Raw genomic sequence first — 72,089 nt, 5'->3', positions numbered from 1 at the left:
CATACAGAAGAATGCCAAAAAGCTTATGGGAGGACGAAGATGCTGATAGTCCTTGCATAGTGAACCAAGAATTTGATTGGCAATGGTATAGCTAAACTTTGATTCATTCATATTGGTTTATTTTGGTAAGTCTACTTCCCTCTACATGAACAGGCTTGATATTCTTCTCGCATTTTCCATTTGTTATATCAAATTCTGATCTTATGGTTCTATTCTACATGCTAGTTTGAGGGGTTCAAAAAATTTCCAGAGAAGAACTTGGTGTATATAGCCATTAATTCTGGTGACCATTTCCTGATCAAGCCAAGTTCAAGCTGCAAGATATGAAGAAAGTTAAATTTCCAGACATTTTTTCACTAGTAGTTGAGCGAAAGCTATATTCTACCTATGCAAAGGGACTAATGAAGCCGACCAGGTAAGTATATGAGTTTCACTCTATTTTTTTCGATGGAAATGAAAGGCCGTAAATTCTGTATAAATAAATTGAATCATCTTGCAAGTAAAATGCTTTTCTTGCTTTTACATTTTCATCTAAATTTTGTAATAAATTTGAAATTCTCACTACTCGTTTATATGTGAAGATGAGTTTTTCTTTTGTTTCTTCTCCCCTTTTTTAATGAGTTAGTCCACTTACAAGATCTACAACTAACAGGAGCAAAAGTTTATTATACTCTTACTTTCTCTCCTTTGTTCACAATAAACTATCTCTAATTCCATTAATCGAAGACATATATCGGTAAATTTATCAGGTGTCGCATAACTAGTTAAGTAGAGGTAGACTTGTTCTTCTTTGATGCATCTCCTTTTTCGAGTTTTAGGTGACCACTGCTCTTTCTTTCCTCTAGTACCTTTTCCAAGGATTGCTAATCATATTCTCCATTCATGGAAAAATCTTAAGAAATCGAAGTCTGATACTGAGAACTGACAGTTACATTTACACATCACTAACACTATAAAATACATGATCCTTACAATACCACGTGTGTTTCACTAATTTTGTAGACCACTTTTGCACATTTCATTATTTCTTGGTATCATATTCACTTGAATCCAACAAGAACTGAAGTAATGCTTGTTATTGACTCAACTCTTATTGAGATACCAAGAAGGATCTAAATTCAACTCAACATAGGATATGGAAATCAAGTCTTGTGACTCCACTTTAGTAAATATAATCAAAGGTGAGATAAAAAATAGAATTTTTTTTGTGAATGATATTTTGATGTAGGCATGTAGCTGTAACGTTTTTGCACTTTGTTATGGAAGCAATTTCGTTCAAACTATAATGCGATCAGAAACAACATTGCCTCCTAAATTAAACACAATGCCCTCCATACCGTGCACCAAATACACTGTGTTATGTGCATGTACCAACCGGATGGCATGTTGTGCTTGTGGGAGGTTAGCTCCCCTTCAATCTTTACAACTCAGACAATGACTTTTAACATTCCCACACAATAAGAGGGATATAATGAGGAAAGCAAGGTGCTTCCACTTTATATGTGGACTTCTTTAACACATTTCATTGCTTTCTGATGTCATTATTTACCTAAATACAAGAAGAATCACATAATGTTTGTTTTCATTAGCTCTCACTGGGATTCCCATAAGGGTCAAAAAACAACCCAACAGAAGATATCAAAGGCAAATCTCGTGACTTCACTACCCTGATCGTCACCTTCTTGGCATGTATTCCCCTAACTCCTAACCAATGAAGCCTCTTATACCCTACAGTTGTGCCTCTTATGACCCTCTTCCCATCAACATAGATCTCATGTCGTTGGATCCTCTGACCAAGCCCAATTGCCTCTTGGATCATGATCACATTGAATCTTATCCCTTGATTTTCCACTCTTATCTCAATCCATGTGTCTTTCTGATCATCTTCACTGGGAGCCCAATAAGTCCATAAGTGGTCCTCATCGAGCACGTTTTCTGGTCCAAAATTACTTCCCTTTCCTCCCCTTTGGCTACTTGCTTCTAGTAAACACTTTTTCGCTAAATTGTGGGAGAATATCGTGTTGATTGCACCCCGAAACTGCGTCAACCGTTTGATGTCAATTTCGGAGATGAGACCGCTGGAGTTTGGTGGCACATTTAGTAGTAACACACAGTTTCTTCCTACAGATTTGTAATATATTTCTAGGAGTTTACTTAGCTTCTTTGGTTTTTCAGATTTATGCCAAAACCACCCTGGTCGAATTGAAACATCACATTCTGGTGCTAACCAGTCTGTTCCTTTAGGATCTCCTTTGTTCAGATATCTGCCGTTGATAAACCAAACCAGTTGTCAAATGACACAAACATCACATAAAATGTATGCATGATACACATAAGTATGAACTAGAAGAATAAACATACTTTGCCTATTTTGGATACATTTCAGAAAGTGGCTTCCTTTCTAAACTTTTTTATTTAATATTAATTTTCTTGTCCTTTCATCTTCTCTGACCAAAACTATTATGCTCTATCCAGATTTTCTAATTATTAGAAACAGCTATAGGCATCACCTCTAATATACTTCTCCACCAAACTACCCAAAACACCAGTATATTTCCTCTCATCAACATTCCTTTGTTCCTCAAAACTCACGTATGACACAGTTAGCTATTTTTTCCTTTGTTCCTCAAAACTCACGTATGATAGTTAGGGATTGGGAACACTTCGGAAAGAAACTTTTGTTATATACAACTTTCTTTTACCGAAGTAAACTTTTTTCTGGATAAACGTTAAATGTTTTAGAAAGTGGTTTCGTAAGAAAACAGTGAAATTCTCTAATCATATGTTACCAAAAATGTAGAGAAATTGTTTTAATACGAAACTATATATCCTATATAGCTATATCTAGATAAAGGGGGGAAGAGATTGGGATGATGTGAAGCTCCACTGTAACAGGTTGCTACTATATAAACTTTATCTTTAGCTTTTACTTTATTCATCATGCACAGTGAACACTTACTCAACAATGCTTGCATTGCCAATTGACAATGATGTTCTGTTTATGGTAGACCAGCAAGTTTTCCCAGCAAATCCTTTTTCGTTTCCTATCCATCTAATGTCTGGACCAGCATCAGAAAATATGTTGATTGAACTCTGAAGCTCCTTAACCATGGCAAACCAATCCCAAAAATAGTAGGACATGTTTGGTGCGTTGGAACCTTTGGCCCCGTCGAACCAAATCTCTCTGATATCTCCATATCTACAATAGCAAAGAAAGTCACAAATATCCCCGAGAAAACAGTCAGAAATAAAAACACAAAATTTGTTCAACATAGGAAAAACTTTTGAGTCTTACACCAGTCTATTTGATGAATACTTTCTACCTCAATTATGGCGGAAGAAATGAATTTTGTTTTTGAACAACTTGTTTGCCAGTCAACATATAAAAGGGTAAAAGTTTATCCTCTATGTTCCTCCGGATTTTTTGTTTCACCTTAAGCCCCATGTCGGATTTTCGACAAATGTGTGACAAACATGTTTTTGTTTTTTCTTAGTTTATTATGACTATCAACTTTGACACAAGTACTTGAATTCGGGTAAATAGGTTAACCATCCTAACAAGTGAATGATTATTACTATTACCTGGTTAATAGCTCTTGTAATTGAGCAAGGTAGTACTCATTATATAGCTTTTCATTGCCATATCTCTTGTCATGTCTATCCCAAGGAGAAAGATACAGCCCCGCATCAATCCCATGAGCCTTAGCTGCTGTAACAAACTCCTGAACAACATCCCCATGACCCTCTTTCCAAGGGCTCTTGGCAACAGAATGGTCAGTGTACTTAGAAGGCCATAAACAGAATCCATCATGGTGCTTAGCTGTTAAAATAGCCAATGATATGCCTGCCTCAGCTGCAACCCTGAACCATTGGTCAGGGTTCAGGTGAGTCGGGTTGAAAATGGCCGGGGATTCGTGGCCGGAACCCCACTCGGAGTCGGTGAAGGTGTTGACACCAAAGTGGAAGAACATGATGATCTCTCTTTGTTGCCATTTCAACTGGGAGTATGATGGGAGTGGGAGGAGTGGTAATGGTGGTGGTATTGCTGAATTTCGAAGGGAATTTATGGGAATAATATAACCAAATAGGTGCATGAGGAAGAGGAAAAATAAAGGAACCCAAATATTAGACATTGGTACTGTGCCTATGTCTTTTTCCTCCCACTTAATCACTAGGCCATGTTTGCACATGTTATATAGTATGTGGAGGACTAATGTGGTTGTATCTGCTGCTTTATGCTTTTTTTTGTTTTTTTCTTATTAGTTATTAGGAGAGAAAGTAGGTTAGTCTCTAAAAGAGGGTCATCATAAAGCATCCTTGCATATAATTAGAGGAAATGACATCTGAACATGAAGAGAAGCAGTACATAAGCGTTAGGGTCGAGTGCCCATAATTTGTCATAGAATATAATGCCTGCTTAGCTTCCCTATCAACAGCATATATACAAGGCAGTATATCATGCCTAGCCAAGCGTAGGATCCAGTGTCATCTTTAATATAGCGGTTTTTTCACCAAATACCTCGACAAATAAAAAATTCACCATATATCTTCAATGTTCCAAAAATTCACCATATACCATTGAGTTTCCGAAAACGTTCACTAAATGCCTTTTTCTCACTTGGATTAGTATATAAAATTTATCGGTTTTTTTAACCTATGTACTACCTAGTGTAAAGGTTAATGCTTATCTATTAAATAAATTAATTAACTAAAATATCCCTATAATTATGCTAAAATAGTTAGTTTCTTATTAATATATATTTTATTTTTTCTTATAATCAAACCAAAATTGTCACTAATATATATTTAACATAATTGTAGGAGAATATTTTATTTTAGTTGATTAATTTCTTAAATAGATAAGCCTTAATTTTTACAGTAGTTGCATAGGTTAGTAAAATCGGAAATTTATTTATGTATCTTAATAAAAACATTCGTGTTTGTATTTTTTTTCCTAATCCTAATTAATTGGTATAAAAAACTTCACAAAATTTAACATGGATTACAATCATGAGATGTGGAAATGTAAAATAAAGGATAAGACAAATGAAGAGACACGGGTGACGGGACCAAACAGAAAAAGAGAAAGCAATTGAAGAAAGGACCGTTTCTCTTTGTGTTGGGCTGTTTGTATATTCGTTTTCTATTACTATATATCTTTTTGTTTTCCCCTGGCCAAAAAAGCCTTGTTCACGGGTGAAGACTGAAGAGCAATGCCTTGCGCAACCATGTAAAAGTGTAAAACAATCATTTAAGGTACCACTATTATCAGCCAAAGTACAGCCATACAAATATACCACTATAACACATAAAATCGTATGAGGATCAAGGTTGACTTGGTGGTTGTAAGACTCTCCTTTCACTCTTGTGATAGGTGCTCGATTCTCACTCCTTGCAAGAAGGATCTTCAATTTCTCATCCTCTTTGCAAGAGAATTCTTCTTCCCAATTTTTTTTTTTTAAAAACACATAAAATCGTATCTATTGAATCAATTCTAAGTAATTTTTGATCTGGTGGTAAGATTTATATCTCGCAACATCAAAGTTATGAGATCAAACCCCACTACAGGCATTTTAAAGTGAAGATAAGATTCCCTTATCCTTCCCCATCCCCCACCCCCCACCCCCAAGGGCCTTGCCGGTGTAAATAGGTTAGAATAACCTGCCAGAGATTTAGTAAGGCATTTCTTCTACGAATCCAAAAAGAATCAATACCGCGACTATGATATCCAATGTTTTTCATCTCATTGGGATTTACCATACCGTGTGAGATAAGCATTTGTGATAACTTGATAATCACATGACGAAATACTAAGAGAGTCTACTACATCAAAGCTCATGTGCCTGAAGTCTATATGAACAAGGAGGGATACAAATGAATCTCTTGATATTAGGGGGTCAAAGGAAGCTAAAACATATCCATTGAGTTTAGGAGCCACCTTTGGACGAAAGCATCATGGGATTCGATTTGTCACATAGGTAAATCCTAATTCTTAAAGCCTTTAAGATCAAATAGAATATAACAGCCCATCCCAAGATGCAAGAAGCCAAAGGAGAACATCCCTTAATATTAGGATGTAAGTATTAAGTCACAAAGTGGTGTACACTTAACTTAGCCGCAACTCAACAACCTTAAACATTTACAAGAAGGATATTAAATGTTGAGACTAAACTGTGGCTTGCTTTTCCTTGGCTCAATGTATAAGATCCTCAAATCCTTGCATCAATGTGGATCTTGGGTGCTTAAGAGTCATTTAATGTTTCGGATAGTCCGTTCGAACAAGGAACCGCAAGTGCTAGGTACCTAAGGAACCGCAAGTGCTAGGTGCCTGGTGAGGTATGTTGGGTGTACGAGTCATTCAGACCTTATATCAAATAAAGAGGAGAGAGTTATGGTAGCCATTGACGAATTCAATTCATCAAATGGTCAGGTGGATATATTGGTTGTAAGAGCCAACTCCATCTAAGATAATATATCAATATATCCCCTAAATATGATTATAAGTGTCTACTTCCTCAGTTTCGTTTTAAACATAACAAATGAATATTTTATATTTGACAAATAATACCCCTTTGTTACATTTAAAACGAAACGGATGAAATATATAGTATAAAGATGAACAAAATAAATTATAATTATCACAGTACTCTTGAAGCCACACATGTTACAGAGATACAAGTCACAACACTTCAGAAGGCATTAAAATTTTTAGCTGGAGAAGTTGGAGAAGTGCAACTAAAATCCACTAGGGAAAAAAGTGCTTTACATTTTAAGAGATTAGAGCTAGTAAAATTGTGAATAGTGATATGAATTTAACTACTAAATGCTAAAGCTGGATAATTATCAATGCAACCAGCCCATGGGCCCTTGTTGGACTCACCAAGAATGGGCCTAATACATTCTAAAACAACACTAGTACACTTGGGTCCACTTCCCATACCAAGCATCCATACTCTTTCCCCTTCCCTCACTCTCTCTTTAGCTTCTAAATAAGCTAACTCATACCACAAAGAAGAAGAAGATTGATTTCCAAATCTATGTAATGTAGCTAATGCTGCCTCCATATCTCTCTCTCCTAACTTCAACCCTTTCCCTATCTCTCTTATCACCGGCTTACCGGATACCGGCAAACAATAATGTCGAATGATTGTTTTAAAATTTGGCATGTAAATCTCAGCTGACTTCTTCAAATATTTCTTCCTAACAATGGATGTAACAAACTTTAACTTCTCCAAAGCTGGTAACATGAAGGACCCCAGAGCGATTAATTGGGCTCGAATCATATCCGAGGCTACTTCTAGGATGTCCTTATTAAGGGTCACCCCAGTAAGCCCATTAGAGTCCTCTTCTCTAAAAGCGGATTTATAAGCACGATCAATAAAAGCCCGTTGGGCCCTTGAATTCCAAATCAATCGGTATTTAGACCCATTTTGGGCCTTCTTTCGATTGGATAGTAAAATAGCGGCCCCACCCATTCGGAAGAGGCAGTTTAGGACCAATTTTGACCGATCATTGCCCGAGTACCAGCCCATAGTTAAGATCTCGGTACTCAATATAACTACATTGGACTCTCTATGGAGCAAGAGCAAATCTTGGGCCAGGCCCATAGAGATCATACTAGCACTACAGCCCATACCAGAGAGATTAAAAGTTTTGATATTGGGCCTAAGTTTGAACTTGTTAACAACTAGTGTAGTCAAACTAGGAGAAGAACAAAGCCCACTACAATTAACAATAAGAATATCAATATCAAGAGGAGAGAGATTGGACTTAATTAAAAGATCTTCCATTATAGGAAAAAGAACCATCTTAGCCTCCTCAATGGACTTATAATGGGTGGGCCTTGGAGGGATAAAATGCAAAGATGGTGGGAGATAAGTCTCTGGGCCTTGGCCCGAAGAATTTAGGATTTTGGACATAAAATCAGCACTTTCTTTGTCAAAATTAATTAAATGGACATGCTCTATAAAGGAAGAAAGTGGAATTCTACAATAATTTGGAGGCTTATAACATGAAAAATCTACTAAAAATATTTTAGGAGGTTTTGAGAGAATATATTGGAGTATAAAATAAGAAAAGATGCATGAAATGGGAATAATATGAAAAGATAATTCATATTTTAGGAGAATAAAATATGATTCAAATATAGTGAGAAGTAAAATAGCTAGGAATTTGAGGTGATCTACTATTGGTAAGTTAGGATAGTTTTGTAAAGATAGATTTTGGGTTGATTCCATTGGAGAGAGAAAGTCTTAAAAGGAGGGGAAAATGAAGAAGATTTATGCAATTGTAATGTAGTGGTGAAGTTCATATATATTGTCACATATGAAGTATTTTTTATATAATAATAAGAAAGAGAAATAGCATAATAGAAACATTTTCTGAAACAACGGGTGATGTGTATGTTTGTCAACTTTAATTGATGTCCTTTTTTTTTGACAGGTAATTAATGTCTTGAGTCAAAGGACGAAGAGATAAAATTGCATTTAATTACTGTAAGGTAAAAAAAATGACATTCAACTTTGCAATAATGGGAAGTTAAGTCGTTACTGTCGGGGTCGTTTGGTTGAAAAAATAAAATAGAAAGATAATGGACATAACTAAAGGAGAGAAAATGGTAATAAAAATGGTTATTTTTATTGAGTGTTTGGTTCAAGCCGATAAATGAAAATAAAAATGAATAGTAATCATTACTATTAAGTCATAGATTTTACTACTTGAGGGGAGGGGAAGATAACAAATTGGGGAAATCTATCTCTATCACTGATGAAAATGAGTTGATGAGGAATTCAACCAAACAAGAGGAAAGGGAATCGAAATTTGCTTCTTTTTCTTAGAGTCCAAAAACAATAAACTAAATGACCCTTAAGTGTCTAACTTGATATGTTGTAAATTTGTACTATACTTAAGGATGTTTTCCCATCCCCCTAGCCAGTTATTTTATGAACTTTTATCTTGCATATTATAACCAACTTTAATTTTTTCATAGTTCTATTTTCACTCAAAAAAAATATTTTGCAGCAACGCATGTTAAAAAATAATATTTTGCATGGTTAATCTGTTTTATTAATGTGATCTTAGACTATGGTTGAATATTATATTAAGTGTCGGGCATATAGTTAATATGGGGTTCAAGATGGTGTATGAGTGTGGAGATGAGGTTGTGTGAAAGAGAAACTCGTCAAAAATGTTGTTCGAAGACTTTGCCCGCTTGAGTTGGGCACTACCGTCCAATCGGGCCCGATACGAAGGATGCAGCAGGGGTAGAAACAGGAGCACCCGATCATATCAGGTTGGGTCGTCCGATCGGGTGTGATCAGCAAATTACGACTGGGCGATCCCTCGTCCGATCGGGCCCGCATGTAAATTATGTTGGGTGAATTGGCTGCCCGATCGGGCGATGTTGCTCGACCTGATCGGACGGTGATTAATTTGACGCAGAAACGCGTTTTTTCGAGTTGGGTAATAATTAGGTTTAACCTAATGCGTTTATTAGAGGATTATTAATTATTATTCTCATATTCAAGAGAGAAAAAGTTAGAGAGAGATTTTGGAGAGGTTTTCTAATATTGATTCCTAGTGCATATTCGTAGTTTTTCTCCCAGTTCTTGGGTTTTCACGTAAAAGTTATCTTGTGTCCTTTACTCCTTTATTGCTTTTGTTATTTCGTTGTTCTATTATTGTTTGATATTACTTGCTAGATTGGTATTCAATAGGAGTACTTAATAGTAACAACAATAATAATAATAATAATAATAATAATAATAATAATAATAATAATAATAATAATAATAATACCAATAACCAAGTTACAAGATGAATGAGATATGTTATCAGTTATCACTTCTCTCTGTCAGTGTGTTGGTAAATCTATTTGTGTTAAAAAAAACAACTGTACAGGAAAGATGCACATTGCACACATGATAATGAATTGCCGAAATTCTGAACAAGTATAATCAATGGCATTTGGCAGAACTGCAGATCTGAATATTGACTAGTTACAGGTTTACAGTTGAGGAATTTCATCACTAATTTCTTGTCATCATATTGAGTTCACCTGATCCACTCACCAGGTTGACTCAGTTGTGTATCAAAGAGTTCAGTATCCAGTTACTTTTATGTACAACCAGCCACACCAAAACAAATGGTGCGGCCACATGCCATAACTAATAACAAAATAAAATCTTTCCTCATTTACTTTCTTCTACTGATTTCTTTCAACCAAATCTCTATAATTTTTATCCTCTAATTCATTCTCTCTCTAGCATTCTACCATCACCATCACCACTTGTCCACTCATCTCTATTTTTCTCTCTCCTAACCACCAAATACCAACACCAGTAAACACCACCACCAACGCCCAATTAGCCCTCAACAATGATCTTGCTCCTTCTTTCTCTCTCCTCACCGTTGATTTCTCCTCGATCTTCTTCTTTCTCTCTCCTTGCCATTGATTTGTTCCTTTTTTTCTCCTTAATCTCCTTCTTTCTCTTTTTTCTTCTTTCTTTCTCTTGTGATTTATTTTTTATAGTTTTTAAGGGGTGGAGGAAGAAGAGAAAGTAGTGAGGAGAGAGAAGTATTCTCTGGATGGTGATGAAGAGATGTGGTAATTGCTGAGGAAAAGGTAATCGTAAAATCCGGAAAAAGGTAACCATGATTTTTTTGTTAAGTAACCCTAAGATTTCTTAAAAGTAACTCTTAAAAATTAGGTGTAACACCAAAATGTAACTCTGATTTTTAGAAAAAGTAACTCTAAGTTTGGGAACAAGTAATTCTAATTTTTAGAAAAGTAACTCTGATTTTTAGAAAAAGTAACTCCAATTTCATAAAAGTAATTTTAACTTTTAGAAAAGTAATCCTAAGATTTCTTAAAAGTAACTCTGAATTTCTGAAGAAAAAAAAATTGTGTGTAAGATTTCTAAGAAGTAACCCCTAAAAAGTAATCCTAGTTTTCAGAAAAAGTAACCCTAAGATTGGGTAGTAGTAACCCAAAAAATAGCCGTTTTTTTTAAAAAAAGTTTCTTTAATTTTCTAAAATAAGTATGTAGCATAAACAATTCTTTCATATGTAACCCTAAACAATACACTGTAACCCAAAGTATTAAGAAAAAGTAACTCAAACATAAGAAGTAACTTTAATGTTAATTAAAAGTAATACTAAGACTTCATAATAATAACTCAAGTTACCTATGTATGAGATGTTAGCGTTATTTTATCTATTCTAGAAAATTAGGGTTACTTTTAAAACATTTGAAGGTTATGTTTTTAAAAAAAAAAATTATAGATGGTTATTTTGTGGGTTACTTTTATCTAATTTTAAGGAGACTTTTTCTGAAAACTATGACATTTTTTTTGGGTTACTTTTAAGAAATCTTCAGGTTACTTGTTTACAATTTTTTGGTAATGGTGATAGAGAGAAAGAGAGGAAAAGTGGAAAGGAAGGAGAATTTTTTTTGGTGACAGTGATGAAGAGAAGGAAAATGACTAGGAGTCACCGAGTCAGGCGATGGTGGTGTGAGGAGAGATAAAATGGTGAGGAGAGAGGAAGTGGTGAGGAGAGAGAAAGTTGATGTGTGCGTGAATGTTGTGGATGTTAAGTTTTGTGGAAAGCTTAACAATAAAATTTAAATAAACGGACATATCTGATTTTTTTTAACATCTTAAAATGTAAATTATAAGGTGGCCACACCATTAGTTATAGGTGTGGCCAGCCACATATAAATGTTTGTGATTTTTTTTAGTAATTTATTAGAACTGGGTAATCTATTCAATTAATAGATCTAGTTATGTACATCAGTACGTGATGATGTATATGTATGAAATATGGATGGTTGCTATCTGTTGTCAATGTCAACCTAGCCTTTACAATAGCCAGGCCAATAGGTTTGTTGTTTGGAGAAAGGTAGTTAAAGTGAAATTACTGCTAGCAGATTTCTGGACGAAATGAATTTTGATATTACACAGATTTTATTATCCGACTCTTCACTCTGCAAAGTTGTCGTCAAGTTGCCAAGTTTGAAAAACCCCTAAAGCTTGAACTGAAAATGAATCAACTGTTGTGAGAAATAGAGAGAGAAGTTATGCAAATATATCAGAGAGTATTGTATATTGCATTGATGTTCGGTGTATTCACAAATGGTAGTATTTATAGGCACAAAACTTACTGTGTATTTGCATAAATCAACAAAAACGGCAAGAAAAACCTACCATGCATTGAATGCATGGCAGTGGAATTCATTGTGCTCAACAGTGGAATTGGTCATTCCACTGTTTTCACAACACTCCCCTTGAATGTCCACTGATAACTCATAACAGATGTTGTCCTATTTAGAATGCTGTTAGGAAATCCTGTGGGGAAAAATCCATAACTAGGGAAAGGAGTATAACTATAATATATCCTTATATGCTTAAAATTAACTGCCTCATTAAAAACCTTGTCAGGAAAAACCCAGTGGGATAAAAACCTGATCGAAGGAAAAAGAGTGCAGTGCATATAATACTCCCCCTGAATCTAGCATATATCATGAAGATGACGCATTCCAATTTTTCGGACTAATTCTTCAAATTTCTTCGCCGGAAGGGATTTGGTGAATAAATCTGCAAGATTCTCACATGATTGGATTTGTCGAATGTTGATCGTCCCTTCCTTTTGGAGGTCATGAGTGAAGAAGAGCTTTGGTGATAAATGTTTAGTTCTGTCTCCTTTGATGTACCCTTCGCTTACTTGGGTGATGCATGCAGTATTGTCTTCGTAGATGATAGTTGGATATGTTGTTATTGTTTCCATCCCGCATTCTTCTTGGATATTCTTGATCATTGACCTTAGCCATACACATTCCCTTCCAGCTTCATAAAGAGCAATTAATTCTGCATGATTTGATGATGTGGCCGTCAAAGTCTGCTTCGTGATTTCCAAGATATTGCAGTACCTCCATAAGTGAATACATATCCGGATTGAGACTTAGCCTTTTGTGGGTCTGAGAGGTAGCCAGCATCTGCATATCCAATGAGTGACGCATTGGGTCTTGACTGATAGAATAATCCGAGATCTTGTGTTCCTCGAAGATAACGTAATAAGTGTCTGACTCCATTCCAATGTCTCTTGGTTGGTGCATTGCTGTATCTAGCTAACAAGTTTACTGAAAAAGCTATGTCAGGTCGAGTATTGTTAGCCAAGTACATTAAAGCCCAATTGCACTTAGATATGGTACTTCAGGACCAAGAATCTCCTCGTTCTCTCTCGTGGTCTGAATGGATCATCTTTCTCATTCAGGGAACGCACTACCATTGGAGAACTTATTGGGTGGGCTTTGTCCATGAAAAAACGTTTCAGGATTTTTTCTGTATAGTTTGATTGATGGACAAAAATCCCATTTCTTAGATGTTCCATTTGCAGGCCAAGGCAAAATTTTGTCTTCCCGAGATCTTTCATCTCAAATTCTTTCATCAAGTATTTTGCAGTCGCTTCAAGTTCTCTAGGAGTTCCGATAATGTTCAAATCATCGACATATACAGCAATGATCGCGAATCCTGATTTAGATCGCTTAATGAAAACACAGGGACTGATTTGATTATTTTTGAATCCTTCTTTCAATAGGTATTCACTAAGACGATTATACCACATTCTTCCAGATTGTTTTAACCCATAGAGTGATTTTCTCAATTTTATTGAAAACATCTCTTTGGGCATGCAATTTTCTGGTAGTTTTAGTCCTTCAGGAACTTTCATATAAATATCTGTGTCAAGTGAGCCATACAAATATGCGGTCACTACATCCATCAATCTCATTTGCAATCCTTTCGAAACTGATAAACTTACCAGAAATCTTAGTGTAGTTGCATCGACTACTGGAGAATATGTCTCATCATAATCAATCCCTGGCATTTGCGAGAAGCCTTGGGCTACTAATCTTGCCTTATATCTAGTAACCTCATTTTTCTCATTTCGTTTTCTCACGAATACCCATTTGTACCCAACTGGTTTTACACCTTTTGGTATTTGGGTTATTTGACCGAATACTTCACGTTTTTCAAGTGATCTCAATTCTGCTTGAATTGCCTCTTTCCATTTTGGCCAATCTTTTCTACGGCGACATTCATCAACTGTATTTGGCTCTACATCATTTTCATCGTATGTCATTTCAACCGCTATCGAGTAAGCAAAAATTTCATTCAAGACAACATCTTTTCGATTCCATTGTCTCTTTGTAGAAACATAATTAATTGAAGTTTCATTGTTGTCTAGCTTTCATGTTCCTTTTCTTCTGGAACACGTTTCTCTTCATTTTTGTTTTCATCATGCTCTGTTGGGAGATTTATATTAATTTCGTTCGTTGTCTCCCCTTGCCTTTTCATTTTTCTCGGTTTTAAATCTTTAGAACCGGGTGGTCTGCCACGTTTTCGACGTGCTATTGACTCATTTTCAATTGCCTTATTGTCATTAGGAATTTCAATCCGTTCCGGAGCATTCGCAGCAGGTACATGTGACTTTGTCACTTTCTTAGAATCTGTGAATGCATCTGGCAATTGGTTTGCAATACTTTGCAGATGAACAATTTTCTTGACTTCTTGTTCACATGAATTTGTTCTCGGGTCCAGAAACGACATTTGCGATGCGTTCCATGTAATTTCCGATTTATATTTTGTGGGTCCACTTTCTCTCCCCCTAAGGATGGGAATACCGACTCATTAAAATGACAGTCGGCAAATCGAGCCGTAAATAGATCACCAGTTGTTGGCTCTAAATATTTGATAATTGATGGAGATTCAAATCCAACATATATTCCCATCCTTCTTTGTGGACCCATTTTAGTACGTTGGGGCGGAGCAATAGGTACATGTACAGCGCACCCAAAAATTCTCAAATGTGAGATATTCGGTTCTCGACCAGATACTAATTGTAATGGTGAGAATTTGTGATAGGCTGTCGGCCTTAATCTTATCAATGTTGCCGCATGTAATATAGCATGACCCCAAGTAGTAGATGGCAATTTTGACCTCATTATTAATGGTCTTGCAATTAATTGTAGTCTTTTGATTAATGATTCAGCAAGACCATTTTGTGTATGTACATGAGGTACGGGTGCTCAACAATAATCCCAATAGACATGCAATAGTCATTAAATGTTTGGGATGTAAATTCCCCAGCATTGTCTAATCTTATTTTCTTTATTGTATGATCTGGGAATTGAGTTCTTAATCGAATTATTTGAGCCAAAAGTTTTGCAAATGCAACATTTCTGCTTGACAGAAGGCTCACATGTGACCATCGAGTAGAGGCATCAATTAATACCATGAAATAACGAAATGGTCCACATGCAGGATGAATAGGCCCACAAATATCTCCTTGAATTCTTTCTAAAAACATTGGAGATTCAGTGGCAATCTTATTTATAGATGGCCTGATTATCAATTTGCCAAGTGAGCATGCAGAGCATGTTAATTCATTTGACCGAGGAATTTTGACATTCTTTATAGAGTGTCCATTTGAGTTTTCAATGATTCTATGCATCATTCCTGTGCCAGGATGGCCTAATCGGTCATGCCATAGAGTAAATGATTTTCTATTATCTAACTTCTGGTTAGATATCATATTAATTTCAATCGGACGTATATCTATGCGATATAGTCCCGAGGAAATTGCTGGCAATTTTTCATAGATGTATTTCTTGCCTTTTTCTCTGCCGTTAGGCATATGAATTCCTCTTTGTTCACGTCATTGTTTCCAAATGGTAACCATTCTGACGTACATCTTTGAAACTTATGAGGTTCCTTCGAGATTTACTCGAATATAATGCGTCATTAATTATCAATTTTGTCCCATTTGGAAATATAATGCAAGCTTTTCCAGAGCCTTCAATTAGCTTGGCTGTCCCAGAAATTGTACTAACATTTGCTTGGAATATTGTAAGTTTTGAAAAATACTCTTTATTTTTCAATATGGTGTGTGTTGTCCCACTGTCCAGGAGACATTGTTCTTTAGTTCCAACTTCTGATGAATTCATATCTTCATAAATAATAAATACGATGATTAGTATAAAAAAATACGTATTTTTATTAATAATAAAGGAACAAATACATGAAAGTGGATATTGAAGCAGTTTAAATAAACTAAGCACATTAATCGATTGTGATCTAAACAAACTTATTTTCAACTTCAGCATCATCCATAAAAAAATCTGAAACATCAAGGCTGGGCATGGATGTAGTGGCTTCATTAACAAAGTTTGCTTCAGCATTTTTTCCTTTGTTTTTTATTGAAGCTTGATATAGATCTACCAAATGTTTGGCAGTACGACATGTGCGGCCCCAGTGCCCAGTCATGCCACATCTATGGCAAGTATCATTTCCTTTATAGGACGTCTGCCTCTGATTTCCAGATGATTGTCCCCAATTTTTATCAGAATGTTTAAAATTATTATTTCTTGGGGAAAATCGGCCTCTTCCACGTCCACGCCCTCGGCCACGGTAATTACCACGTCCTCTCCCACGACCGTTGTAATTACCGCGTCCACCACTATGTATAGCATTTGCTTCTGGTGGATTAGAGCTTTCTATTGCATTTATCTCATGAGTGGCTGAAGACCCCGTAGGTCTAAGATTATGATTTTTCAGCAAAAGATCATTATTTTGTTCAGCCACAAGTAGTACTGAGATTAGCTCAGAGTACTTTTTGAAAGCTCTGAACCTGTATTGTTCTGCCAATATGATATTAGAGGCGTGGAAAGTGGAGAGCGTTTTGTTTATCATTTGCTCTTCTGTGATGGGATGATCACAATATCTTAACAATGATACAATTCTAAACAATGTTGAATTGTAATCACTGACCGTTTTAAAATCCTGGAACCTCAGATTGGTCCAGTCATAATGTGCCTTTGGGAGAAGCACATTTTTGTGATGCCCATATCTTTCATTTAGGCTATCCCATAGTTCTTTTGGATCATCCACAAGTAGATATTCACTTTTTAAACTTTCATGTAAATGATGTCTTAGGAGGACTAAGGCTTTTGCCTTTTCTTGTACAGTCGCAATTTTAACTGATGCGGCTGTTGTAGTTGCATCCCCTTGTAGGGTTGTCACATCTTTGATTGTATGTTCCAGTCCTTGGGCCTTTAAATTCATTTGGGCGTCCACCGTCCATTCTAAAAACTTTTGCCCAGATAGATCTAGTATGTTAAATTGTCTTTTCACTAGATCTCCCATTCTTTTGACTACAAATAGGTAAATATTTGAAATTAGTAATGATGATAAATCACTATATATATTATCTCCCCCTGTTTATATCATTATTATTATAGATAAATAATACAAAAAAAAAAACTAAAAATAGCATACAACAATAATGAAGCTAAAAAAAAACAAGAAAATACCAAAAATAGAAACAAAATACAACAAGTGAATAAACAAAAAAAAACTTCCTAAAATGCACTTAAAGACAAAAAAAATTGATATTCATGTGCATTTTTCGCCATTCTTCCGGGGGAAATTTTTTTTTTGTCTCCTATTTATGTATTAGGAGATATATCATTAATGCCATGAGGAGGAAAAAGAAACCGGCTATAAGAAATAAGTAGAGTTTTATTTTCCTAAAATCCTCTTCAAAAGAGGAAGATGAGGGTGGAGGACGGTTGTCGTCGGCGTTAAACATGGTGGCCGGAAGGTTGAGGAAGAAGGAAAAAAAATTTGTGGGTTTAGAGAAAGAAAAATCGGAAGAAGATAAGGGATATGTGGTGAAAATGGGGATGGTAATCCGCTTTTATAGAGGGTTATCCCTAACTGTGCAGTTCATATACAGTTAAAAAATATACAACGCAATAAAATTCTAATATTGACAAATATATATTAGAGCATGCTAGTAAATTGGTAATATAATATATGTAACTATAAATGCAAAAAAAGTAGAAGATTAGAGACAATAATATATAATAATGTTCTGAATGCTTGTTCCCTGCATACATACGACATTATTGCACATATAAGACATAATAATGCTATCATTTCACTAGGCCGTCCATATAGGTGGCAATAAAAAAAATTAACCTGTCCATATAGGCGGTTTAAGAGCAGATAAAATAAAATAACGTAAATAAAATGTCCTTGCCCTCCATGAAGGTGGCGTTAAAATTATTTGTTTTCTGCGTTAGTAGTATGGTGACGTTTACTACTAGTTTCTTCCTGTTCATCTCTATCTCTTTTATTACTGGGCGGAGGTTGATTTTCAGCTGGTTGTATAGGAGGGTTATTATTGGTGTTGGGAACAGGGGTTTGTGGGTTTTCTCTGGTATGAGTATTTGTACCGTTGTTACGGTTACTGGGTCGGGGCTGTATTACAGTTCCCCTCGCTGGGTTGGTAGTGAATGGCACATTGTTTCGCTCTATCCAAAAATAAATACCCGAGACAGAGACATTGTGTAAAACAATGTTAATCCCGTTACTTTGTTGGTCCATTCGGGTAGTAAAAGGTTGGGCTTGGAAAAAAATTTAAACTTAAAAACAAAATGGATGTAAAAATTTTAAAGATACCTTAAAAAAAATTTCCGGTAGAACACTCGTGCTGATAACGTGTTGTGAGAAATAGAGAGAGAAGTTATGCAAATATATCAGAGAGTATTGTATATTGCATTGATGTTCGGTGTATTCACAAATGGTAGTATTTATAGGCACAAACTTACTGTGTATTTGCATAAATCAACAAAAACGGCAAGAAAAACCTACCATGCATTGAATGCATGGCAGTGGAATTCATTGTGCTCAACAGTGGAATTGGTCATTCCACTGTTTTCACAACATCAACTAATTAATGTATGTCGATGTCCTCCAGGTTCCTAATGAATACAAAGAGCAGGAAATAATATCGCACCTATTCACACTTCCTTAAGGAAGCTAGCAGGAAATAATATCGCACCTATTCACACTTGCTTGAAATTATTTTTTTTATCTGATCTGAACTGATCTGATTACAAGATCTTATCTTTTAGATTTTTCTCAATATATAAGAAAAAATATAGTCATATGGGGTCTTGTTTGATTCGTCTCAATGAGTACTTTATTTTTTTTTTTATCAATTCTCAATGAGTACTTTATTAATATTCAATTATCATAATTTTTTCTAATATGTAATGAAAGATATTTATAGTAATAATAATTTTTAAATATAAGCATGATCTGAACTGATCTGAACTGAACTTATTTTTTCTGATCTGATCTGATTTGATTTGATCTGAAATAAGAAAAAATAAGGTGAATTGAACATAGCCTAAAATGTGCTAAAATGGATAATGGTAGACATGTGATTATTATGTTTTATCCTACACAATAAATAGTGATATTTTGGTTCAAAGAGAGTCGTCAATTAATTTTCAGGAAAAATCAATAAAATCAAAAACACAAGATTTTGATCCAGAGTGAATTTCCTTATTTAATGAAATATTCAAATACATGCACGTATATGATTTGCTTAATTGCATAAAATGACAAATGTGCTAAAGGTCGATTTTTTAACACATAAGATCTATTTTTGGTGATCACTTGATCTAAAAACACAAGATTATTACTAGGTACCTAAATTGATTGTCCTGATTATCTTATTAGGCGTGATTTAACTAATTTGCAGGTCTCATTTAGCAAACAATAATATGTTGAGTTATGATAGGTTGTCGTACACCCGTCAAAAATAATTCCTGCAAAACCTTCTAACAATGTAGTAGGGTAAGTAGGGTCGAATCCACAGAGAGATGGTCGTTTTAATCTAGCTTCTAAGATATGGAGAAACTAAACAAGATCAAGAATATGAATTAAAGTTATAAACTAATCAAACTACGAAAATCAAACTAAAAAGGATCTAAGGTAATGGTTCACCATGTTTATAACATAACCTATCAAAATATCATCAAATAGTTCAATCAATCAGATATCTAGAGCACATGTTAATCCTTGGTCAGGCATACCGCTCTCAAATCAACATATGCTAGTACGGTCGCTCAACATAATCAGATTTGCTAATTGTAGGTAAGCCTCTAAAGAGTACTATCTCTCGATCTATGACTCGATATTAGCAATATTTAATCAGACAATTGATCAGATTGCAAGATTAACAATAAAACACTAATCAATTAGAGAAATCAATAACTAATCAAACCATGAATAAATATCAATCAAATCATAACATATAAACATGGATTCCCAAAACCCTAGATATAAAACACTAGTAGAATAAATGCTATTTGCTGCAGTTAAAAAGTACCCTATTGCTGCGGTTTTGGGCGCGCGACAATTAAGGGGGCAGCAATAGGTAATAATTATATTGCTGCGGTTTTAAACCGCAGCAATATCTACAAATATTGCTGCGGTTTTCAGGCCAAACCGCAACAATATTATTATGTATTATCTAATTAACACGGAATATTGCTGCGGTTTTGGGCCAGAAACCGCGGCAATATGCTAATAATTAATAATAAAAAATAGGTATATTGCTTCGGTTCTTATTGAAAACCGCAGCAATATGTACAAATTTTTTTTTTTTTTTTTTTTTTGCATTTTGTCATCAAATCTGATAAAAAAAATGCTAAAAAAAATAAAACACAACAAATTCAAAGTAATGATAATCAGAACTTTCTCAGATAATTGATTTATCAACTTTCTCAGATAATTGAGATACCAATTTTCACAACATATGCATAAACAAAAACTGACTTCGAACATTTACATTATTCTTTACAAATCCGATAAATAACTAACTAAAGTATACATTTTATACACAATGTAAACAATAACATTGTTTTATACACAAAAAATATATAAAAATTAAATTAAATGAAATAAGAAACTGAAAATTAGAAAAAAGTAGAACGGAAGTGAGGCTGAGAGCCTGAGATCTATCGCCTGCCAGTGTGCCATGTTCACAAAGAACTCATCAGGCCAGTTTCACTCACAACCAGCCCGAAAAAGGCTCAGATCAGTCCACACGGTAAGAAAACGAACTCGTATAATCCAGCCCCAAATCAAACTAGCCCAACCAAATCTAAAAAAAACAGATTCCGGTGGGTGATACAAATCACAGATCTAAAAAAAAAAAAATCCTAAAATACAAATGTACTTATCTGAACAAAAGAAAAAACAAACAAACAAAAAAAAACCACCGGCGAACGACGAGGAGATGTAGCTCGAAACAAACAAACAAAAGAAAACAAAAAACAAACCAACTCGTATATTCAGGAACGAACGAAGATCTTGGTGATGTAGCTCGAAACGGATCTTGGTGAACGAACGACGAGGAGAGAGAGGAAAGCGAACGAAGATATGTGAACGAAGGAAATCACCGGCAAACGAACGAACGAATTCACCGACGAACGAACGAAATCACCGGCGAACGACGGTGGTCTTCGTCGACGATGAAGGTGAGAGGGCTTAAGTTGAACGAACAACCAAAAAAAACAGATCGGTGGTGGAGACAGCGAACACGGTGGTCTTCGTCGAAGATGAAGGTGAGAGGAGAGAGGATTGAAGGTGAAGGTAAGGTGAGAGGAGAGATGGCTGAAGCTGAGAGGAGAGAGGTAAGAGGAGAGAGGGCTAACAAAAAAAACCCTAACGGGCGTGTGAGTGGAGAGAAGACTGAAGGGGAAGGTAAGGTAAGAGGAGAGAGGGCTAATAAAAGATTAAAACGGCGTGTGAGTGGGAGAATGTGAAGAAACAAAACAACCCTAACGGGCTTGCGTTTTATACAATTTTTTTAAATATTGCTGCGGTTCTCATCAATAACCGCAGCAATATATCAAAATATTATTTTTTAATAATATTTTTATATATTGTTGCGGTTTTTTGCCAGAAACTGCAGCAATATATTTGGTCAAATAGTCAAAAAATTTCGAAAAATTTCTGTTGAAACCATATTGCTGCGGTTTTGGGCGGGAACCGCAGCAATATTGTTATTTTCTATTTTTTCTTTTCTTTTTGCGTGTTATATTGCTGCGTATAGGTAAAACCGCAGCAATACCACCGCAGCAATTAGCATTTATTCTACTAGTGAAAACTACTCTATCATGAAATAAATAATGAAATCTAAAACTATAAAAGAAAACATAATCAAAGAAATCAATGAAAAAAACTAAAAGAAATCCTGAATTAATGAAGGAGATGAAAACTAGTGTTTACAACTAAAAACTACAGAGAAAAAGAGAGGACTAAACTAAACCTAAAAACCTAAAGAATAACGTTAAAGGGGAGAGGAGAGAGAAAAAGAATGAAAACCTATCTAAATAATATCTTTTAACCTAATATGACTAGGAAAGTAATTTACAAGATAAGGAAAGTCTTAATTAAACAGTGCAATCTTCCAAAAGGCATAACTCCTTGACTAGAAGCATCCTCGGGGCGTGCCACCTATCGTTGGAAAGCTCTTCAAGTCTAGTTTCTAAATCTTCTGGAATTACTTGGTTTTAATAAGCACATCAAAATTTATGATCAGAAGAGTAGACGTGAGTCCTTTTTCACATTCCTTCTAATGATTTTCCGCTTCGTTTTTACTCAAACTCGTACTATAAAATATCCATACGATCCTTATGCATTGTAGCTTCTTTCCAAGTGCTCCTAATCCTCAAGCTTAGCTAATCATACTCCAAATATGTTATCAGTGCCTGAAATTCATCAAAAATAAGAAAACATACCGAATAGGAGTAGAAAAGTATAACTTAAGAATATAATGCAAGAATGAACCTAAATATGAAACTAAATGCTCTAAAATGCAACCTAAATGCACCTAAAAACTATATGAAAAAATGACTTATCAAGTTATCATTCAATTGCAAATAAAAGACATAATAAATATTCAAGACACATAATATTCATGAAAATGAATAGGAGAAGAGGAAAGATTATACGATCACAAAATATATACAAGAATACATCTTTGATGAACTTAATCCCTGCAATATGAAAATAAAACAATTAGTATAAAAGGAATTAAATTGGTATTGACCCTAAAGATTTATACCTTAGTCGCCTAGGTCTTACATATTGTATGGACGTTGGAGGATTCAATAATTAGCCTTGAAAAAATGAAGAACTTGAATGAAGATTCAAAAATGGAAGAATGAAACTTTATCAGATTGACCCTGTTTGAATATGATTTGTACTAGTAATTTATGCACGCGATGCGTGCAATAGTATATTAATATTAATAGTAACACCAAAAAGTGTTAAAAAACTAACTTAAATGTGTAATATTTATGGTGAATATTTGATGACCGTTATGATTTTTTATTTGCATTGCTAGTGTAAGTCGAGGTAGGATATGTTATCGTGTATTTGAAAGAATATTCAACAGCTCTCCTTTTAAACAACAATCTAAGTTATGTTATTTATTTATTTAAAATACATATATTTTATATGCGTATTTTATGAGTAGTAGTTCAATTTAATTTCATTGGATAATATAGGTTTTTAGGCATACTATGGTGAGTAGTATTTCAATAAAAAAAATTATAAATTGATATTATCTGATGATGTATGTTTATGTCTTTAGTTATTTATTATCACAATTGATTGTGCTCCTCAAAAAATTTAAAAAATGAATATTCTCTAGTTTAGTTTCTTAATTCTTTTATGGTTTGTTAATACATGTTATTTGAAATTGTTATTTCAACTGAGAGTTTAGATAGTAGGAATCTTGCAAATCTTTTTTTTTTAATAATTGTTTGAAAATTGATTTAGTCATCAATTTATATTTTCAATTGTGAGTTTTCTCTTTTTACACATTTTTATATATTTCTTTTTGGTAATGTAAAACTTTCTTTACTACCCATATTTGCAAATAAGGAAAGAATTGAGAAAATCTTTTCTTTATTATTTTTTGTTAGATTAAGGGTATATAAGTATTTTCAAAAGGGGACACTATAGCTTCCCCACTAGCTTATATAATAGAGATATGGTTTAGGAGTACAGCTAGGGATGTTAAAGATGGTATTAGAGCCAGGGCCTATTCTAGTGTCCTATAACGCCTACGGGGCTGCAGACTCTTTAAAGGAAGGGAGAAGGTGCGTGCTTAAACTCTTGGCTATCCCACATCGTCGGAAGTTGAGAAGAACAAAGCCTTCTTTTATATAGGTGTGGACACCTCAAACTAGTAGAGGCATTTTGGATAGGATTTCGGTCTTGCACCAAAGCAAATTCTTGCGGAGTAGGACCCAAAGAGGACAATATCTACTAGTGGGCTCTTGAACACCTAGAGGTGTTATAGTTTAGATGTATTTGAAAGAGGTTTTGGAGTGTTTATATATGTTGAAGTATATGTAAAAGTCTGTGAGAAAATACGATTGAAAACGGTGTATTTATAATGCAAAATACGACCAAGTTTTGGAAAACATAAGTTGCGGGATAAAAAGAAGCTTATGCTCCACACAGGCTCAGCGTGCCTGACACATCTAGCATGTGCCTGGTGTAGGCATATCGCGTGCCAAACAACTGCCTCACATAAAATGCAAGACCGTCGTACCAAGCGCACTGTCCTTGCGTGCAGTGCATTTTTGCCTCTTTGTCAAAGCTCAGTTTTTATTTTAAATAACCGTTTTGACTTATTTTTTATCTATTATTATCGTTGAATAATGGATTTAAATCATAAAATTTGATTTTATGAAAATAATTTAATTATTTATTCATTTTAAAATTCAATTAATTATCATGAATAATTAACTAGGCTTGGAAAATGGACTTTCAAATATATTTTGACTCAAAAAGGTTTTAGGCTTAAGCTTTTGATTGCTCCTCTTCGGTCTAGATCAAGTAGGTCGACTGTATGTTTCATCATCAGATACTAAAAGGGGAGACAAATTTATGTATCTACAATAACTTTGCAAAGTTTGGCCATACTATTGAATTAATATATAAATTAAAAAATACATTATCATGAATTAAGTTGTTCAATTTGTATTCAACCCTTATTTTTAAAGTATTATCCAACATCAGTCTTTTTTTTTTTTAGAGGATCCAACATCAGTCTAGTGATACATAATTGAAGTCATTCATGTCTCAAAGATTTGCATTGAAGAAAGTGAAATTAACACATTTCTTTTATCAACGATAGAAGCTGAAGGTTAAAAAAAATGTGTGTTGAAAATCATGAAAAGTCAAGTGTTCCAAATTACAAGTGTATTTTAATTATGCGAAAATAACATTACAACTTTATTTTTGATGCTCACTCCGCTAAGATCTGCCTATTCCCATTTTTCTACTCTATTAGATGTTGTGTTGAATGTGTGTATAATTTTGTATTGTAGTGTATCGACTAGTAGAAGAAAGGGAGAGATTGTAGGGGATCATCTCACCTTAAAAGAAAATAAGGTAATTTTTTAAGAGCAGACTATAGTAAACTGAGAAAAGCTTTTAGGGGTAGAGAGTAATAATTTGAGATTTCAATAATTTGCAATGAGTTGAAATCGAGATGCAAACTTTCATAGTCTTTGAAGTTTGGCAATTTAAACAAATATGTCGATATGTCCGAGTGGTTAAGGAGACAGACTTGAAATCTGTTGGGCTTCGCGCGCGCAGGTTCGAACCCTGCTGTCGACGATTTTTGCTGTCTTTTTACTTCCCTCATTTTCCTTCTTGAAGTCTTGAACAATGTTAGAGGCCAGAATTTCAAAAAGATCGAAACTGTTAAAAGAAGCTTCAATTGATGCTTGGCAGCCCCAAAAGGAAAAGGTGGACTTCCCCGAGGTTGTAGGCCCATCCTACGAGCAATGTTGTATTGGAACTTTATTCACATAATATATAGTAGTACTTAATACTCCCACATTTTATTTTTATTTCTTTGTATGATCATGAAAAAAAAATAATCTAAAGTCCTTGAACAGAAAACAAATTAGATAAGAAAATTCACAAGAAACATCGAATGCACCAAGTCATATTAAAATTGAAAGACATGATATATCAATGAGATGGAGAGGTAAAAATCAAAGTTAAGTATAACATCAAGGTTAATTTAGTTGGTTGAAGGCCCTTCTTCCATCCTTGTGGTAAGGGTTCAATTCTTTTTTCTTATGTAAAGTGGATCCTCATAATTCCCCCTCCCCCACACTTGCCATTGATCTTTATCTTACCTTAAAAAAAATAGAGTACATTGATGTTGATTTTGATTAAAATTTGAGAACAATGGAGAAATCAAAACATAAGAGATTAGACTCATTGTATAATCATGCATCTCACGTATTCGCTAAATATCATTCAAAGGTATGGGTGTTTATCTTAGTGTCTCTGTTGATAAACAGGATGCGAAAGTGCAACATTTTACACCTATCTTAGTAGCCACCATTATGCACCATCTGGTTGTGTTCCGCATTCCTGGCACTATAGTAAATAAGATTGATAGTATGTTGATGTGGTTTTTCTGGCTTAACTCGCATGCTAAGGGGTTAAGGGCATACATTGGCGGAAGAAGCAAGTTATTCACATGCTTAGAGGATGTGGAGGTTTAGGGATTCGTAGCATTGGGGCTTTTAATGAGGCGCTATTGATGAAGAGGGTTTGGCGTTTACAACAACATCCACAGCTCCTCGCTTCCAGAGTTTATAACATCAGGTGGTCTCATAATACTACTCGCACCACATCCTCCTCTCACTATTTTTCTTGGTGGGTAAGAGGGCTTCAACATGCGGTAACAACCCTCAGACAAAATTGTGTTTGGAAGATTGGTAATAGCATCAATATTGTTGCAATTGAGGATCGATGGTTCAAGGATCATATGCCACTCCTTAGGGATGACATGATTGACATCCCCTCCATATTGCGGCTTCGTTACGGGTACGAGATTTTATTCTACCCAACAATGGTGGTTGGAACGTTCTCAAAGTTCACAAGTTTTTACGGCTACTGGTGCAAGGCATACCCTTGCCATGGAACTTCCCAATAGTTCCCCAACCCCGGATAAGCTTTATTGGGCTATGACCAAGTGTGGAGAATATTCTACTAAAATTGGTTATGCCTTTTCATTTAACAACAACAAAACGAAATTTGTAGCACGACAACTCCTCTGCAACTGCATTTCTCCACATTATTTGGAGTTTGAACATCATGCCAAAATGGAAGCTTTTTCTTTGAAAACTTTGGCATAACAGTATCGCCACCAAAGATAACCTATTCCGGCGCAGGATTGGTGACGATGATATTTGCCCCATATGCTTATATGAGGTGGAGTCTACCCAACATCGTTTTAGGTTGTGTCCTCTTGCTTCTGAGGCCTGGGTCAAGCACCTGGGTAGCTACAACTTGGGGAGTGATCCTTCTCTTCCTTTTTTGTCTCAAGTTATGGACTTCCGGGACAAAGAAGGTATGAATAGTCCCACTTTTTAGCTCGTTTTATTGGGCTTTCTAGCTTACCCGCAACAATCAAGTGTTCCGTTAGATTCGAGCCACTATTATGGAAGGCTTGCAAGTCCTTGTGCACAATGCTATAAAGCAACATCAGATTTTCTTGAGCCAACTAGTGATGGCATACATGGCTTCTCCGGTTACTAGGGAAGTCGCCCCTCCAAGATTTCTGGTGATTGACATTGGTAGACATTCGTTTGCTCAACCTCAAATGATCATTTGTATAGATGGCTCTTAGGACTGTAGCAACAATAGCGAAGCACAGTGGACCGCATCGGATTAAATAAACTGATGCAGTTTTTTAAAATCTGATGTGGTTTGTGGACCGCATCAAATTTTTGCTACTTTTTTCGCTCAATTTGGCCCAAGACTCCCTCCTCACTCCTAACCCTAAACCCTGAACGCTAAACCCGAAACCCTAAACCCTAATATATATATATATATATATATATATTGTTTCTATGTATATATGTAGCTAATAATGGATTGTTTTCAAGTAGAATTATAATTTTGGACGTGGCGAAGTGCAGACCTGCAGCTTGCATGTCTGCACTTTTTTTTTTAGACATTAATTTACACAATCTGATGCAGTTCTTATGTAGAACCGCATCAGTTAATATGATTCACGGATGCGATTTTAAGGAAAAATCGCATTAGTAAATCATTAACTGATGCGATTTTGGACCACATAAGTAAATATTTTGGATCTGATGCGAGCCTACTCGATGCGGATCAAAACCGCATCAGTAAATCCGATTTCGACCGCATCAAATGGACTTTTTTCCACTAGTGCCATTTTCGTTTCTAATGTTCAAATTTTCTACCTACTTGTTAGTTTATGATGTTCGATTTTACCTTTTTTTTTTACTAGCCAATACAAAACAATTGACTATGCGGTCATGTCCATCACATGGCCTTTCTCTGTCATGGAAAATCTCTTACCTTACATTTGAAAAAGTACCATTATTATAGAATTTGAACCTACGACCTTGTATAGAAAATATGAAGCTCATACCAATAAGGCTAACATATAGCTGATGCTCATTTATTCCTAAGCTATAACTTTTACTTGTGACAAAATATCAATTGCTAACCCAAACAATTGTATTATTACAGGCGTCATTCGAGGGTTTGGACCCAACGACTAGTTATAGTTTTATTTGGGAAGATGAAAAGTCAAAATTAGTACAACTTACTAACTCTATGGGGTGGCATGAATTTATTTGGACTACTAAAAGGTACGATTTTTATTACATACTTACTCTGTTTTTTTTTAACTTGTAACTGTTTGACTTTTACGCTTGTCAATGCATAACTTCAACTACTAATATCTTTAACTAACGATAATTAAAAATTATAAATAGGAGATATTCGAAAAATATACATTTAGAGGAATCTAAAAAGACCCAACGTGGACATGTTTTTCCTTAACTATACCGAAGATAAACCAAGTAGAGTTTATGAATAGTGTAAAAGTAGAAAGAAAAGCAGGAAGTACAAGGGTGTACCATGCACATGGCACACCCGGGTAGGGGTGTTCATAAAAAATCGAAACCAAAAAGCCGTAACGAAAAATCGGTCTAAATGGGTAGTTATTTGTAACAATAAAAAAGTTTCAATGGTACGGTTAGCAAACTGATAAAGTTCACGGTTAAACGGTACGGTTACCGAACCGATAAAATTCACAGTTCAACGATACGGTTACGATTGTGATTTTTGAGTGAACGGTTCACCGAAATACCAAATTTTTTTTTCTCTATTTAATTGTTGTGAAATATTTTCAAACAATTACATTAATTTTAATATTTGTTTCTAAGTTACAACAATTAGAGTAAGTATGTAATTACTTAGAAACTCTAGTACTAATATAAAAACTATAATTAGAAAATGAAGTGAATTATTAATGTTAGTTATAATTTTCAATGGATTTATTATCCACTTTATAATACATTTTATATTATAGTATATATATTAAAATTTATGCACAAAAAAAAGAAAATATATAGTACATTAAGTAAAACATAATAGTATAAATTAAATAACGGTTAACCGAAAAACCGCACCGAAAAATTGGTTAACCTCTTAAGCGGTAACCAATTTAAACGGTTACGGTTCGCAAAAAAGAGCGAACTGAAACTTTCGGTTACCGAATCGAAATGTTATTTTGGGACGGTTAACCACCCATGAATACTCCTACACCGAGGTGTATAATGAACGCAAGTCCTTTGGCTATATCCTTCAAATATAGGCAAAATTGACCTAAATACCTTGAACTATAATGTGGGTGCACCAAACACCTCCAACTAAGACTTATAGCCAAAATACCCCAATGTAAGGACCTTGGTGCACTCCGCACCATAAATGAGGTAGGTGATCGAAATTCTCACCGACGACAGGAGATTCTTAATTTTTATATTTCCCCCTTTTTGTTTTCCTTCTCACTGGTGAAGACACGACGAGAGCAACTATGGCTTAAGATGAAGGTGACACGAAAACAAAGATGGAAAGTGATAGAATATTATTCCTATTAATATTCTGTGATGTACATAATATCTATGGCCTAATGAACTCAAAACAGGTGAAGTCCAAATATCAGCATGGATAATATCAAATGGCATAAAAGTGCATGAAGTAGAAGCAACAAAAGGTAACTTAACAAGTTTTCCAAGAGGACAAGAATAACAAGAAGTTGAGCTACTAGACTAATTACAAGCAATCAATTTATTATTTCTAAATGTAGCTAAAATAGGAGCTCCCGGATGACCCAAACGCTCATGCCAAGTGGAAGAGGCCAAAGCAACAAAATCTGAATGAGGTGAAGCAATGGTGGTAGAAAGAGGATAAAGAGCCCCTCGACTCTCACATCTCATTAGGCGTCTCCCCGTTTGTAAATCCTTCAGAGAAAACCCAAACGGATCAAATTCCACAGACACAGAGTTATCAGTGGTAAATTTGCGAACAGAAACTAAATTTTTGACTAGTTGGGGAGCATGAAGGACATTTTTGAGGGTTAATGAGGAATGAGGGGAAGGTAAATGAGTGTCTCCATAACCATGAACAGGAATAGAATTACCATTACCAACAATTATACCACGAGAATTGCTCAAATTAAAATAGGGAGAGAGAGTACCTTGAGTGAAAGTCATGTGGGAAGTAGCTCCAGTGTCCATGTACCAGTTTGGGTCAGGAGGATTGAGCCCAAGAGTGTACATGGTTGTGTCAAGGTCCGTTGGGTGAGAAATAGAAGCTGAGGAACTTGGGGCAGCAACATAAGCCTGCTGTGCTTGTTGGTGAGGGGGCCTTGAGCCCAGAACCCCTGCTGGTCCAGCAGGATGAGAATGCGATATGGGCCTGGCCCAAGGATACGTGGGGTATGGGGAAGGAGGGAGGACCCAAGCTCCTTGACCCCATCCCCATGGCCACGGAAATGCAGTAGGAGGCTGCCGTGCCCCACCATAATCACCGTGGTGACCGCGACCACCACCACCGGTGCCGGAGTTCCGGCCACCACCACCCCCGGACGGCCGACCACCGCGACCACCATTCCGGCCACCACCATGGCCAGAATTTTTATTTCGTCCATGATTTACATTATTTGGCCGAGTTTTCCCAGTTGGACGCCCACTGTGAGAATTTGGTCGGGCAGTAACATTTTCCGGCGGAATGTCGTCAGATTCACGAGCCACCAAGGCGGCTCCCGTGGATATTTTCTTTGCAAGGCCCGCTTCTTCAAGTGTAAGCATTGAGCGGGCTTGGTAAAAGGATGGTAGAGGGTCACTTTGACGGATTAGAGTAGCCACTTGATTGTAGGCTTCCGAGAGGCCGGAAACCATTTGGAGAACAAGCCTATTTTTGGAAACCGGGGCTCCCACGTTCTTTAGTTGATCCGATAAGGTCTTAAGGTGTTGACAATACGAGGAGGCATTTGGGAAATCCTCCATATGGGTAGAAGAAAACTCTTGTTCAAGAGTAACAGCCCTAGAATGTTTATTGTCTTGGAATATATCCCTCAAACGATCCCACACAGCCATGGCCGTGGAATCGGGCTCAATAATGGTGTGTAAAAGATCATCGAAAATAGTGGCGTATATCCATTAGAGGACCATAGCATCGAGAGTAGACCACAACTCTCGTTCTTCATCCGTGGAGGGAACCGTCTCTTTCCCTTTTTCCGGTGGGATAATATGGTGGAGGACTTTGTGGGAGCGAGCGTGAATTTTAAATAATTCCGCCCAGGTGGAATATTGAACGTTCTCCATAGTGAGAGTAACGGTGATATGATTTCGAATATTTGAAACCACAAGGGCAGGGTGGAAAGAAGACTTGCCGGCAGACATGGCGGCGAAGTGACGGGCGGCCGAGACAGAGAGGCGGTGCTGGTAAAAGATAGGGGCAACGGATGTTTGAGAGGAGATGAGAGAGAAGAAGAAAAGAAAGGCCCCTAGGAAGAAATTGATACCATGAAATCTTTTCTTAATCTTCATTATTCACATAAACTGAAAATATACAAGTTATGTCTATAATTTAGGAAGTAAATAACTACTTAGCTAATTACAAGGGATTACAACATTATAACCTTGATTTATGTACATCACAGAATATTATTAGGAATAATATTCTATCAGAAAGGGAAGTTGTGCTTCCTTGCAATAAGACATGAGGAGAGAGAAAATGAGAATGTGTAAACAAGAAGAAAATGAGAAAAGCAGGAAAAATGGAAATAATAAAAAAAATAAAAATCTCCCATCGTCGGTGAGAATTTCAGTCACTACCTCATTTATGGTACTGAGTGTACCCAGGTCCGTACTTGGGGTGGTTTGACTGTAAATCTTAGTTGAGGGTGTTTGTTACACCTCTGCTATAGTCTAGGATGTTGAAGCCAATTTTACTTTAAATATATGCATGTGTTCTGTTTGACAGTTTTGAGTAGCAACTAGCAACAAGCGAATTCAATTGGGATGGATCGTGTATTCTGCATTCATGTACTATGTGGCCTCAACTCATGTAGTGTCTTTGAGCTGACTGCGGAGCCAAACAACGAATAACAGGAAAAATAGGACAAGAGTTGACATGATAGTAAGAGATGATGAAAAATATGGCAAAATAACAAAGTCGTTGCTTATGTTATGGCTATTGTCTCATGCCCCACGCATGCCTTAGCTAGCTAACTTAGCTTGTGTAATTTCTATGGCAAAGAGCTAGTGTGGCTGGGGGAAGGTGGAAGCCCTCTCAAAAATGACAATTTTGGTAATAATATATAAAAGACATTTATGGAAGATGAAAGGTAAACACAGTTTAGAGTTTTTTTAAGACATCCATAGGTAATTTTATGGCTGTTTCATTTTTTATTTATAATTTTGGATTTGATTTTATTAAGGCTCAAAGACCAAAGTATAAAGAATCAAAGTTCAGTACATTAAGTAGAAGATAGAGAAGGAGTGAAGGACCTATCAAACACCAACACAAAGGAACTAGACATGAAATGTCGAGGGCTTCAAAGGTGAGTTAACACCAAGCCATAAATTCATCACTTCTCTTCAGCTCTTGTTTTGCAAGCGAATCAGCTACTCCGATCCATTAGAACTTCTCCCTTTATGAATTATTGATAGAGAGAGTCAAAATTTTCGAGCATTTCGGATAAAGTTGAGCATGAAATTAAGGTTGCAATGTTGACAAATTTGCACTAAAAATCATTATCATTATCACCATTTAGTACCACTAACCAAACGAGCTGTAATTGTTAGTCTTTGATATGAGCCAGTAGGCTAGTACCTAGTACTATAGACTATAGTATCCACATGAGCTAAGATATAAAGTAATTAGTAGCGCTGTTTATTTTCATCTTTGGAATTAATTTTTTTCCTGTCTGGTGGTACTGGTAACACAGTTTCCTAGACAGAGGAATCAGTGCTTCTATAATACAACTACATGAAATAACTTCTAAAGGGACCAGATTTTGCCATCTAAATTAAATTCCACCACCTCACTTCAATTTAATCTACCCCTATCTACCTCTTTTTAGCCCTGTTCTTTTGCCACTCTTTTGCATTCATTACATCAACTACCCTCTTTTATTACATGCACAAGAATACAAGATGATGACACTTATCAGACCTTCTTCGATCACCCCACCTTATAATCAAACTCACCAAAATTCTAAAATTTTCTCTTTTCTTTCTTCTACCCTGAGAAAAACCCAAAAAAGAAAATATGGAAACCACCAAATTATTATTAGTGAAATGGAATTTCATAATCTTCATTATTTTATGTTCCCTTTTATCCTTTTCTTTTTCATCAACTTCTACGAAAAACACCTACATTGTTCAAATGGATAATTCAGCTATGCCATTAGTTTTTAATAATCATCTTGATTGGTACTCCTCTAAAATTAACTCTGTCGTAACACAAAATTTTACTACTACTAACAATAATGCAGAACAAAGAATCATGTATACATACAAGAATGCTTTTCACGGGCTTGCGGCCCAACTCACTGAAGAAGAGGCTTCAAAGTTGGGCCAACATCATGGTGTGGTCACCTTATTTCCAGAGACAGTGTACCATCTCCACACTACCAGAAGCCCAATGTTCTTGGGCTTAAACCGTGAGGAGGTGTTCCTAGATAAGGCCCGAACCCGGACCCAGGCCCGGCACTACGACGTCGTCGTCGGGGTGCTGGATACCGGGATATGGCCCGAGAGCCCGAGCTTCAACGACTCTGGACTCGGCCCGATTCCGGCCCGGTGGAAGGGGGCGTGTGAGCGGGGTCGTGGTTTCGACCCGGCCCGACACTGCAATAAAAAGATTGTAGGAGCCCGTGTGTTTTATCGTGGGTATGAAGCTGCTACGGGAAAAATTAATGAAGATATGGAGTATAAGTCTCCTAGGGACCAGGACGGCCACGGGTCCCATACAGCTGGGACCGTGGCCGGGTCCCTAGTGCATGGCGCGAGCCTACTAGGCTACGCGCCAGGCACGGCCCGAGGGATGTACCCTCGGGCCCGGGTCGCCGCTTACAAGGTGTGCTGGACTGGCGGATGTTTCAGTTCAGACATCTTGTCAGCGGTCGACCAGGCTATCACGGATGGAGTGGACGTACTCTCCATCTCATTAGGAGGTGGAGTGTCGTCTTACTTCCGTGATAGCCTATCAGTAGCTACATTTGGAGCTATGGAGAAGGGTGTATTTGTTTCGTGTTCGGCGGGTAATGGTGGGCCTGAGCCGGTTAGTTTAACGAATGTTGCACCGTGGGTTGCCACTGTAGGGGCGAGTACGTTGGATAGGAATTTCCCAGCTAATGTTAGGCTTGGGAGTGGTAAGTCATTTACTGGGGTGTCTATTTATAAAGGGAGGATGAAATTGTCTACTGAAAAATTTTATCCGGTTGTGTATTTGGGGAGTAACTCAACAAACCTGGATCTGGATTCGTTTTGCTTGGAAGGTATGCTTACATTACATGTTATGTGGTGTTTGAATTCATATATGGAGGATATTTTATACTGCTTGCAATTTATGCATATAATCAATAATTCAATATGTATACTTGCTTAATAAAATGGTTTAATTAGTGGAAGTATGAGTATAGAATATCAAATATACTTGAAAGATATATCAATTTGATTAATTATTATGTAGGTGAAATGAGAATAATGATGCATATGCTAGTGGTAGATGGAAAATTTAATGTTCTACAGATATTTGTAGTTATTGAATAAGATGATATGTCACATGATTCAGCTGTCTAAGATTAGCAGTTATTGAATCTACTGATGCTTACCAAATAAACGTAGTGGAAATATTGTTTGATAGACCAATCCTTATTAAAATCACATTTTGAATGATTTGTTACTCAACAAGAAAAATGGCGTTTTGAACTTAGTATACTAGCCTAAGCAAGATAAACAAATGACCAAGAATGCAAGTGAATTCACTGTATGATAGAAATATCTAACTAGTAACTACCAATGTTAACATGATTCATCCTTTTCATGGTTCAAAAGGTACTCTTGATCGACGGAAAGTTCAGGGAAAGATTGTAATATGTGATCGTGGGCTCGTGGCATTAACCCTCGCGTTCAAAAGGGCCAAGTAGTGAAAGAAGCCGGAGGAGTAGGCATGATCCTAGCCAACACTGAGGCCAATGGGGAGGAGTTAGTAGCTGACTGCCACCTCCTCCCGGCTGTTGCAGTTGGAGAAAGGGAAGGAAATATCATAAAGCGTTATGCAATGACAAGTCCAAATCCCACAGCAACAATGTCATTCCTTGGTACAAAAGTGGGCATCAAACCATCCCCTATAGTAGCGGCATTTTCCTCCAGGGGACCCAACATCCTATCTTTAGAAGTCCTTAAACCCGATGTAGTCGCTCCTGGTGTGAACATCCTTGCAGCATGGACAGGTAGTACAGGGCCCTCAAGTGTGTCAGCCGATCAACGAAGAGTCAAGTTTAACATACTATCAGGCACGTCAATGTCGTGCCCTCATGTTAGTGGGGTGGCGGCCTTGATCAAGGCCGTACACCCTAGTTGGAGTCCTGCTGCTATTAAGTCTGCTTTGATGACTACAGCTTATATCCATGACAATAGTAAAAGACCTATAATCGATGCTGCTACAGAGTCATCCTCGAGCCCCTTTGATCATGGGGCAGGTCATATAGACCCAGTTAGGGCTCTCAACCCGGGTTTGGTCTACGACATCACACCTCAACAGTACTTTGATTTCCTTTGTACCCAAAAACCAACTCCCCTCCAACTCAAAGTTTTCTCAAAGGGTGGTAAAATGGCTTGCCGTAACACTATTCTTAAGGCAGGAGACTTGAATTACCCTGCATTATCAGTTCTGTTTCCTTCAAATGTGAGCATCTCTAGTATAACCCTTCAAAGGACGGTCACAAATGTGGGTCAACCTGTATCGAGTTACCGTGTTCGAGTCACACCATTTAAAGGGGCTAAGGTGTTGATTGAACCAAAGGTGCTAAATTTCACCAAGATGAATCAAAAGTTATCATACAAAGTTACCTTTAAGACGGTTTCGAGGCAGCCAAGACTAGAAAATGGGTACTTGGTGTGGAAAAATGGAGTTCATAGAGTAAGAAGTCCTGTAGTGTTAACATGGTTGCCATCAATTTGAGTTTGGAGGATAAACGAACATCTTGAGATTGAGTTGGGAATTTGGGATAATAAAAGGTTGGGAATATAAGGTAAATTTGCCCCCTTTTTATCTTTTTCATGGTATTTTCTTGAATTAGCCTTATTTAAGTTCTATTATGAAATCATTTCATCGTTATTGAGAATGAATAGAGTATTTGTTTTCATCTAATAAGATTAAGGGCTGGACATGTTAGTTTCTACAGGAGGAAGGTGTACTGACATGAATGGTAGTTGGGTTTTGAATAGATTTGGGAGCAAATAGCTCCTTCACTGACATAGTAGTATAGTCTTTGATGACTAGTTAGTGGTAATGTATAATGGGATATGTTTGAACTTTTTCTTGAAGTTTGTTTTGACACTATTAATATTGGGTTATTGTCATTGTTTAATTTGTTATGCTATTCTAAGTTGTTACAACTTGATTTTTGCATTATTGAGATATCTCAAGGGATTTTTTATTTGTATAAGTATTACTTGAATTTGGTACACGCATGAAGAAATTAAGGATACTTTTTTATCTTTTGAGTTGTTCTGTCGGAGGTAATAATAGATGGATTAAATGTGTTTTCCATCTCCGTACAAGGTGGAGTATTTTCCACTTGTCCAATTTGTAGCCAGAATTAACCGATGAACTCGTGTAATCTTTAACAACTCTTATTTTGATAGGATATTGGGTAGTTGTTGTTGCTATATTAAACACGTTAGATCAGAATTATTGAAGATGCCATTATTTACCGATCAGATAAATAAACAATGGAAGTTTGCAACTCTTTTTGTTTTTTTTTTTTTTGTTTTTTTTGGTTTCTGCTTGCCTAGGTTTTAGCTAATAGAATTGAAGGACAAGCTTAACATTTTGTCTATATGACTCTACAAACCAAGGACAACTTCACAAGTATCTTTACGAGGTATGTTATTTTGAGAGGTAATGTGAAGCAAACTTGAAGAAGGTTAAGGTGGAAACTTTTGTTAACACGCCAATGATATTCATTATCCACGATAAAGCAATAAAGTTACACCCGTGTTTGTGGTGTTATATATAGGTAAAGTTAAAGGTTATTTTCAACTTATTTGGAGTCTTTCCATTCTACTTAATTAATTGGAATCTTTGAAATGAACAAAATATAATATCAAATGCATAATACACTAAGATTTATGATAAAAATTATATTGGATTATTACCAAATTATTGAGACAATCAATTGTGAACAATGATAGTATCATGATTGATAATGAAGTAGCATGCAAGCCACTCGATTCGCATTCCTACAACACGAGGCATTTTTAGCAACCAAAAAAAAAAAAACACACACACACAAGGGAACAAACTCGAAAGTTATTATTTGACCTTATTTCTAACGGAGCACTAATTAGATTTTAGACAAAAACATTAAACGAGAGGAGCTTTGCTCTCGACTTTGAAATCACTGACACGGTACTATGTGACACAACGTTCTTATACGACAAAACAATCAACTTCTCTCTATAATCTATATATCCAACATATCATGCTACTTTTGATAAATTTGACCAACTAAAACCAAGATGTAGAAATTGAAAATATTCATTAAGCTAATGTTTACCTCAATCTTTATTCAGTTGTTCCACCTATTTTCCAAGGTCAATGTTAATAAGCATTAAGAATATATATAAAGACTCACAAAATCCACTATGTTTAAAAAAAAAAAAACATATCAACCCTTTTTTTTAAGATGTATCTTGTATTGACATTAATTTTTGAAACAATATTAATTTTTCAAAAAATAATGGTCAAATAAATAAATTAAAGATTGTAGAGAAAAAGTTGTATCGATAAAGAAAGGGAAATTCCCATTGGTAACCTTGTACTATGGAACATTTGCAATGATAAATTATTTTTTTAGTTTCAAAATAACCCTATACTTATTAATATTATACAACCGTGACATTAATAATGGTGAAACCCTTAATTCAACCGTAAATGTTATTGGTTTATCTAACCCAGGTTAACCTCAACCCCGAACCACTATCCCATCCACAGAAACCATATGATCCATTGAAATCCCAACTCAGCCTTAAAACCATCATCGATCCCTCCACCCAAACCCTATTTCAACCACTAAAATCATCGTGCAACCACTCAAAACCACCAGACTAAGAGCGAGAAAAGAGAGGATCAGGACACACAGAGTAGTCGAGCAAGAGAGAAAGATAGGGGGTAGCACCAATGCCGATAAGCTAGCTGTTCACCGAAAGAGCAGCGCAATAACGGTAGCGGCACTATTAATGTCAACCAGCAACAACACGGTGAAAGGGGAGAGAATACAACGACGGTGGAGATATGGGAGGCAGCAGCGAAGGAGAAAGGGAGATAGGAAGAGAGAGAAAGTCATGGGGAAAGAGTGAGGAGGGTATGGTGTTTTCTGTAGAAAGATGGTTGAGGTGGGATTTCAATAGGTTAGGTACGTAGTAGTTTTGGGGGTTTGGGATTAACTTGGATTATGTAGTAAAGAGGTTAAATGGTTGAATTAATGGTTTAGCCATCATTAATGTCACGTGTAATATTATTAAGTATAAGGTTATTTTGAAAGAAAGAATAAAAAGATTTATCATTACAAATCTCTATTATATAAGCCAAGGGGGGAGCAATGATGTCCCCTTTGAATTTACATATTCAGCTCTCCACAATATAAAACCATTACACACATAAACTTACCAAAAAAAAATTCAACCAAATCTCTATTAAACCCAATCAACTTATATAATTGTCAATCACATAAACTTGCCAATAAAAAAAATTCAATCAAATTAAATTTAGATCAACTCAACTAAAAAATTCGTAATCAAGAACTTACCAAAAATTAATACCACATAAAATAAAAAATATATGGCATTCTCATTACAAAGACAACTCATATACAACAAATACAAACTCCAAAAAGAATGAAGTTTTTTCATTACTTGGATATTCAATTTTATCACTTAGAGTTATTTTAAAAATGTTTTTAGATACTATTTGTAAGTATTTAAAATATTTCTTATTCACCAAATGAAGGTGAATGTAGATACGTACTTATAATTTTATTTTTCTTTATATAGTAATAGTTATGCCTAAAATATCACTACATGCATAGTGCGTAGAAAAAGCTAATATTGCATAGTAGAGGGTTACCGTGATAATTTCTAAAGGTGATCATGGGCCGGGCCGGGCCGCGGCAAAAAAATTTTGCCCATTGGCCGGGCCGGGCCTAAAATTCGGGCCAAATTTTCGTGTCCAAATCCCGCTAATTCGGACCTAAATTAGCGGGCTTTTGCGGGCCAAAACGGACCGGGCCAAAAAATAGACTAAAAAGTCGTTTTTGGCTTGCCCAAAGCCAAAAAATACGACCGGGCCGAGCCCGACTCACGGACCAAAAAATTCTTCCCAAAACCCGGCCCAAAAGCGGGTCGGGCCGGGCCAAAATGATCTCCTCTAATAATTTCCCATAAAGAAAATTGGTTATTGGTGTTCTCATGAAACTTTCAAGTTTCCCCCACGGAAAGTAAAAAAATGTTGTCTCACTTTCTTCCCTTCTTTTGCTTTACCAATTTAAATTCTAGATGAAAATAAAATTGTTCGAATTTTTTCCTTGAATAATGCAAAAGTGGGTTTTAATTCCCAAAATATGCCCAAAAAAATCAAAATTCCCTGCGTACCGTCCACGTAGGACGGCACGCGAGAAAATTATTTTTTTTTGTTTTAACCCACAGAAACCGCTACTCAGAGTAGCGGTTTAATTTTAAAATAAACCGCTACTCGGAGTAGCGGTTTACAAATAAAAACCGCTACTCTGAGTAGCGGTTTACAAATATAAACCGCTACTCTGAGTAGCGGTTTACTTGCGCAAAAATATGGTAAGCAGATATCAGTTTTCATAATAAACCGCTACTCGGAGTAGCGGTTTATAAAAAAAAAAAAAAAAAAAAAAAAAAAAAAAAAAAAAAAAAAAGAAATTTTTTTTTTTTTTTTTTTTTTAATTTATAAACCGCTACTCCGAGTAGCGGTTTTATCTAAGTTGAAAAAAAAAAATTCTCGACACTTATAAACCGTATTCCGAGTAGCGGTTTTACTAAAAAAAAAAATTCTCGCGTGCCGTCCTACGTGGACGGTACGCAGGGAATTTTAATATTTTTGGGCATATTTTGGGAATTAAAACCCACTTTTGCATTATCCAAGGAAAAAATTCAAAATTGTTCTCTATCCAATTTTATTCCAAACATCTACATTGACTAATCCGATTGCATTGAAAATCGCGCAAGAATTCATCACTGGCCAGATCGAACGGGAAAAAATAAAATAAAAGTTAACAAGTGATCGCCGGATAGTTGCCGGGAAATGTCGACAGTAAACCTAATTGCTATCAGAGATGGTGAAAGTAACGGCGGATTTTACTCTCCGGCGAAAGAAAAAGCCGCCATTAGAGGCCCTTTTCAACATCGCTTTTACATTTTCCGGCGTCTCCGCCATATTACTAAGCTCAAGCTCTTTCTTCTCGTATTATCTGCATTATGCGGCGTCGTTTTTGTCCTCTCCCGATTCTCTTTTACTTTTGGCTGGAATCTTCACTCCTTTTCTTCTTCTTTTGCACCTTCTAGGTAAATTATCTCTATTTTTTTCGTTATATTATCTGTTTGTTATCAGTGATACTAAGCTTGGATTAGAGCATTTGAGTATTTGAGAACTTTGATGTTATGGGGATGTGGTGTGATGTATGATATATTAAGATTGGTAATTATTGCTAGGGTTATCAGCATTGGATGAACATTTCCAAATTTGATGAACTAATGTATCAATGATAAGATAATAAGTACTCCCTCCGTTTCACAATATAAGGCACGCACGAGGTTCGAGGTCGAACTTTGATAGTTAATTGCTCTCAATTTATGATGATAAAAAAATTTAAAAAATAATATTATTATAGTATTTTTCAAGACGAATCGAACAGTATAATTTTTATTTATCGTATTTGAGAGATATTTGTGGTCAAAGCAAATTTTCGTAAAGCGTGAATGCCTTATATTTCGAAACAGAGGGAGTATTGTTTAAAGTTGCGGTTTTGTTGTTGTTTTCCGGTGGAGTATCGCCGAATAAGGAAAAAATAATGTTTACGGTTTTCCTGTTGATTAGGCATTTGATGTTGTAATCTCCGTAATTAGGTTTATTTGATGAGGATGTGTTATTATTGATCTCACTGGCATGAGAATTGAGATATAGTTGAATGTTTTTCTTTTTGGGAGACAGCTAGTATAGTGTTCCTCTATTATGAAACATAAGATTGTTTCTTGGACCGCCTAATGTTGAAATACTCTAGCGTTTTCGTGTCATGAAATGAGTTTGTTTTGATGGTAGACTATCCATAGCATTGGAGTTTGAGGAGAACAGCACTATGTTGTTCTGTTCGCTGCTATCTTAAAGTATGATCCTGAGCTTCGACTGGTGATCATAAAAAGTGCAATAGTTTTTGAGGGAAGAACTTAGGTATATTGAAGGGGAAAGAGATTGGAGGGAGCATTATGATTTCAGTAACTTTCCACTTAGGCTATATTTGATTAGACAAAGAAACATTTTCAACAGCGAATGAATTTCCATGAGAAATATTTTCCAAGGGAAAACCGAATTGTAAAATTGTTTTCCTTTGTTTGATATTTTAGAATAAAACTTAGAGAGCAAAGAGAAAATGAAAATAGAGGGGGAGAGGATGGTTTGGAGAAGCGAAAGAGGAAGGTAATAAAAATGTTTTCCAACAATGGGAGAACTACTATTGTCCACCTTTGGGAAAACTATTCCCCACCATTTGCAACCAAACAAAGGGAAAATGTGAAACCACTTTTTCTGGACATTGTTATCTTCCCAGCTAACCACTCTCTTGGTATAACTTTTATTGAAAAAAAAATTCTCTAATTTTTTCCTTCTCCGTTTTTCTTCTTTATAGAGGTGGATATACTGTACTAATAAACACATGGAAGCGCAACTATCTTCTAAAGCAGTCTGTTGCTCATTATGCTTCATGTCATGGAACTGATGCAATACATGTGGTGTGGAGTGAGAATGATCCTCCCTCAAATAGTTTAAAGGAATATATCGACAACATTGTGATAGCGAAGTCCAAAACAGCGCATAAACCCAAATTGAAGTTTGATGTGAATGAAAAGGATAATCTGAACAACAGATTCAAACCAATTGAGGACCTGAGGACTGATGCAATTTTCTCCGTTGATGATGATGTCATCGTACCTTGTGGAGCACTAGACTTTGCTTTCACCGTATGGCAAACTGCTCCATCAGCAATGGTGGGTTTTGTCCCTCGCATGCACCTGCTGGATGAAAAGGTAAACCTCTTGATATATCTATATGTTCTTCCCTCCCTCCAAATTCCAAACAAAAAGAGAAACAAGTTTCAGGGTTGCCAGATTATTTCTTTTTGCAGATAGGAAAAATGATAAATTAACTACTTAGCTAATGTTGTCCCTGATTTTTATTTCCTTAGCTAATTTTGCCATGTGCCTCACAAGTATCTGAATTCTGCACAAATGGGGAGCTTTTCTGGGAAACTGACATAATGCAGAAATGATAAACATCTAACTGAAAGATGTTTACTAACATCTAGCAAGGAATACAAAAGTAACAAAAGACAATATTAAAAAGAAAAAACAATGTTTCTTTTCGCAGATTTTTATTACTTCTGAATATTTGAAAATACTAGTTGGGTGCTTGGGTTGCATGAACACTAATTATATTTCATGAACACTATTTTGTAATTGCATAAACACTAGTTGTAGTTACAGGAGCACTATTTGTTAATATCATATTTTTCGAGGTCAACTTTTTGTTAGATTGACAACGTTACTTTTTCATTCTAGTTGGGTTACGTGCACTCTATTTATATTTCATGAATACTGTTTGTTAGTTGCATAAACACTAATTCTAGTTTCATGAACACTATTTGTAGTTGTATGAACACTATTTGAGTTGCATGAATATAGTATTTGTTAGCATGGCATTTTCTGAGGTTAACTTTTGTTAGACTGACAACTTTATCTTTATTCTCTCATGTACATGGACCGCCTTTACCCCTGCAAGATGCTAGTCAGTCAGATATTTATCATATCTCGACAAATGAGCTCAAAATTACATATGAATGTTATTCTTTGAGCAGTATTTTGGTGGAATAAGTGTTGTTCTAGTTAGTGTTTCTAATATTCTGATATAATATTTGCTTTCAGATTTTGTGTCCAAACTCCAATGACCAAAATGCCAATTCCATGAGCTTGTCTGTTTTTTTCCTTGTAGATAAGAAAACTTTTTTTACTTGAAATGTGAAATGAAAAATTCAACCAGAGAACAAGTAACTTTCAAAGCAAAAAAAGAAACCAAAACCTGATTATGGAAGCCTTATTAAAGACCTTATCCTCAAAAGTTATGATCATTACTCTGTTTTAAACTGTCTAATACCCTGGTTTCAATGTTACCTTCCTATTATAAATTTAGGACATGGGTCTATTGTTTCGTTGATTGCACAAGACGCAGATCTGTTATTAATGAGGATTTCACACTTGATTTATTGCCTCCTTGCGACCAAGAGCAAAACTAAGAATGTGTTTGCGTAGGGTAATAAGGAATGGATTTATCTTCCGTTTGGATATTCATGGCAAAAGGGAAGGGAAGGGAAGGGAAGAGAATGGAAAGGAAATCCTTCCCCATCTCCATCTGTCTCTATCTTCTATTCATCGTTTTTATCCGAACAATGTTAAGGATTATATATCAATTGTCAAGGACTATTACTTCAGGCTTATGGTCTTTTTACATATTGCTTATCTTTCTTTTTGACAGAAGGATACCCATGCATCTTATAAATATGGAGGATGGTGGTCTGTTTGGTGGATGGGCACTTATAGTATGGTTTTGTCAAAAGCAGCATTTTTTCATCGGAAGTATCTTGATTTGTATACTTATCAGATGCCAGCATCCATCCGTGACTATGTAACAAATGAGAGGTTTGGGCAATGACATACTTTTCCTTGTGGCTTTTTTCGGTTTTTTCCAATGACTTAATTCCGCCTCTTTAAGTTCCTATGTATTTTTCCCATCAAAGGAACTGTGAAGACATTGCCATGTCCTTGCTTGTTGCCAACGCCACAGCTGCTCCTCCCATTTGGGTCAAAGGTAAGTACTGCTTTATTTCATATATGATCTACCAGTTACAAGAACTTTTAATTTATTGGAAACCGAAACCAGATTGATGTGCATTTTCTATATTCTGCTTCCGAAACTTATGAAAATTCACCACTTCTTTTTAAAGTATAAGAGCTTCAGATGTAGCAGGTGTGTACTTCATGCATAGATATGTGTCAGAAGGCCATATTAGTCTTTCAACTTCAGCAAAGATCCTATGGGTTTACCCCTTCCATCCCACAATGAATGTCCTTGTAGTTCTTTCCAAATGTAAACAGAATTCGACCAATAATATAGGTTACCATAAATGTTAACAAGGAAAGATGATAATCAAATGGAAGTACGATTTATCATCTAAAGTAGACCATCAAATACGTCATACGAAGATAGAGAGAGGACATTATCATGGCTCATGGGATGGATGGGTTATACTTCTATAGATTATCCTTAGGCTTTAGTTATACATAGCAGAGATTCAGCTGGCAATCCTGTTGAGGACAGAGTTTGGAGAATAAACATTCGTTTTGAACAGGGCCACACATATGGACTTGGAAGCACATTGCTTTTTGCTAAAGTATGCTCCCAAGAGAATTTAGCCATCTTGCAGACTGTATGGTTTGTATTCTACCATTGAGAGTTTCCATTACATTTAGTAATTGCTACATACTTTCTCATTCTTCATTTGCTTCTTCTATTAGTCAACCTCCAAGAGCATTAGTAGATCTTTTTTCCTTAAGAGGAATATTTGAACTGAAAGTTTGAACTATTGGCATGATCCTGGAAACTCGAGTCTCTTAAAACGTCAAAATAGAATTTGGGTAGCAGATATGGGATACATATATAGCAGATATGGGATACATATATATACATATGAACATATCCCCCTAATAGGATAAATCACTTGAAGAATGAAAATTCTGGATCCACTTATTTCTTCTCTTTTGGTAAAATATGTGGAGCCATTGGAGTAAAGAGTAATATTGCTATTATGTTTTGTCTATGCAGTATGCACTTAGGCAATCATACTCAATAGAAGTATTTAAGATTTGGCTTGAGGAGGCTTTTATAAGATGTGGACTCAAGAGTCTACATCCTCTTTTCTTTCCTTTTATAAACCGCTTATCTATTCAAGAAAACCCCATTTTGCCTCCATGTTGTCGGGAACTCCATAATATGCCATTGTGTATGGAGTATGGACTTTGAATCAACGAACCATGCAGGCTTATCACTCAGGCTTCTACTAGCATCTTTTGTTCTAGGTTGTTGCCATTGTACAGTCTTTAGAAGAAAGAAGAGAGTCCGAGCTTTCTTATCTTACAGCATGCAGAATAAAAATTTCACACAAAATTTGTGGCCTGAACCGAACAATTTCACTTTGCAGGGAAGATATACGAGATTGGATCATCTGGCATAAGTAGTTTGAAAGATCACAGTAGCAAGAGACATAAATGCCTGAATGATTTTGTTTCCCTCTATGGCGCTCTTCCTCTCGTATCAGCTAATGTAAAAGCTGTGGATTCGAGGAACGAATGGTTCTGGTAGCTGATTTTAAGTTTTGATCCTACTTTAATACATTTAATCTATATGGACTGTGATCTTGATGCTTGCTCACATAGTTTGGTCACTAGTCGTAATTGAGCATATTGTATACAACAGGTTTAATTACTTCAAATCACATAGAACCAACTTTTAAAGAGAGGAGCCTTTTTTTATTTATTAAGTGTAAATCCTGTTGTATATGATAGACCTGTTGGTCGTTGTGTGATCATATTGTATAAATGTTGATGTGAATATCTGTAATGCGACCATCATTACACGAGTAATTATAAACTTCTGAGATGTTGATAGACATTTTTGCCATAAGAAAAATAATAATAAAAAAAACCAAGTATGTGGTTTTCATCACTACTACACAGCTCTCTGTATAATAATGATTCGTAATGAACATAAATGAAGCAAAAAGGCATTATTGGTTTTTGGGAGTGGTTGCCAATTATAGAACTTTTCATTCGATAAAGCTAACACTTAAATATAATTGCCCACATGTTTTGGCAAATAGCACCGCCCACACACCGTCCACACACTATTGTGTTGGGCAACGCAACGCTGCTAAGGTAGTTCAGTTTTATTGAAGTATCTAAACTTTATTTCGACTCGTTTATGAAAAAAAAAGGTTTATGTCAGGTCTAGTAAATTAATATACTCCTTCCATCTCATAATATGAGCTGTGATAAAACGCTAGCAGCTAGCGTTTTAATTTGTCAATAGGAGGACTCAAAAGCAAATAGAGGAGTGGGAAGGAATTTGGCAGAGAAAAAAAAAGCTAGCATCCATGTGTCAACATGTAATTAGCACACATGTCACAATATTGTTTATCCAAAACAAATTACTTTTTGCAATTTTTAAACTTGTGTTGAAATACAATTGTTTTTTATAACACACTTGTTTCTTATTATTACAATACACCTGTTTCTCGTTAACATAGACTTGTTTCTTGTTAACATACACTTGTTTCTTATTATTACAATACACCTGTTTCTCGTTAACATACACTTGTTTCTTGTTAACATACACTTGTTTCCCCATACAATACACTTGTTGCTTGTTAAAATACACTTGTTCTTTATAACAATAAACTTGTTTGACGTAAGGTAATTAAAACTGATATAAATTTTAAAACTGATATATGATGAAATTATATCAAAATGGATGTTTATTTGTAGAGAATAAAAATATATGAATATTAGTATATTTTATATTTTTTTCTAAAATATATTTCTTGAGATATACAAGTTTAAAAATTGCAAAAAGTAATTTGTTTTGGATAAACAATATTATGACATGTGTGCTAATTACATGTTGACACATGGATGCTAGCTTTTTTTTTTTCTCTGCCAAATTCCTTCCCACTCCTCTATTTGCTTTTGAGTCCTCCTATTGACAAATTAAAACGCTAGCTGCTAGCGTTTTATCACTCATAATATAGTGTTTACTTTATTTTTGGTGAGTCAAATTTTAAAATCTTTGACTGAATATTCTCATTTGTATATATAAAAAAACATATTCATGTGGGGCCTTGTTAGATTCGTCTCGATGTGTAATTTCATAATATCGACTTTTTATATTTTTTATTAATACGGAATTGATGATATTAAAGGTCAAAATTATGACTTGGAGATCGTGTAAAAAAGAAACAAGCACTATATTATGGGACGGAAAGATACGTTTTAATAAGTTAAATTTACTTAAAATACAACACGAGAAAGTTTTGAATTTATTGATATGTTTTAAACTATATTGAAATATGACTATGATTATCCTTTGGATGTTCTTCCGTTGTTGTAGAGGATGTTCTTCCGCTTGTTGTAGAGGACAAAGCTCTAATTGAATGATTTTACCTAATTGGCTTTCCGGATAAAAAAAAAAAATAAATGACTGAATGAGTAATATAAACATAATTCAATAAAAGATCCTAAAGCCGATATTTAAAATTATATTAGTTGGGTTAGTCGACATCTATATGTTTTTATATATCCTTCAAAAAAAATAAAATGGTTTTATGTTATGGAGTAATAATAAGGATTATTGATTCATACACCATCTAAAATTTGTGTTGTGCTTGTGCCCTATATTCTACGAATATTGAAAAGTGATTGATGGGGCTTAATCCTCTTGAGCACATGGTACGAGTGCACTACTCTGGAAGCTTGAATAATCTAATCTAAAAACATAAAAGGGTGGGGTTCACACAATTTCACTCTTAGATATTTTAATCAAGTACCTTTTAGTTTACTTTCTTTGCTTAAATTTTGAGTATCTTTCTTCAAATATGCATTAAATAATAAAGGTTGGCTAAGTTTTTTTTTTTTCATTTATTTGAACATCTATAGTTTTGCTTTTGAACTCATAATAGTCCAAACAGATCAAAACGTATATTCCATCCGTCTCATAATATAGTGCTTGTTTCTTTTTTAAACGGTCTCAAAAACGTAATTTTGACCTTTAATATCTTCAATTTCGTATTAATAAAAAATATAAAAAGTTGATATTATGAAAGTACATGTTGAGATGAATCTAACAAGATCATTCATGAGTAGGTTTTTGTATATGATAATGAGAACATTTGATCAAATATTTTAAAGTTTGACTAACCAAAAATGAAGTACACATTATATCATGTGACGAAAGGAGTACTAAATATTGCGTTTACTTTTTGCCTTCCTTTCTCTTTGCCTTGGATTTCAGAGAATGTGCGTTTCATTATTTGATTACTCACGAAGGAAAGAGCTAAAAAGAGCTAGGATTTGTAAAGCAAAATGTCCCACATTTGCTAAAACCTTTTCGCAGCTTAAGTAGTCAATCAATATTTTTTGGTGCTAGTCAATCATCTTTTTGTTGTGAGAAATAGAGAGAGAAGTTATGTAAATATATCAGAGAGTATTGTATTGCATTGATGTGTAAACTGATTTCTTACATCGATGTATTTATAAGCAAAGTTTTCTATTGTGCACAATTGTAAAGTTTTCAACACGGAAGAAAATTACCTGACATGCATTAAATGCACGCAGGAAATATGGACTTCACACATATGTGAACAGTGGACTTCACACATATGTAAACAGTGGAATTGTTCATTCCACTGTTTCTCAACACTCCTCCTTGAATGTCCACTTATAAGTCATAATAGACGTTGTCTCATTAAGAATTTTTGTTAGGAAAAATCCCGTGGGAAAAATCCATAACCAGGGAAAGAGTATAACTATTATGTATCCTTATATGCTTAAAATCAACTGCCTCATTAAAAACCTTGTCAGGAAAAACCCGGTGGGATAAAAACCTGATCGAAGGGAAAAAGAGTGCAGCGCATATAATACTCCCCTGAATTTAGCATACATCACGAAGATGATGCATTCCAATTTTTCGGACTAATTCTTCGAATTTCTTCGCCGGAAGGGATTTGGTGAATAAATCTGCAAGATTCTCACATGATTGGATTTGTCGGATGTTGATCGTCTCTTCCTTTTGGAGGTCATGAGTGAAGAAGAGCTTTGGTGACAAATGTTTAGTTCTATCTCCTTTGATGTACCCTTCGCTTACTTGGGTGATGCATGCAGTATTGTCTTCGTAGATGATAGTTGGATTTGTTGTTATTGTTTCCATCCCACATTCTTCTTGGATATTCTTGATCATTGACCTTAGCCATACACATTCCCTTCCAGCTTCATAAAGAGCAATTAATTCTGCATGATTTGATGATGTGGCCGTCAAAGTCTGCTTCGTGGATTTCCAAGATATTGCAGTACCTCCATAAGTGAACAGATATCCGGATTGAGACTTAGCCTTTGTGGATCTGATAGGTAGCCAGCATCTGCATATCCAATGAGTGACGCATTTGGTCTCGATTGATAGAATAATCCGAGATCTTGTGTTCCTCGAAGATAACGTAATAAGTGTCTGACTCCATTCCAATGTCTCTTGGTTGGTGCATTGCTGTATCTAGCTAACAAGTTTACTGAAAAAGCTATGTCAGGTCGAGTATTGTTAGCCAAGTACATTAAAGCACCAATTGCACTTAGATATGGTACTTCAGGACCAAGAATCTCCTCGTTTTCTTCTCGTGGTCTGAATGGATCATCTTTCTCATTCAGGGAACGCACTACCATTGGAGAACTTATTGGGTGGGCTTTGTCCATGAAAAAACGTTTCAGGATTTTTTCTGTATAGTTTGATTGATGGACAAAAATCCCATTTCTTAGATGTTCCATTTGCAGGCCAAGGCAAAATTTTGTCTTCCCGAGATCTTTCATCTCAAATTCTTTCATCAAGTATTTTGCAGTCGCTTCAAGTTCTCTAGGAGTTCCGATAATGTTCAAATCATCGACATATACAGCAATGATCGCAATCCTGATTTAGATCGCTTAATGAAAACACAGGGACTGATTTGATTATTTTTGAATCCTTCTTTCAATAGGTATTCACTAAGACGATTATACCACATTCTTCCAGATTGTTTTAACCCGAGTGATTTTCTCAATTTTATTGAGAACATCTCTTTGGGCATGCAATTTTCTGGTAGTTTTAGTCCTTCAGGAACTTTCATATAAATATCTGTGTCAAGTGAGCCATACAAATATGCGGTCACTACATCCATCAATCTCATTTGCAATCCTTTCGAAACTGATAAACTTACCAGAAATCTTAGTGTAGTTGCATCGACTACTGGAGAATATGTCTCATCATAATCAATCCCTGGCATTTGCGAAAAGCCTTGGGCTACTAATCTTGCCTTATATCTAGTAACCTCATTTTTCTCATTTCGTTTTCTCACGAATACCCATTTGTACCCAACTGGTTTTACACCTTTTGGTATTTGGGTTATTTGACCGAATACTTCACGTTTTTCAAGTGATCTCAATTCTGCTTGAATTGCCTCTTTCCATTTTGGCCAATCTTTTCTACGGCGACATTCATCAACTGTATTTGGCTCTACATCATTTTCATCGTATGTCATTTCAACCGCTATCGAGTAAGCAAAAATTTCATTCAAGACAACATCTTTTCGATTCCATTGTCTCTTTGTAGAAACATAATTAATTGAAGTTTCATTGTTGTCTACGCTTTCATGTTCCTTTTCTTCTGGAACACGTTTCTCTTCATTTTTGTTTTCATCATGCTCTGTTGGGAGATTTATATTAATTTCGTTCGTTGTCTCCCCTTGCCTTTTCATTTTTCTCGGTTTTAAATCTTTAGAACCGGGTGGTCTGCCACGTTTTCGACGTGCTATTGACTCATTTTCAATTGCCTTATTGTCATTAGGAATTTCAATCCGTTCCGGAGCATTCGCAGCAGGTACATGTGACTTTGTCACTTTCTTAGAATCTGTGAATGCATCTGGCAATTGGTTTGCAATACTTTGCAGATGAACAATTTTCTTGACTTCTTGTTCACATGAATTTGTTCTCGGGTCAGAAACGACATTTGCGATGCGTTCCATGTAATTTCCGATTTTATATTTTGTGGGTCCACTTTCTCTCCCCCTAAGGATGGGAATACCGACTCATTAAAATGACAGTCGGCAAATCGAGCCGTAAATAGATCACCAGTTGTTGGCTCTAAATATTTGATAATTGATGGAGATTCAAATCCAACATATATTCCCATCCTTCTTTGTGGACCCATTTTAGTACGTTGGGGCGGAGCAATAGGTACATGTACAGCGCACCCAAAAATTCTCAAATGTGAGATATTCGGTTCTCGACCAGATACTAATTGTAATGGTGAGAATTTGTGATAGGCTGTCGGCCTTAATCTTATCAATGTTGCCGCATGTAATATAGCATGACCCCAAGTAGTAGATGGCAATTTTGACCTCATTATTAATGGTCTTGCAATTAATTGTAGTCTTTTGATTAATGATTCAGCAAGACCATTTTGTGTATGTACATGAGGTACAGGGTGCTCAACAATAATCCCAATAGACATGCAATAGTCATTAAATGTTTGGGATGTAAATTCCCCAGCATTGTCTAATCTTATTTTCTTTATTGTATGATCTGGGAATTGAGTTCTTAATCGAATTATTTGAGCCAAAAGTTTTGCAAATGCAACATTTCTGCTTGACAGAAGGCTCACATGTGACCATCGAGTAGAGGCATCAATTAATACCATGAAATAACGAAATGGTCCACATGCAGGATGAATAGGCCCACAAATATCTCCTTGAATTCTTTCTAAAAACATTGGAGATTCAGTGGCAATCTTATTTATAGATGGTCTGATTATCAATTTGCCAAGTGAGCATGCGAGCATGTTAATTCATTTGACCGAGGAATTTTGACATTCTTTATAGAGTGTCCATTTGAGTTTTCAATGATTCTATGCATCATTCCTGTGCCAGGATGGCCTAATCGGTCATGCCATAGAGTAAATGATTTTCTATTATCTAACTTCTGGTTAGATATCATATTAATTTCAATCGGACGTATATCTATGCGATATAGTCCCGAGGAAATTGCTGGCAATTTTTCATAGATGTATTTCTTGCCGTATTTCTCTGCCGTTAGGCATATGAATTCCTCTTTGTTCACCGTCATTGTTTCCAAATGGTAACCATTCTGACGTACATCTTTGAAACTTATGAGGTTCCTTCGAGATTTACTCGAATATAATGCGTCATTAATTATCAATTTTGTCCCATTTGGAAATATAATGCAAGCTTTTCCAGAGCCTTCAATTAGCTTGGCTGTCCCATAAATACGTATTTTTATTAATAATAAAGGAACAAATACATGAAAGTGGATATTGAAGCAGTTGAAATAAACTAAGCACATTAATCGATTGTGATCTAAACAAACTTATTTTCTACTTCAGCATCATCCATAAAAAAATCTGAAACATCAAGGCTGGGCATGGATGTAGTGGCTTCATTAACAAAGTTTGCTTCAGCATTTTTTCCTTTGTTTTTTTTTGAAGCTTGATATAGATCTACCAAATGTTTGGCAGTACGACATGTGCGGCCCCAGTGCCCAGTCATGCCACATCTATGGCAAGTATCATTTCCTTTATAGGACGTCTGCCTCTGATTTCCAGATGATTGTCCCCAATTTTTATCAGAATGTTTAAAATTATTATTTCTTGGGGAAAATCGGCCTCTTCCACGTCCACGCCCTCGGCCACAGTAATTACCACGTCCTCTCCCACGACCGTTGTAATTACCGCGTCCACCACTATGTATAGCATTTGCTTCTGGTGGATTAGAGCTTTCTATTGCATTTATCTCATGAGTGGCTGAAGACCCCGTAGGTCTAAGATTATGATTTTTCAGCAAAAGATCATTATTTTGTTCAGCCACAAGTAGTACTGAGATTAGCTCAGAGTACTTTTTGAAAGCTCTGAACCTGTATTGTTCTGCCAATATGATATTAGAGGCGTGGAAAGTGGAGAGCGTTTTGTTTATCATTTGCTCTTCTGTGATGGGATGATCACAATATCTTAACAATGATACAATTCTAAACAATGTTGAATTGTAATCACTGACCGTTTTAAAATCCTGGAACCTCAGATTGGTCTAGTCATAATGTGCCTTTGGGAGAAGCACATTTTTGTGATGCCCATATCTTTCATTTAGGCTATCCCATAGTTCTTTTGGATCATCCACAAGTAGATATTCACTTTTTAAACTTTCATGCAAATGATGTCTTAGGAGGACTAAGGCTTTTGCCTTTTCTTGTACAGTCGCAATTTTAACTGATGCGGCTGTTGTAGTTGCATCCCCTTGTTGGGTTGTCACATCTTTAATTGTATGTTCCAGTCCTTGGGCCTTTAAATTCATGTGGGCGTCCACCGTCCATTCTAAAAACTTTTGCCCAGATAGATCTAGTATGTTAAATTGTCTTTTCACTAGATCTCCCATTCTTTTGACTACAAATAGGTAAATATTTGAAATTAGTAATGATGATAAATCACATATATATTATCTCCCCCTGATTTATATCATTATTATTATAGATAAATAATACAAACAAAAAAAAAACAGAAATAGCGTACAACAATAATGAAGGTAAGCAAAAAAAAAAACAAGAAAATACCAAAAATAGAAACAAAATACAACAAGTGAATAAACAAAAAAAAACTTCCTAAAATGCACTTAAAGACAAAAAAAATTGATATTCATGTGCATTTTTCGCCATTCTTCCGGGGGGAATTTTTTTTTTTTTTTTTGTCTCCTATTTATGTATTAGGAGATATATCATTAATGCCATGAGGAGGAAAAAGAAACCGGCTATAAGAAATAAGTAGAGTTTTATTTTCCTAAAATCCTCTTCAAAAGAGGAAGATGAGGGTGGAGGACGGTTGTCGTCGGCGTTAAACATGGTGGCCGGAAGGTTGAGGAAGAAGGAAAAAAAATTTGTGGGTTTAGAGAAAAAAATCGGAAGAAGATAAGGGATGTGTGGTGAAAATGGGGATGGTAATCCGCTTTTATAGAGGGTTATCCCTAACTGTGCAGTTCATATACAGTTAAAAAATATACAACGCAATAAAATTCTAATATTGACAAATATATATTAGAGCATGCTAGTAAATTGGTAATATAATATATGTAACTATAAATGCAAAAAAAATAGAAGATTAGAGACAATAATATATAATAATGTTCTGAATGCTTGTTCCCTGCATACATACGACGTTATTGCACATATAAGACATAATAATGCTATCACTTCACTAGGCCGTCCATATAGGTGGCAATAAAAAAATTAACCTGTCCATATAGGCGGTTTAAGAGCAGATAAAATAAAATAACGTAAATATAATGTCCTTGCCCTCCATGAAGGTGGCGTTAAAATTATTTGTTTTCTGCGTTAGTAGTATGGTGACGTTTACTACTAGTTTCTTCCTGTTCATCTCTATCTCTTTTATTACTGGGCGGAGGTTGATTTTCAGCTGGTTGTATAGGAGGGTTATTATTGGTGTTGGGAACAGGGGTTTGTGGGTTTTCTCTGGTATGAGTATTTGTACCGTTGTTACGGTTACTGGGTCGGGGCTGTATTACAGTTCCCCTTGCTGGGTTGGTAGTGAATGGCACATTGTTTCGCTCTATCCAAAAATAAATACCCGAGACAAAGACATTGTGTAAAACAATGTTAATCCCGTTACTTTGTTGGTCCATGTTCGAGTAGTAAAAGGGTTGGGCTTGGAGAAAAAAATTTAAACTTAAAAACAAAATGGATGTAAAAATTTTAAAGATACCTTAAAAAATTTTTTTTCGGTAGAACACTCGTGCTGATAACGTGTTGTGAGAAATAGAGAGAGAAGTTATGTAAATATATCAGAGAGTATTGTATTGCATTGATGTGTAAACTGATTTCTTACATCGATCTCTATTACATAAGGGAAGGGGGGACCTATGGTGTCCTCTTTTGAACTGACTATTTTGCCCCCCTTTCCCTTACTAAATTACAAAGATAATATCAATACCAAAATGGGGATTCAAACAAAGCTATCGGAAATTAAATTTCAACATCACTCCCAAATCACTTATGTTAGGAAACTTTACAAATTCCTTTCTAAATCACGTTCAAGAAATCCCGCAAATCATTAAACTTTACAAAAAACTAAAAATTAACTTACAAACCAAAACTAATATAGTAGGGCGTAAATACATAAAAAAAAAAACATTCACAAAATTCAGTTACAAATGATTGTTCTCAAGAACTCACAAATTTCACTTACAAATTATTCTTTACCTATACACGCTATGCATAAAAATCTGTAAAAAAAACATTAAATTTCGATGGGGATATTACACATTTGTCCATCGGCGAATTGCAAACTTTCAAAAAGGTACATAATTCTTTTAATCTTCCAAGTTATTTTAAATTAGTTGAAAAAACAATAGCAATTGTTATGTAGCGACTAACAAAAAAAGGGAGATGATAGCAATTAGTTAAAAAGGACTTAAATTTAACCCTTTATTTTCACATGAAATGAGAGAAAAAGATAAAAGTAACAAATTTAGTTTTTTTTATAAAAAAATTCCAATATTAAAAATTATGCTCATAACTTTTGCAAAAAAACCATTTTCACAAATAAATTTTGAAAAAAAAACCAAAATCAAAGTTGTCGCAAAAATCAATTTTCAGAAAAAAATTAAATTAATTTGCTAAAACCATTTTCAGAAAAAAAAATTACATTATTTTGCGAAAACAAATAGTGAAATTAAGCACCAAGACAACTGTAAAATTTTGAAATGGAAAAAAAGGGCTTTTATACAATTTAAATTTAATTCATTTTCATGTTAAATCAGAAAACAAGATAAAAAACGATTTTTTTTTTTTTAAAAAAAATTCCAATATGAAATTGTGTATGAAAATTTACAATTTTATCTCAAATATAATTTTAAATATGAGACTGATGAAAATTTTAAATACAAGTTTGTGAAATCATAATTTAGATGTTAGGCAAGGGAAAAAAAAACTGAAATTGATTCATACTTTTCAGATTAAATTTTGGGATGATAGATAATTGACCCAAGAAAAAACTAAAGTTAGTTGATTTAAGAAATTACCTTTCTTTGTTAGAAAATCGACCCAAGAAAAAACTGAAGTTGGTTTGCTTCCTTCAAAAGTGGTTGATGCGACTGATGGATTTTTGATGAATTAGATCTACTGCTTTGCTGAATACTTGAAAAGGCTGATTTTCTTATTGTATAGTGTATAGTTTGATGAACTAGGTTCCTTGAAAATATGGTTTGTAGATTTGTAGTGAGAGGAGAAAGAAAATGAATAGCAAAAGTAGTGAAATTATACTGATGTCGCCAAGTAGTGGAAAAGGTAGTGAAATATTTTTTGTTAAAATTCTAGAAGGATGTGCCTACAGGCTACAGCACGTCACTCAAAAATTTGGGTTTCAAATACAAATGTGGATCAAAGTATAAATTAGCCAAATTATAATGTGGGTTTCAAATACAAGTGTAGATCAAAGTATAAATAAGCCAAATTATAATATTGTTGCATTGGAAATTCAACGTAACAGATAATATGGACTCATTTTTTTTTGTTCAATAGAGATAAGTTTAACTAAGGGAGTAATACTGTAATGCTACTTAAATGCAAAGAGTTAATAACTGCAAAAGAAAGAACAGAATGTAGAAGGAGTACTATTTGATTGTATTTCAAAGAATCTTATTCACAAAATGGAGGTGAACTTCAAATACTAACTTGCATTTTCTTTTTGTTTATTACTTATTAATAATTAGGCCTAAAAATGTCATCGCACGCATCGCGTGCATAAAAAGCTAGTGTATTTATAAGCAAAGTTTTCTACTGTGCACAATTGTAAAGTTTTCAACACAGAAGAAAATTACCTGACATGCATTAAATGCACGCAGGAAATATGGACTTCACACATATGTGAACAGTGGACTTCACACATATATGAACAGTGGACTTCACACATATGTAAACAGTGGAATTGTTCATTCCACTGTTTCTCAACACTTTTCTCATTATAGCAATTTTAATAAGGTGGAGTAACTATCACTCTAATTTGGGTTTGGGTGGGTAAAACCGTTTGACAATCTGATCTCATGAATTGCTTGATTGAAGCATTTCTTTTCATTGATTTCACTTTTGAAGACAGTTTAGTTGGATAGCTAATGGATTAGAGTTGACCATTGTAATTTTCTTTGGCTTGTTACATTTTAATATGAATTAACCTCACATTGCATTACCATTGATGGCGAAAACAATGATGTATTGATATGTAATTTTAGATACAAGTTTCACTCTGATCTATCCTTGAGTAAACGTCTTTATTTCTTTATAAAATGATTACTAATATAATATTACCACCATCTTTGTCATGATAATTTGTCACAAAATCATTTATATATTAGTTACTATTATTACTACCATTTTTTCTTGGTCTATCAAAGAAGTCATCAATGATTTAGAGTATGTCATAAAAGGATATACAACAACATAAGGATCAATGTTTTTTTTTTTTTTAATAATGAATATTCTCACTAGTTAAAACATTGTTATACTACCTCTGTTTTTTTTAGTTGCATTGATTAGACATTTTCTACTCACATTTTATGTCTAATCGTTGAAATTAAAAAAAACAGAGGTAGTATATAATAGTGGCCTTGTGGGGCTAAACATAAACCAAATCATATATTAACATCATGCAAAATGATAAAATAGAACCTCTGTTGTAATAGTGTATGATCATGTTGGATACTTCGTGAGAAATGACGGCGAACCAATTTTTATTTTAGTATCTCTACATAATGGAAAAAGGCTAATATTGAACAAAATTGAATATTGTTCTATTGCGCCTCGTGTTGTCTTCTGGCTTGCATTATAAGGTTTCATGTCTCTATCATATATGATCATCATATCTAATTATCTATAGTCAGTTGTGACAGACTTATCTGATCATATCTTCCCATGCATAAGTTGAAAAATCCTTGCTTAATAATATCACATATATACATCAAAAAAGAATGACCAAGTCAAAAGGGTATATCTTTCATACACCAAACAATTTTTTTGTCCCCTTTCAAATATCCGTGATAAGAAGAATTTTCTTCGGCCTGCTCTCGCACAACGCTACTTTTCATATGCCTAACAAGTTCCAAATCCCCATCTCCAATAATATTGAAATTTTGCTTCCACCAAGATCTAAACCTTAATTTTCCATGTGGGCGATAGAAAGCATACCATTAAACTCAAGGAACCTTGACATACGCCAAATAATAGATGGTAGGAAAAGAATATCACTAATTTGACTTGGGAGTATATTGTTTTTAATTGTTTGTTTGTAGTAGTCGACAAAATTGATTTTAGGACTATACTAATAAGCATAAAGGGGACGAGAAATTAAGAATTGAATGGGGTTAAAAGTTGACATAAGTGGGAAGAATTGTCAAACCAACCGATGGAAAACAAAATATGACGATTTAAAAAGGTTGAGTGTTTTTTTCCAGTTGTTTGGTTACTTTTGGTGCATCTCACCATGTGTGTTGAAAGAATTAGAATAATTGAAGAAGAAAACAAGAATTAATACCAACTCTACGCCCAAATTGATGATACAATATTCATCCACCAAAGTGAAGCACACACGTGCCCTAGCTTGCTTGATTAGATGATTTTTTGGGTAAGATGAGAAATTGATGGAAGTTTCTTACAAGTTAATTAGGAGTATATTTATTATCTGTAGCTTGAAAGCAAAAATCATGTCAACAAGAATAAATTAAATCTTATTTTTTTTCACTTGCTACTGCTAGTAAGCATTATGCGCATTACGTTACTTAATTTGAATAAATTATTTTTAGTGATACTAAGGACATTACACCTCTAATTATCATCTCTTAACAAAATAACAATTCATCTCCAAACCAATCAATTATACTGGGAATTGATAGATGAGTCTTTTTTTTTTTGAGGGGTGATAGATGAGTCTAACAATGCATAAATTTTTGTAGAAAATGAATTAAAATATAACTTAAGATGAACTTTCTTAAGTCTTACTTCCTTTGTTTCAAAATATATCCCAAATACGATAAATAAAAATTATACCATTGGATTCGACTTGAAAAATACTATAATAACATTGTTTTTTAAAATTTTCTATCAACATAAATTGAGAGTAATTAACGGTCAAAGTTCGATCTTGATTCTTGAACATCGTGCGTGCCTTATATTTTGAAACGGATGGAGTAACTCTTGACCAAAGGCAAAGAGTTTCAGGCGTAAGGCCATGTTCTTTTAAGCTTAATTTTAGTTTAATTCACTTCAATTAAGTTTAGGTTAGTACACTTAAAATCAGTTTAATTCGTCATTTAAATTTAATTTAGTTCAACTTATTTCAATTTCATTTCTAATTCCTGATAACTATTATTGGGCCTAAAACTAATTCAATACTTGTTTCTAAATTATAACAAGTAAACAACCCCTATATTAGAAAATCTGTGAATGAGCTAGAGATGGCCGATAGTGCGGGCCAATCCAGCCCATCCCGCCTCTTGGGTCGGGAGGGCTTCCACGAAAAGCCCAATCCAGTCCAAACTCGAACCGTGAAAATGGTGGATGGGCCGTGGGCCAGATTTTTTGAGCCCAACCCATGAAAGCCCCCTACTAAAACCGCCTAACCCCGTCTAGCTCGGCCCATGAACTAGACTAGCCCAACCCAAGTAATTATTCAACTAAATTGTGTATATTTTAATCAAAATATTGTATATATTTTAATCAAAATATTGTATATATTTTAATCAAATTCAGATATTATAATTCAATCAAATTCAAAAATAATAAAATTGTTCATTAATATTAATAATTGTATATATCTTAATGATTTTATGTAACAATATGATTAAATAATTTTGAAAAAAAAATCTGATGTCGGCCCAGCCAAATAGGCCACGAATCGTCAGACTTGCTTCACGAACCGCTAAAACGAATAACAGACCGATGTGGGCCAAGATTTTTCAACCCGTGGACCAGCCTGCCCAAACTATGAAATCTCAACCCGACCCACTATGACCCGCCGACCAGCCCACCCAACCCGCACCGGTGGCCATCTCTTTGTGAATGTATCTCTTTCATAATCTGAGACACATCCTCGAAGTCCAAGAAAGAAAAAGAAGCTGGACCATGTACGTTACTATTCCTATAAAAACGAGTCTCCAAAAAGAAAAAGAACAAAAAAGAGAAGAAGAACAAGTAAAGAACAGAAACTCTGAAAGCAAGGGAAACATACATCAGAATATCAGATAGATACTCATCAGTAAATATAATCAAACATCAGTACAACTTACAATAACAATTCATTCAGCAATTAGCAGGAGCGCAACTACTACTACTACAACAACAGCTGCCTTTGTCTGCTGTACACTTTTTTTTACTCTTTCTTTACCAACGGCCATTTCCCCTTAACTTCTCCACACAAATCATGAAAACTCTCTAAATCTTCATCTTCATCTTCATCTTCATCAAATCAAGAAATTTCACTGAAATTTCCATGTCTTCTCCACCATATCCACAACCCAACTTTCTCTCTCCTCCACAACACCATCACCATCATCATCACATCACACCTTCTCATCTCCTTCCACCACTTCTTGGTGCCATCTTAACTTTCTCTCTCCTCCTTCTCTCTGTTTCCTTCTTCCGCCGTTTCTTCCACCGCCTTAAACCCACCTCTTCTTCTCTCTCTTCCTCCTCTAACCTCCCTCGTCGTTTCTCCTTCTCTCATCTTCGCCGTATCACCTCCAACTTCTCCCCGTCTCGGCGGCTCGGTCAAGGCGGGTTTGGGTCAGTTTTCTCGGGTTCTCTTTCGCTTTCTCGAAACCGTGAAGTCGCTGTTGCTGTTAAGTTATTGGACTCTGGCTCCCTTCAAGGGGAGCGAGAGTTTCAGAATGAGTTGCTCATAGCCAACAAGTTAGTTGAGTCGGATCGGGTTGTTAAGTTGTTGGGTTTTGCTTCGTCTCGTAGACGACGACGTATGTGCCTCGTTTATGAGCTTATGGTTAATGGTAATTTGCAGGATTGTTTGTTGCATAAGAAATGCGAGGAGTTGATGGAGTGGTCTCATAGATTTCGTGTTGCGGTTGAGGTTGCTCAAGGATTGGCGTTTTTGCATCATCATTGTGATCCTCCTATAATTCATGGTGATGTTAAGCCTAGTAATATTTTGTTGGATGATTGTTTTAGAGCTAAGATTGCGGATTTTGGTCTTGCTAGAATTAAATTGGGGGAAACTAATGATGCGGTTGTTGTTAATATTGGGGAAAATCAGGGGATCACAGGGAATTTGAATTGTAATTCTAATGATCATCATACTAATAATAATGATAATAATAGTGGTAATAAAAATGATAATGCTTGTAATGGTAGCAATAATAATAATGTTGATGTTGGGGTGGAGGATACAGGGTCGGTGATGGAAACTGAGAGTGTTACCACCACGGTGGGATTCGAGGAGGGGAGTGTTGGTGTTGATCTATCTCCAATGAGGATTGAGACCTCTCCGGAGATGGTGACGGCTAAGACATCCCCCTCGGAGTTTTATGACAAGGGGTTGGATTTAGAGGCTCAGTTCAATAGGATGGATATGGAGAGTGTTGAAAAAGAAATGGGGAAGGCGCGAAATGGGAATGTCAATGGAGGGGGGACTGGGAAGGTGAAGGATTATGTGATGGAGTGGATGGGAATGGAGGTTGCTAGGGAGGGCTCCCATAATGATTGGGTTAAAGGGGGAGCTTCTTCGAGCTCTGTAGTGCCCAAGAAAGGTGGGAAGACGAAAGGGAAGACGTTAGAGTGGTGGGTGTCTATGGAGGAAGGGTGGAGTTCGAAGAAGGAGAAGAGGAGGCCAGTGAGGGCATGGTGGAAGGAGGAATATAGTGAGGAACTTGCAAGGAAGAAAAAGAAGAAGAAGAAAAAGAAAAGGAGGGATCAAGAGTCCAAGAGTGATAATGAGGATAATTGGTGGCCTAGGGATGATGAGATGTATGTAGAAAAGAAGAACAAGTATAACAGGAGTAGGAAGAGTAGTCGGAGTAGTATTGATTGGTGGTTGGATGGTTTTAGTGGAGACCTTTGGAAGGTTCGACACACGAGCTATGATTCAATGAGTGGGGAGATCCCCAAGAGTGGTGGGATTAGTAGCACCCCGAGTATGAGAGGAACTGTATGCTACATCGCTCCTGAATATAGCAGTGGTGGTGATCTCTCAGAAAAATGTGATGTATATAGCTTTGGTGTGTTGCTTTTGGTTCTTATTGCTGGGAGACGGCCTTTGCAAGTAACAGGCTCGCCCATGTCTGAATTCTACAAGGCGAATCTTGTTTCATGGGCTCGTCAACTTGCTCGTTCTGGAAAGCTTCATGATTTAGTGGACAAGAAGATTCGTTCATTGAACAGAGAAGAAGCTCAACTCTGCATTATAGTTGCTCTCATGTGCTTGCAGAAGGCACCAGCTCGCCGGCCTTCTATGAAAGAAGTTGTAGGGATGCTTACCGGGGAATTTGCCACTCCTCAGCTTCCAATGGAGTATTCGAAATCGCCTGCCTCTCAATACCCTTATAAGTCCCGGAAGAAGAATTTCCGGTGAGGTTATATTTGTTCAATTTGTTATGATTCAACACTGTACTTATTATAGCATTCATACTTGTTACCACCTAGCCTGATGAAAATATTTGTTTCGAGAGATTGCATATTCTTTTTCTTTTGAGAGAATTTTGTACAATAGGACTGTAACTTCAGAAACCTCAATGTTTTGTACAGTTATAAGTTAATACTTGAATAAATTGTTAGAAAAGAACAAAATTTCTTGTACTTTTTGTCATTAAGGATGGAATTTTGTGATTGTTTCTTTGTGAATATTTTTGCTTTCTGTGTAACTGATTTTGTCTTTGGACAGTATTCGAGCTTGTGATTCAGTATTGAATTCTACAGAACTGTGTAACAGTGTTGGCAGATTTCTTACTGGGTTTCTGACCTGTTCTTAACGATACTTTGCCAAACGAGTAGATGGTGCACGCGATAGTTGGGTCAAAATAGTGAGCACCGTGCTCATGGGTTGCAATGCAGTCAAATATGTGTGCGGAAAATCCAGTAAAACAAAATGATATTGATTTCAATTTAAGGGAACCTAATTTTCAATAAGGTCTAATTTTAATATTATTTGAAAACCAAAAAATATCGGTTTCTTTCTTGATGTTTTCTCACATTTTCGATAAAGCCTTCTCGTAAAAGTATTTTAACAATGTTTTCGGTGATGTTAGTAGATATTATTCGAACCGTTCCTTTTCTATTCATGTCAGCATTTCGTATAGAGGTTATTACATCAGCAATAGTGTCCTTACCCATGATGAACTAAAATACGTGGTCCCAAAAATTTGATATAATCAACATGTCTTTTTATTAGTTTATTATTAATTAATAATAAAAAAGGAAAGGTATATACGTGATACACAATCTACCATTTCATTCAAATACTAAAATGTTCATTTCAAGATAATGGTTTATTTCATCTAATGGATAGAGCTATGTTCAAACAGTTTAGAGCATTTTTTTTTTTTTTTTTGAAAAAGGCCCAAATTGAATGTTTTTTAGGTAGCGTTTGGAAAGCCGGATTTCATTTCAATTCTAGAAAATGAAATTATACATTTAAATTCCGATTTCATTTCCTCAAATTCGTTTGGGGAACATGAAAATTGAATTCCAAATCTAATTCCTTAAACTCGTTTGGGAAACATGAGAACTAAATTTTCGTCTTGGGTGTAGGGTGGGGTCGCTAGCGGAGGGGGAGGGAGGGGAGGTAATAATGGGGAATTTAATTAGAGGAGAGAGAAAATAGAATGGGATAGATCTTGAATTGATAGGGGGAGATGGTTTTTTTTTAAATAACATAAGGAGAAACCTTGACAAGTTGGGGGAATGAAGGGGATCCCAACTTGTCAAGGGTGGGAATTGATCACAAGACCTCCTGAAATCGGGAGGAAAGCTCTAACCACTAGGCTATCCCTCATTTTCGGGAGAGCGTGAAATTTATACCATGCGTTTTCAACTTCAATTTGATTGTTTGGAATTGGCCCAACTCCATTGAGTAACCAAACAAAATAAGTGAATTGAGATAATTACATTAATTTAGTTGAAATGATGGTTACGAAATAGTTGTTAAAAATGTTCATTTTAATTATGTTTGACATTAATGCTAATGTGATTGAACAAAATATTTTTTATACTACCATGTTTATTTTGATAAATTAGATGTGCAATTAAAATTAAAAATGTTCTTTTTAATTGTGTGCAATGTGCAACGTCCTCTCATATAGATGTGTGCACGTTCAAATTTGCGACGTTTTTTTTTTTTCGAATACTGGTAAAATATGGGACATAAACGGAGGAGTCCATTGGAGTTGATGTCAACTTTTTCTATGCTGTGATACAAACTGCTTTTAGATTGTTGTGATTAAATGGGCTTGCGAAGGCTTTTTTCGTTTATAACACGGCTTAGACCGAGCCAACTAATGAGTGGGTTAGAACTCCCATTCTGATTAATTCGTGGGCCTGTTTTGGTTAACCCGCCCAAAGTAATAGACGTGCTTTAGTTTCACTCCCTGCAAACTGCTCAAAAATATAGCAAGTTTGCATTTTCCAGGTCAAGAAAGAATGCTCGATAGGCGATGATTGTGACAATATTTGTGCCATGCAATCAAAGATTAAAAATACCGGTTAGTCTTGTAACAGACCGCTTACTTTAAACTTAAAAATAGACACGGTCCAAATTCAATATTAAGAATAAAACATGGCACTATTTTTAATAGAGTGACTAGTTTAATTTATTTAGGGATCAGTTTAATCTATTTCGTGATCAGTTTAATTTATTAAGTAATGACATTCTTTAACTCATTCACTCACTAGTTTAATCCATTGAGTGACTAGTTTAGTCCATTCGGTAGGACTATCGAGTTTTTTTTAAAAAATTATTTGTTGTAATTCGAGAATCAAGAAAACAAAGGAATGAAAAGAGAAGAGATGATTAAGATAATGTTGGGTTAGAGAGAAAATTCAGTCTTAGATTCGTCTAATTTTATGTTAAAATTATATCGTCTATTTTAATAAAGTGAAAGTATTGGGTCAGACCGTCTGACCAAATACTTACTGTCAGACGGGCTGACCCAGTGACCTCAAAACACCATCTCCTTTGGCCCTTCACAAAGCTCAATCATCACATTTTCCCAACACTTTTCACACTCCCCAAAACCCCTAACTTTGCCACATTCTCTCTCCTCCATAACAACCCAAAAAAATGGGACTCAAAAAGCAGCAAAAACCCACCCTCACCGCCGCCGGAGACTCGCCGCCGGTACAGTGTTCAGCTCTTTTCTGCCATGGTGGTGCGTAAACCAGCACACCTCTTCTTAGACGAGTTGGTGTTGAGTATGACGAGCAAGACAACTACGTTGTAATCAAAAATGCTGCTCTTTTCACCTCAACCATCATGTTTTCATTCTTAATTTCACTTGAATGTAGCACATTATATATAACGAGCAAGACAACTACGTGAGTATGGCTGAAGACTTGATTGTGAAGGAAGGGCGTGTAGCTGGGTGGTGACAAATTGGGCTCTTCATGAAATTCTTAATTTCAGTTTCATTCTTTTCCTATTTTCCATTTTCAGTTGGACTTTGTTTTGTTTCAGTTGGACTTTGTTTTTTTTTCAGTTGGACTTTGTTTTGTTTCAGTTGAACTTTGTTTTGTTTCAGTTGGACTTTGTTTTGTTTCAGTTGGACTTTGTTTCGTAATATGTATACCAACTGAAACAAATAATGGACCAACTGAAACAAAATGAAGACTACCTGAAAAAAAAATAAAGACCAACTGAAACCCAAGTAAGTCTAACTGAAGCAGAAGAACCAACTGAAAAAAAAATGAAGACTACCTGAAAAAAAATGAAGACTACCTGAAAAAAAATAAAGACCAACTGAAAACCCAAGTAAGTCTAACTGAACAGAAGAACCAACATGAAAAAAAAAAATGAAGACTATCTGAAAAAAAAATTGAAGACTACCTGAAAACAAAATGAAACTACTGAAAAAAAAATAAAGACCAACTGAAACTCAAGTAAGTCTAACTGAAGCACAAGTGCTTCTAACTGAAGTCGTCCGACGAGAATATTGTGTCGGACGAGTCCGACACAATACGTTCTCTTTAATAAATTGTACAAAACAATTAAGAAAATAAACACTAGTTAACGCGAGCTTGTAAACGAGACTCTTCAACTGATAAGTAAGTTTTCTACCCATTATAGCGTAATTTTATACAGCAATTTTAAATTTTTATTTATAGATCTATCAATCTCTGTAAAAATAGTTATAATCAATTGTAGGAATTAACTATTTGATGGTTTCTTTAATTGACATGTCTAATGTGATTTTAATTACATCGATAGCTCATAGTTATTGTTTATTAATGTATTTTGTGTATTTTCCGATTCCATGAATAGCGTCACAAAGTATATGCCATGGTTTCTTGATGGGGATCGGAAATGACTTGATTGTTACCAGCTTTCTTAACATAGTCCATACTCCATTCGATAGATAACCCATATAATGTAAGAAATATAAATAGCTGAAAGTTCTTTTTTCTAATAATAAAGATGAGTGTAGTAATACAACCCAGATTAAAATAATACAACATTGTCTACAATTCCGTCATTACTTGCTAAATTTTGTTTTTGAGCATGTTATTAACTTTGACCATCTTTATCATGATCATATAAGAGAAAGTATTATTATATGACCTAATGATTTGGATTAATGTATGTGTGTATAATATCAAGTTTATATTATTTTTTGATGACATAATATCAATGGTCCATGTTTTACCTTTGGACTTTTGAAAAAAAAATCATTTTATTAAAAAATATACTGTAGAATTTCACTTTGTGTATAAAATATTGTAAAAAGATCCATGTGAAGTGTTTAGATTCGGACCTTCAAGACTTTAGAAGCAACTTTTATGTTGTACTCCATTGGAAATTGGTTTTGGGTTGCGCCATTGGCCCATGGCAGTTGACAGCCCACCATGTCTAAATAACCACATTCACTGATTATTTCCCATTGTGGACTTCAGGGCCTGCCTTACCCTTTCACATCTCCATAAATATTTTTAAGAACTTGTTAAATCTTTAAAAAAAAGGTCTTACTATTATTGCCCTCATATACAAAAAAAAAAACTCCCATATTAGTAGGTATTTTGTATTTTTAAAACTTATTTTATATCAAAAAAAAAGTTTAAGGATTTTTTTAGTGGAACCTATCCATATTTTCGATTCAATGAATAGTGAATTTTTATTATTTTTTGGGGGTTTCAAAACTATGAGGAAGAAAGAGGAAGGCAGGAGGAAGAAGAAGAAAGGGGAGGGATTTCGAGGGGGTTGTGCTCCGATAAAGGGTCGGAAGGAGGAAAGAGAAGAATTGGAGGAGGAGGAAGAAGAGGAAAGGAGGGGCTGGTGGGATGGTGGTGTTTAGTGTAGGTTAGAAAGGAGGAAGAAGAAGTAGAGGAGGAAATATATATATATATATATATATATATATATATTGTATTATAAAACGGGAGGTGTGTAGTAAATATGGACGGCAAATAGTGTGATATGAAAAATACGAGTCACATATTTCAAGACAGTCCAAGATTATTTTCTTCATATAAACTCGCAAATTAATTGTGCATTTTTGTTATAAAGATAAAAAGTTAATATATTGTTGAGATCACTAAATATCTTTTTATATGTTTGAACATTTAATTGAATATAATAAAAAAAATTTGAATCATACTTGTTTGAATTGACGAACAAAATATAGAGTATAAGTTCATTGTTTAAATTTAAAAATATTTTTTCACTCTTCTTTGTAACCTTTGTTTATGCTTATATAGTACTAGGTTTGTTCCCGTTGTAAAAATATTCCACTTGAACAATAAAATATTCATTTTGTGATTGTATTCTTGTAATATTCCACCTAAACAGTAAAATATTCGTTTTCGTTTTCTTAAATGCTATATTATTATGGATTGTGGGTGCACAATTCTCATTGTGTCCTAGAGCACAATGCACAGATTACGATTTGAGTCACTACTAGGGATGGCAACGGGTAGGATCCGGGTAGGATCCTCTAGGATCCGGATCCAGATCCGTTTTTTAGACAAGGATCCAGATCCTACCCGGATCCGCTGGGTAATGAAATTGAGGATCCAGATCCGACGGATCCTACGGATCCGGGTCCAAAACGGACCCAAAACGGATCCTAACTTATTTTTCTGTAAACGATCCTAATTTTCATTAAAACATAGTTTAACAAAATTTCAATAACAACGGTGTTTGTCCATACAAGCATTCACTAACATTAAGTTTAATTAATCCAACATAAAATATTAAGAATTTAACAAACTTCAATAATGCTACAATTCTTAACAAACTACAATGTTACATCTTCCATTCTTCACTTGTTCCATCTACCAAGACTTCGAGAGGCTATTCTTCATCACTACTAACATCATCAACATCCTAAAGCAAAGAAAAAAACAACACAATAACCAACCAAATAGGAATATTAGTAAACAAATAAACAACAAAATGATTCATCTTATCTCGCAAACAATCTTCACTGCCAGCAATAGTGGATCCGAGACCAGTACTATGGTCGCGACCACATCCGAGATTTAAAATCATGATGGTAAAAGACTTTGTAAGAGGAAATCTCATTGTTACTAGTGATGGAATGGACAATAGTTATAAGTCCCTCAACAATGCCAAATCTGTCATGATAATCTGTATTTTTTAAACAAACAACACCACATAATTAAACATAATGAAATATCTGTTTTTACAAATAATCTTGGGTAATTATTCTAAGACATTAAGAAATTAATAAAGAAAAAATCTTGGCTAAGGGAGCAGCGCAGTTTGTGGTGCAGGCGTTCAACTAGCATTAGAAACAATGTCGATTTCAGGTTTGTATTCCTTCTCATTAACCATAACCATAACAACTAAGATTACCAAGAGTCTTGCATGAATCTAAAAACCTCAAAAACTACTTATAACATAAAATTGAAAGCACGATTTTCAAGATTTTGCCATGAAATCCATGGATTAATCGCCTCCAGCCTTTTGGTAAACATAGGTTCAACCACACTTACCACAATAATGACGATCAAAATGATTAGCCATAAAAGTACCACGACTGTGCTGTTAATTTCGGCACGGCGGCGGCCTCTGGCTATGTTTTCCGACTGCTCGGTGGTCACCACGAGTCCACGACTTCTTGCTCGGTGGTTCAGTGCCGGAAGAAGTTCTAGAGCGAAGAGAATAAGAGAAGACTGAGGAGAGAGACACGAAAGAGTGAAGAGTAGAGTAGAAGACAATAGAGAAAAACGGCGCTGGGTAAAAATGAAACAAAGGGTTTTAGGGTTTTTATATTTTAATTTAATTTAAAAAAAAAACGGGTAAACGGATCTGGATCCGGGTAATAACTTAGGACCCGGTCCAGATCCGTTTTAAAAACCAAGGATCCAGATCCTACCCGGATCCGTCGGGTCCAAAATTTGAGGATCCAGATCCGCTGAAAACGGATCTGGATCCATGGATCCGGGTAGGGTCCATTACCCACTGCCATCCCTAGTCACTACTACTAGAAATTAGGTTATTATGATGCAGACATGGGACTATTTCGAGGTATTTCTAAAGGATTTTTTATAACCTATAGTTTAAGAGCATCAGAATACCTACTTCCTCCGTTTCTTTTTACTCGCTACACTTCTCATTTCACGGACTCCTAGGCAATTTTTGGAGAAGAGAGAGGTAGAAAGTAAAAAGAAAAGGGACCCATGTGGGAGGAGAGAGATAGAGAGAGTTTATTGCCCAAAAAAGAAGTGTAGCAAGTAATGTGAGACTTCCCATAATGGAAAGTGTAGCGAGTAAAAAGAAACAGAGGAAGTATATAAGATATCATTATGCAAAAAGCTTCCATTTTAAAAACCAATCAAATTAAAAAATCTTGAACGATTTTCTTTATGTTCAGTATCTAATTTTAATTATTATCTCCATTCTCCAAATAAAATCTTGTATTTTTTTTTATGAAATCTTGAAATTTAACCTATATCTTGTGGCCATGGCATAGGTTAGATTGTTAGATAAGATATAAAGGAGTTATTATTATTACTGAATGGGTTGGATTACTCACAAACATTAAAAGAGTGTTACCTATAAAAATAGATGAGATGAATTTGTTTGAGCATGAGACACCTTACTCGAAAGACGAATTGTTGATTGGAATATATATGCATGTTATGATAAAGAGTAGAAGTTAGTTTGCACATGGTTTATAAGCATATAAATACTTACTCTATACTACATAGTACTACCGATCCTGCCTTTAAGTGGACAAGCAGATCCTATGATATTATGATTAGTACACGCATATATCCAGATTTGGTGATTTTTGGTTTTCAACGTGTGTAGGATTCAAAGTATTTGGGAGTTCAAAATCCAAAGAAAACCTCTGACAACCATATCTTTTTCATTTGTTGCTCCATTTATTCTACGAGTAAAGATTTGAAAACAATTAAAAGTATGATACCCAATGGAAACCTCAACAATATACTGACAACCAATCAATAACCATACTCTCTTGTTTATCTGAAAATTAAAAGATTCCATCTTTTCTCTCTGTGTCCTCTCATGCTTTTTCCTCCCATGCCCTTTTTCTTTGTACAGGAATTGTGAGTTGTCATCCAAATCTTCAATAATATCGACTTTGTGATGAATATTGTCGTACCTAATTTTTCTGATGTTTACAGAGTCATAATTTAGAAAGAAGTATTGAAACATAAATGAAAAAAATTAATCATAAGCAAGCACCTTGAAAACTCATCAATGAAATTATCTTCTCTTCAAGTTGAATTTATTTATCTAAACTTATGACAATAACTTATGATTATAGCTTATTCAAATTCATTAAAACTTTTTTTACTTGTGAACTTATCAGCCTTGTACCTTAATTGGCATTGCATATTTGTTTTCAAGTCAAGAGATTTGAATTGACTAGCTACTTTACACCAATTAAGGCCATCTTTGTGTTGGGTATGTCTATATAGTTTTGATGATGATAAACAATATATGCTATAATGTTTATGATTATAACAGTGGTCTAAGAAAGATTATCAAGATTCGAAATTTATGAAAGGTTGAAGACTTTGAAGAAATGGAAGTTTAAGATATTGTTACATGAGAGACCACCATGGTGGAGGAGGACGAACCCAGTGAAACTTTCTTTGTCAAACTGGCCTCTTCTAACACAAGCATAGACCGGGCTTGGTAAAAAGGAGGAA

General features: G+C 35.3%; 6 protein-coding genes and 1 non-coding gene across 11 annotated transcripts in view; 5 read left to right on the top strand and 2 right to left on the bottom strand.

The window, feature by feature from the left end:
- Positions 1 to 596, top strand: part of LOC104906583 (pentatricopeptide repeat-containing protein At5g66520) — a 3,544-nt gene extending 2,948 nt beyond the window's left edge. For 3 of the 5 annotated variants that reach the window (XM_010695352.4, XM_010695353.4, XM_019252419.3), the window contains exons 2-3: positions 1 to 125; positions 226 to 596. The exon at positions 1 to 125 is cut by the window's left edge. The gene's annotated coding sequence lies outside the window, so the exon portion shown is untranslated. The remainder of the gene's footprint in view (positions 126 to 225) is intronic. The other 2 variants (XM_010695355.4, XM_057393575.1) reach the window with 2 other exon arrangements.
- Positions 597 to 1,469: 873 nt separating this feature from the next.
- Positions 1,470 to 4,224, bottom strand: LOC104906581 (alpha-L-fucosidase 1). Its single transcript, XM_010695351.4, has 3 exons — positions 3,583 to 4,224; positions 2,960 to 3,199; positions 1,470 to 2,264 (listed from the first exon to the last, which is right to left on the bottom strand). The coding sequence occupies exons 1-3, from the start codon at positions 4,188 to 4,190 to the stop codon at positions 1,586 to 1,588; spliced, it is 1,527 nt and encodes a 508-aa protein (XP_010693653.2). The 5' UTR covers positions 4,191 to 4,224; the 3' UTR covers positions 1,470 to 1,585.
- A 1,958-nt stretch (positions 4,225 to 6,182) lies between these two features.
- LOC104906580 (3-ketoacyl-CoA synthase 5) lies at positions 6,183 to 8,254 on the bottom strand. Its single transcript, XM_010695350.4, has one exon. It carries the CDS (start codon positions 8,235 to 8,237, stop codon positions 6,813 to 6,815), a length of 1,425 nt encoding a protein of 474 aa, XP_010693652.2. The 5' UTR covers positions 8,238 to 8,254; the 3' UTR covers positions 6,183 to 6,812.
- Positions 8,255 to 25,478: 17,224 nt separating this feature from the next.
- On the top strand, positions 25,479 to 25,560 carry TRNAS-UGA (transfer RNA serine (anticodon UGA)). The gene has a single exon. It is a non-coding gene; the product is annotated as a tRNA-Ser (tRNA).
- Positions 25,561 to 33,391: 7,831 nt separating this feature from the next.
- LOC104906579 (subtilisin-like protease SBT1.3) lies at positions 33,392 to 36,907 on the top strand. The gene is given in 3 exon segments (XM_010695349.4): positions 33,392 to 34,798; positions 35,358 to 35,410; positions 35,413 to 36,907. Coding segments are annotated over 3 exon segments (2,358 nt in total). The 5' UTR covers positions 33,392 to 33,567; the 3' UTR covers positions 36,487 to 36,907.
- A 3,784-nt stretch (positions 36,908 to 40,691) lies between these two features.
- LOC104906578 (glycosylinositol phosphorylceramide mannosyl transferase 1) lies at positions 40,692 to 46,543 on the top strand. The gene is made up of 5 exons (XM_010695348.4): positions 40,692 to 41,117; positions 42,455 to 42,851; positions 44,353 to 44,516; positions 44,615 to 44,685; positions 46,076 to 46,543. Exons 1-5 carry the CDS (start codon positions 40,858 to 40,860, stop codon positions 46,234 to 46,236), a joined length of 1,053 nt encoding a protein of 350 aa, XP_010693650.2. The 5' UTR covers positions 40,692 to 40,857; the 3' UTR covers positions 46,237 to 46,543.
- A 14,321-nt stretch (positions 46,544 to 60,864) lies between these two features.
- On the top strand, positions 60,865 to 63,533 carry LOC104906577 (receptor-like serine/threonine-protein kinase At4g25390). Its single transcript, XM_010695347.4, has one exon. It carries the CDS (start codon positions 61,219 to 61,221, stop codon positions 63,307 to 63,309), a length of 2,091 nt encoding a protein of 696 aa, XP_010693649.2. The 5' UTR covers positions 60,865 to 61,218; the 3' UTR covers positions 63,310 to 63,533.
- Positions 63,534 to 72,089: the final 8,556 nt, after the last annotated feature.

This window comes from Beta vulgaris, chromosome 3 (genome assembly GCF_026745355.1).
Source record: "Beta vulgaris subsp. vulgaris cultivar EL10 chromosome 3, EL10.2, whole genome shotgun sequence".
NCBI classification, from domain to species: domain Eukaryota; kingdom Viridiplantae; phylum Streptophyta; class Magnoliopsida; order Caryophyllales; family Amaranthaceae; genus Beta; species Beta vulgaris.
The sequence above is the reverse complement of the archived record's forward strand: the minus strand, read 5'-3'. Positions and strand labels throughout refer to the sequence as shown.

Bases quoted from the DNA above. Each gene is read 5' to 3' on its own strand.
- LOC104906578 (XM_010695348.4), top strand. From the start codon at position 40,858: ATGTCGACAGTAAACCTAATTGCTATCAGAGATGGTGAAAGTAACGGC. The intron at 41,118-42,454 runs GTAAATTATCTC...TCTTCTTTATAG, and splicing joins TCTTCTTTTGCACCTTCTAG to AGGTGGATATACTGTACTAA. The intron at 42,852-44,352 runs GTAAACCTCTTG...TCTTTTTGACAG, and splicing joins TGCACCTGCTGGATGAAAAG to AAGGATACCCATGCATCTTA.
- LOC104906577 (XM_010695347.4), top strand. From the start codon at position 61,219: ATGTCTTCTCCACCATATCCACAACCCAACTTTCTCTCTCCTCCACAA.
- LOC104906580 (XM_010695350.4), bottom strand. From the start codon at position 8,237: ATGGAATCAACCCAAAATCTATCTTTACAAAACTATCCTAACTTACCA.
- LOC104906581 (XM_010695351.4), bottom strand. From the start codon at position 4,190: ATGTGCAAACATGGCCTAGTGATTAAGTGGGAGGAAAAAGACATAGGC. The intron at 3,200-3,582 runs GTAATAGTAATA...TTGCTATTGTAG, and splicing joins TTACAAGAGCTATTAACCAG to ATATGGAGATATCAGAGAGA. The intron at 2,265-2,959 runs GTAAGTGTTCAC...TATCAACGGCAG, and splicing joins GGCAATGCAAGCATTGTTGA to ATATCTGAACAAAGGAGATC.